The sequence below is a fragment of the Dipodomys spectabilis genome, unplaced genomic scaffold (assembly GCF_019054845.1).
Source record: "Dipodomys spectabilis isolate Male_0828 unplaced genomic scaffold, ASM1905484v1 ptg000108l, whole genome shotgun sequence".
Taxonomy (NCBI): domain Eukaryota; kingdom Metazoa; phylum Chordata; class Mammalia; order Rodentia; family Heteromyidae; genus Dipodomys; species Dipodomys spectabilis.
This window is the reverse complement of record NW_024870785.1, coordinates 23522974-23595062: the sequence shown is the minus strand read 5'-3', so window position 1 is coordinate 23595062 and position 72089 is coordinate 23522974. Positions and strand designations below refer to the sequence as shown.

At 41.4% G+C, this 72089-nt stretch overlaps 1 long non-coding RNA gene across 1 annotated transcript; it reads left to right on the top strand.

The window, feature by feature from the left end:
* Nucleotides 1-49978: 49978 nt before the first annotated feature.
* LOC122114651 lies at nucleotides 49979-67576 on the top strand. Its single transcript, XR_006148592.1, has 3 exons — nucleotides 49979-49989; nucleotides 64925-64930; nucleotides 67449-67576. It is a non-coding gene; the product is annotated as an uncharacterized LOC122114651 (long non-coding RNA).
* Nucleotides 67577-72089: the final 4513 nt, after the last annotated feature.

Sequence of the window (72089 nt, the reverse complement as noted above, 5' to 3'; positions counted from 1 at the left end):
GGAGGGCGCCCCAGAAAGCAAGACTCCAAACCAGTAGATGCAACAAGCAAGAGGAGTTTATTCAGCGTTTGCGCAAATGGACTCTGCCTTGGTTCAGGAGAGGGCCCTGAGCAGCGGTTACAGGCATTTTTAAAGACAAAAACCACAGAATTAGCATATGACACCAGGTGCCCTGGGATTGGTCCATTTACAAGTCACTGTGTACTCCAGCAATCATTTTGCTATGCGGGAAACTTTGTAACGCTCTTCGTAAAATAGTTGGCTCAGGGCAAATCTAGGGGGAGTGGTCACCCTGGAGGGGAGTTCACAGAGTTACAGGCTTGTGATTGGTTGATGTTTGACCTAGTTTGCTGGACTCGCCAGATGGTCCTTATCTTGGGTCCCATTTGGGGAATTTCTAAACAAGAACTTAGAAAACCTTACTCTTTTGTTCTTTATCTTTAACCACAGACCTTGTCCCGGGGTGGCATCTGGACTCTGAAACTTTTTACTTATTTTTAGGGAGGGGAAGGGTCAGTGTTAGCATAAGCAAGTTTACAGAAGCAAAACCAGCAGTTAGCAATTGTAAAATGTAACTCTAATTTTTAATCTTTCAGTTATTATTACCTTTAAATAAGGATATAGAGCAGTTTCAATTCAATATGTGATATGTCAGTATGTTCATGTATAAGCACAACACATTTTGGTCAGCATTACCAATTCTAGCATTCTCCCTCCTATCTGTCCAATCCCACTCAACTAAACTTAACTGCTTCCACTTTCATATGTATATGCACATATGTATGTGTGTGTATATATATGTGCATGTAAGGTATACATGTGTATGTTTATGTACACTTATATGCACACACGTGTGTATATGTGCATAAGGAAGAAGGAAGGAAGGAAAGAAGGAAGGAAGGACGAAGAGAAGGATGAAAAGTAGGAAAGAAGGGGGGCTGGGAAGGTGGCTCAGTGGTAGAGCTCTTACCTTGCGTGCCTGAGGCCCTGAGTTCGATTCCTCAGCACCACATAAGCAAAAAGAAAAAAGCCGGAAGTGGCGCTGTGGCTCAAGTGGTAGAGCGCTAGCCTTGAGCTGAAGAGCTGAGGGACAGTGTCCAGGCCCAGAGTTCAGGCCCATTACTGGACCAAAAAAAAAGAAAAGTAGGAAAGAAGGAAGGAGGGAATGAAAGAAGGAAAAGAGAGGGAGTCTAGGGAAATGAAAAACTGAAAAAGCTGGTGAATTCCATACCCCACTGAGAGAGGCTTAACTGTTCTGTGTAGTTAGGGTCTTTCCTGAGTTCAGGGTCCAAGTGAGGAAATGGTGGAACACATAGGTGATAGAGAACCATTCATCCACACTTGTGTTACCCTCCACTTATAGGAATATTCTGGGGACATCTGCTGCCCTGCAGTTTGTTTTGGAGTGCATGGAAACTTATGGTCCTCCCTACCAGAAGGCCCTCCTACCAGCCCCATGAATTGAATTCGGGTGCATCCTTTCTGGTTAGATGTAAAGGATGGATCATCCTGGTCCTAAGTAGCTTATTGCCAGGCAAACTAGGATGAAGCCAAGGTCAACTGGGATAACTGTGCACTCACCTACACAAAGCTGCCTCTGTACTCACACTTCTTTCCTTGGCCCACACTCCTAAGTCCTAATACACACAAATGAAATGATCCCATTGCTTTGAATTCTTTTTTTTTTTTTTTTGCCAGTCCTGGGGCTTGAACTCGGGGCCTGGGCACTGACCCTGAGCTTCTTTTGCTCAATGCTAGCACTCTATCACTTGAGCCACAGCACCACTTCTGACTTTCTCTGTGAAGGTGGTACTGAGTAATCGAACCCAGGGCTTCATGAATGCTAGGAAGCACTCTACCACTAAGCCACATTCCCAGCTCACTTTGAATTCCTTTGATGAGACTCCCTTGAGAATGTTCTTTTTGCTCTTATCCTTCTTCATCCCTACTGAGGATCCAGCTTTTGATTTTAGGTATCTATGGCCCTAGCTTCTCTCTAGACTGTAACGTCTTCAACAGTACTTCCATGTGTGTCCTATCTCTGCATTCCTAACACTTATTGGGAGATGGGCCTGTGTACACTGTGCACACAGTATAAGATTAATTTGGGCTAGGAAGGTGGCTCAGTGGTAGAGTGCTTGCCTTGCATGCATGGGGCCCTGGGTTTGATTTCTCAATACCACATAAGCAGAAAAAGCCATAAGTGGTGCTGTGGCTCAAGTGGTAGAGTGCTAGCATTGATCTGAAGAGCTGAGAGGCAGCACCCAGGCCCAGAGTTCAGGGCCATGACTGACCAATAAAAGGAAAAAAAAGATTGATTCCTGGCTATGAGTGAGTGCATGAATGAATGAAAAATGTTTGAATGGGTTCATCTGCAGTAGAGAGATCTACTCAGAGAGGAAATTAGGATGGAGCATTCAAGGTTGCTTCCAGAGGGCTGAGATGTAGCTCAGTGACAAAGTGCTTGCCTAGAAAGTACAATGTGCTGGGTTCTATCCCCAGCACCAAAAATAAAGACAAAAAAATACAGTTAACAGAAAAAGATAGCTTGGGCTGGGAAGGTGGCTCAAGGGTAGAGCGCTTGCTTTGCGTACCTGAGGCCCTGGGTTTGATTCCTCAGCACCACATAAGCAAAAAGAAAAAAGCCGGAAGTGGCACTGTGGCTCAAGTGGTAGAGTGCTAGCCTGAGCTGAAGAGCTGAGGGACAGCGCCCAGACCCAGAGTTCAGGCCCCACGACCCCCCGCCCCCCCCCAAAAAGGTAACTTCCAGAGAAATAGGAGGAGGCATGATGAATGATGGCAGTGCCAGAAGGGACAGATGGAAAACCCTTCTATGGTGGTGTGTGTGGGGAGCAATAGATATGGTGTTACTGAAAAGGCTGATTCTTTCAACATGCTAATCACTACTATATATCAAACCCAGGGAATACAGTAACGGGTAAATGAGTCTTTAGTGTCTTTACCCTGAAAGAGGTAACCATGAGACCTTTTTTTATTTTTTTCTTTCGGTCATGGGACTTGAACTCTGGGCCTGGGCACTGTCCGTCAGCTCTCCAGATCAAGGCAAGTGCTCTACAACTTGAGATATAGCACCACTTCTGGTTTTCTGGTGGTTTACTGGAGATGAGTCTCACGGACTTTCCTACGGGCTGGCTTTGAACTTGCAATCCTCAGATCTCAGCCCCACTGAGTAGCTAGGATTACAGGTGTGAGCCACCAGCACCCAGCATAATCATGAGACCTTTAGTGTCCTCTAAATCCTAGGAGTGGGTTTTGTTTCACTAAACTGCATGCATGCATGCATGCATGTGTATGTGTGAATGCATGCAACTGTGAGTTTTGACTTAAACTTGGCCTTGTGCTCTTTCCCTTAGCTTTCTGATCCTACCACTTGAGCCAAATCTCCACTTCTAGGTTTTGCCAGTTCAATGGAACTAAGAGACTCACAAACTTTTCTGCCCAGGCTGATTTTGAACTGTAATCTTCAGAACTCTGCCTGTGGAGGAGTAGCTAGGATCACAGATGTGTGCCCGGTTTTGTTTCATTAATACCTTAATACTTCAAGATAAAGTGGTCCTCTTACATTTTTTTGCGAAACCTGGGGCTTGAAATCAGGGCCTGGACACTATCCCTGAGCTTCTTTTGCTCAAGGCCAGCACTCTATTGCCACTTCCAGCTTTTTCTGTTTATGTAGTGCTGAAGAATTGAACCTAGGACTTCATGCAAACTGGGCAAGCACTCAACCACTAAGCCACATTCCCAGCCCTCTTACATCTCGATCACTTGGGCATAATATTGAATAAAAAAAAATGGAACTAAACATTTCCTGGATTTCCTAAAGATTTTAGAAGAAAAAGAACATCTCTCTTTCTTTAATCACCATGTAGTCACATGGTCATGTGTGAGTGAAGATTTGCCTTCTCCAAGCCAGTGATTTTCCAAAGCCAATGTAGGAGGTAGCATTGATAGGACATGCCTGGAAAGCTTTAAAATGTGACTTAAGGGTAACATGCCAGCTCTGAGAGCTGTCACTCAGAAATAGCTCCAGTTGTTCTAGGCACTGATTTTTCTAGAGTGAAGCCTGAACAGTGGTCGGACACAGGAAAGAAGAGCTCTCAAGGGCCTATCTGGAATTGGGAAAGGATGTGGGACAGAAACATTAGATTATTTGGAAGCCTAAGCTTAGTAATAATGGTAAATGTTGAAGACTTGCTGGGTGCTGGTGACTCATGCCTGTAATCCTTGGCATTCAGGAGGCTGTGATCTGAGGATCACATTTTAAAGCCAGCATAAGCAGGAATGTTCATGACACTCATCTCTAATTTTAGACACCAAAAGCACAGAAGTGGAGCTGTGGCTCAAGTGAGAAAGCACTGTTGTTTTTTGCTTTTTTCATTCCTGAGGCTTAGCTTGAACTTTGGGTCTATGCACAGTCTTTGACCTTTTTTGCTTAAGGCTAGTTCTCTACCACTTGAGCCACAGCACCACTTTCAGTTTTCTGGTGGTTAATAGGAGATAAGAGTTTCACCAGGCCTGGGAAAGTGGCTCAGTGGTAGAGTGCTTTCCTTGCATGCCTCAAGCACTGGGTTTGATTCCTCAGTACCACTTAAGAAAAAAGAAAAAAGCCAGAAGTGGTGCTGTGGCTCAAGTGGTAGAGCGCTAGCCTTGAGCTGAAGAGCTGAGGGACAGAGTCTAGGCCCAGAGTCCAGGCCCCATGACTGAACCCAAAAACAAAAACAAAAAAAAGAGTTTCACTAACTTTCCTGCCTAGGCTGGCTCTGAACCACGACCTCAGATCTCAGCCTTCTGAGTAGCTAGGATTACAGGCATGAGCCACTGGCACTTGGCTACAGCACTAGTTTTAAGCAAAAAGTAGTTTAAGAACAGTGCCCCAGTCCTGAATTTAAGCCCAAGATTCACACACACAAACACACACACACACACACACACACACACACACACACACACCATTGGAGACTTAAAGCACAGGGCTCTCATTCTATAGACATTGTAGGTGAAGAGTCTTCTCTGGTTCAATTCCCTTCCCTGCTTACTCCCTCCCACTATGGTCATCCAATTAAAAGACACAAATGAGAGAAATTCCCTTTTCCTTCTACTGGGCCACTGACCTTCGGTAGGAAAGTGAAGATTTGACATGCAGATATATGCTCCAAACAACTCAGTTTAGGAATGTTGGTTTCTGAATAACAAATTCATATTTAAGTAACAGCTAGTTGAACAAAAACCAAGAACTAACCAGTTGACTGGATGAATCCATTATTTTAATTAATTATTTAATGCACTGGTTCTGGGGCTTGAATTTAGGGCCTGGGTGCTATGCCTTAGCTTTTTCACTCAAGGTTGGTGCTTTACCACTTGAGCCACAGCTCTCTCCACTTTTGCCTTTTTGTCTGAGACCAAGACTTGGACTTGGTATCTGGTGCTATTGCTCTACCACTGGAGCTATACCTCAGCTCTGACTTCTTCCATTTTGCCTGGTTAGCTTTTTTTGACTGGCCTGATTTCAGTCTCAGTTCTCAGATCTCAGCCTCCTGAGTAGCTAGGATTACAGGTGTGAGGCAGTGAAACCTGTACATAAGTAGACATATCTGTCTTGTCTCATGTTCAAGATATGCTTCTCTAGAATAGCTTTCTCCTGCTGGGCACCAATGGATCAAGCCTGTAATCGTGGCTACTCAGGAAGCTGAGATCTGAGAATTGAGGTTTAAAGCCAGCCATGAGACTCTTGTCTCTGATTAACCACCAGAAAACCAGAAGTGGTGCTGTTGCTCCAAGTGGTAGAATGTTAGCCTTAAGCAAAATTGATCAGACAGCTCCCAGGCCTTGAATTCAAGCCCCATGTCCACACACACAAAAAAGTGTTTTCTCTTTCACACAGCCATAATTTGGTACTTCTTACATCTACTCACCCCCTGCCTCTAGGAAAGCATTTACTGAATAATGGTTTGTTAGTGCATTTCCTTCAGAATGAGGATTCCATCTTGCTTTACCTACTGTAAATGTTTTGTAAATGAAAAAAATAATTATACAGTATCAATGCCTTCCTCCATATTCAGGAGGTTATGAAGATACAAGATGGAAGAATTGGTGTGTGGGGGTATTCTGAAAGACTGAGAGGAACAGTTAAGAAAATAGAGAACTTAGTCGGATACCAGTGGCTCACAACTGTAATCCTAGACACCTGTAATCCTAGGCTGAGATCTGAGGATTGAGATTAAAGACAGCCCAGCAGGAAAGTCTGAGAGATTGTTTTCCAATTGATCAGCAAGAGGGTAGAAGTGGAGCTGTGGATCAAATGGTAGAGTGTCAGCCTTGAGTAAAAAAGACAAGTAAGAGATTGAGGCCCTGAGTTCAAGCCCTACTACCAGCACAAGATATAAGAGAGAGAGAAAGACAGACAGACAGACAGACAGAGACAGAGAGAGAAACAGAGAGACAGAGAGTGAGAGAGAGAGGAAGGAAGGAAGGAAAGAGGGAAGAAAGGGAAGGAAGGAATGAAGAAAAAGGAAGAGAAGGAAGGGAGAGAAGGAAGGAAGAAAAAGGAAGGGAAAAGAGGGAGAGATGAAAGGAAGAAAGGAAAGGAAGAAATAAAAGATAAAGAAGAGGACTCTTGGGGGTGGAGGAAGGACACAAAGTTGGACAAAGCTCAGTGGCTTCTCGTGAGATTCCAGGAGAATATTGATCAGATCTTGCTGTGAATTCTGATTACCATCGCTCACTGAAGTGCTAATTAGAGAAACAGCCATGCTAAAAGCACCTCCCTATTGCAGTTCCTCAGCTCCACTCAGAAGGGAATGGCTTCAATGAAACAAATTTTCTGTACTGCAGCCCCAAAACCATCATACCACCAAGAGACAAAGGACAAAAAGGGCACAAATACAACAGTGATACTCACCAGACACTATGTTGGAAATGATCTGTACAACTGTGGGAGGTTTGGGGGGAGGGAAAGTGGGGGGTTACAAGTTCAACAAGAAATGTTGAACCTTATGCACTACTTTACTTAGGTAACTATAACCACTCTGTACATCACCTTGACAATGAAATTTTTAAAAATTAAAAAAATAAAATGCCCCCCCTCTAAATACCACCATGAGATCTGGATGGGACCAGACTCACTTCCTTGAGCCCCAGCTCTCCATCTCTACAGACAGAGAGGAATGTGTTTGCAACTTTTTTTTTCCATTCCTAGGGCTTCAATTCAGGGACTGGGGCACTGTCCCTGAGCTTCATTTTGCTCAAGGTGAGCGCCCTACCACTTGAGGCACAGCACCACTTCCACCTTTTTCTGAGTAGTTTATGGGGGATAAGAGTCTCATGGAGTTTCCTGCCTGGGCTGGCATTGAACCAAAATCCTCCTGACTAGATAGGATTACAGGCAGGAGCCACCAGCACCTGGTTATTTGCAACTTCTTGATCCTTCATAGAACTGGATCAACTTCTCCCTATCCAAGTGTATCCACCAGGAAAGAGTGAAAATGGCACAGAGACTAAGTCAGGAGAAGAAAAAAGGAGTTTGTGGCACCCTATCCCTCATTTATTCAGTTCTTACTGTATGTCAATCATCAAGCTCAGGAATGATGCACATGTTTTTAGTCCCTGCCTTTGAGGTGGGTATTTTTCTTAAATTATCTTGAAGTAGTTGTACTACTTATTTATATTATTGTTATCATTATTTCTTGTTTATGTGGTGCTGAGGAATTGAACCTAGAGTCTCATGCATGCTAGGCAAGCACTCTACCACTAATTCCCGGCCCCAGTACATCTTGATCCATGTCACCCCTTCCATCATACTTCTCCAACTCTCCAACCCCACCCCTCCCCTCAGGTTACTGTTTCTATTTTCACATGTGTACACTGTGTGTTATGACTTCAATTCCTCCACCATTCATCTGCCTCCCTCCCCCTTGAGCCTCACTCTCCTCAGGAAAAATAAAACATGTTTCAGCTTTCTGGAATTAATTTTGTGACACTGTCAGGTAACTGTTCAAAGGAGTTATATCATAGGAATCCACCCCTGTGTATACCATTTTACAATTGTGCATACAAGCACATGACACTATATATGTTTTAATTTATGTTAATATATACGTATGAGGAAACATATGTGCTCTTTGTCTCTCTGAGCCTGACTTAACTTCACTTAAGATAATTTCTTCCAGATCCATCCAGATCCAGCCATTTCTTCACAAATGACATATTGTGTGTGTGTGTGTGTGTGTGTGTGTGTGTGAAAATACCATACAGAGGGGTTACAATTTACATGGGCAAGGTAATGAGTACATTTCTTTTTTTTTTTTTTTTTAATTTTATTTTATTTTATTTGAGAACATACTGTACAGAGGGGTTACAATTACATGGGCAGGATAATGCATACATTTCTTACCAAGCATTGCAGCCTCCTCCTTTGTTTACCCTTCACCTCCCTTCCCGGCCTCCCCCCTCCCTCCCAACCAATCGTACCCCCCCTCCTCCCCCCCACCGACATTGTAAAGCTGGTTTTGACATGACATTTTGTACTTCTCATTGTTGCAACAGGTCCACCTGAATCCTTAAACGACTTGTTTGTCCCCATCTCCTCCACATGTTATACTGACATCAAATATAGTGAAAGCGGGGGTTACACTGTGGGGGAGGGACATACAAAGCAACAAGGAAATAATCTTATAAATGCGTTAGAAACACATGCATGAAAGAAACAAAAACATTAAAATACATATTTGAGGTTTTGTTTTCCTAACATCACATTATCTGACTTTTTCCGCTTGACTCATACCTATACTAGATATTGCAAATAAGGGAAACCATGGGACCTATGTTTCTTTGGGCCTGGCTTACTTCACTTAATATAATTTTTTCCAAGCCTTTCCATTTCCTAACAAATGGGGAAATGTCATTCTTTCTGATGGAGGCATAGAATTCCATTGTGTATATATACCACATCTTCTTGATCCATTCATCTACTGAGGGGCATCTGGGTTGGTTCCATGTCTTAGCTATGGTAAATAATGCTGCAATAAACATAGTTGTGCTGGTAGCTTTAGTGTGGCCTTGTTTGTGATCATTTGGGTAAATGCCCAAAAGTGGGATTGCTGGGTCGTTGGGGAGCTCTATGTGGAGTCTTTTGAGGAACCTCCATACTGCTTTCCAAAGTGGTTGAACAAGTTTACATTCCCACCAACAATGAAGTAAGGTTCCTTTCTGTCCACATCCCCTCCAGCATCTGTTGTTGTTAGAGTTCTTGATTTTTGCTGTTCTAACTGGAGTGAGGTGATATCTCAATGTTGTTTTGATTTGCATTTCTTTTATGGCTAGGGATGTTGAACATTTCTTCATGTGTCTATTGGCCATCCTTCTTTCTTCTTCAGAGAAGCTTCTCTTTAAGTCTTTCGCCCACTTACTTATTGGGCAGTTGTTTCTTTGAGGATTTGTTGTTGGGTGGTTTAATTTTTTGAGTTCCAAGTATATTTTAGATATGAGACCCTTGTCCGTTGTATGGCTAGTAAAGATTTTCTCCCAGTCCGTGGGCTTTCTATTGATCTTGCTAGCTATGTCATTTGCCCTGCAGAAGCTCTGCAACCTTATACAATCCCATTTGTCCAGCCTTTCTTTGATTTGTTGTGTTTCCGGGTCTCTATTCAGAAAATTTCGGCCTGAGCCAAGGAGACCCAGGGTTTCTCCTATTCCATCCTGTAATGTTTTCAGAGTGTCTGCTTTGAGTTCAAGGTCTTTGATCCATTTGGAGTTGATTCTGGTGCAGGGTGATATATAAGGATCTAGCTTTAGTTTTCTACATGTAGTTAACCAGTTTTGCCAGCACCATTTACTGAAGAGGCTGTCTGTCTTCCATTCTATTGTTTTAGCTCCCTTATCGAAGATTAGATGGCTATAGGTCTGTAGGTTCATTTCTGGGTTTTCAATTCTATTCCATTGGTCCTGAGGTCTGTTCTTATGCCAATATCAAGCTGTTTTGATTACTATGGCTTTATAGTAGAGTTTGAAATTTGGTATTATGAGTACATTTCTTTTTTATGATTTTTTTATTGTGAAAATACTTTACAGAAGAGTTACAATTACATGGCCAAGATAATGAGTATATTTCTTATCAAGCATTGTTGCCTCCTCCTTTGTTTCCCCTTCCAATTCCCCCCCTCCCCCTGCCCAAGTTGTAAAGTTAGTTTTTCAACATAACCTTGTACATCTCATTGTTTCAGTGGGTCTACCTGTATCCTTATTTAAAATATATTTTTCCCTTCCCCTTCACAAATTATAACAACACCAAATACAGTGAAAACAGGGGTTATACTGTGGGGGAGGAATGTACAAAGCAACAAAAAAAATCATCTTATGAATATGTTAGAAACAATAACAAGAAAGAAAAATCATTTGAGTCCTTATCTTGGCGTTCATTTTGCTTAACATCAACTTATCTGACCTTTTCTGCTTGTCTAAGACATATACTAGTTATTGCATATACGAGAAACCATGGGACCTATGTTTCTTTGAGCCTGGCTTACTTCACTGCATGTAATTGTTTCCAAGTCTTTCCATTTCCTAACAAATGGGGCAATGTCATTCTTTCTGATGGAGGCATAGAATTCCATTGTGTATATATATCACATTTTCCATTCATCTACTGAGGGGCATCTGGGTTGGTTCCATAGCTTAGCTATGGTAAATAAGGCTGCAATAAACATAGTTGTGCTAGTAGCTTTAGTATGGTCTTCTTTGTGATCATTTGGGTAAATGTCCCAAAGTGGGATTGCTGGTTCATAGGGGAGCTCTATGTGGAGTCTTTTGAGGAACCTCCATACTACTTTCCAAAGTGGTTGAACGAGTTTACACTCCCACCAACAATGCAGTAAGGTTCCCTTCTGTCCACATCCCCTCCAACATCTGTTGTTATTAGAGTTCTTGGTTACAGCCATTCTAACTAGGGTGAGGTGGTATCTCAATGTTGTTTTGATTTGCGTTTCTTTTATGGCTATGAGGTTGAGCATTTCTTCATGTGTCTATTGGTCATTCTTCTTTCCTCTTCAGAGAAGTTTCTCTTTAAGTCTTTAGTCCACTTATTTAGTGGACAGTTGTATCTTTGAAGATTTGTTGTTGGGGGATTTAATTTTTTGAGTTCCGGGTATATTTTAGGTATGAGACCCTTGTCCATTGTATGGCTAGTAAAGATCTTCTCCCAGTCCATGGGCTTTCTATTGATCTTGCTAGCTATGTCCTTTGCCATGCAGAAGCTCTGCAATTTCATGCAGTCCCATTTCTCCAAACTTTCTTTGATTTGTTGTGTTTCTGGGTCTCTTTTAAGAAAATTTTGGCCTGTGCCAAGGAGACCTAGGGTTTCTCCTATTCCATCCTGTAATGTTTTCAGAGTGTCTGCTTTGACTCCAAGGTCTTTGATACATTTGGAGTTGATTCTGGTGCAGGGTGATATATAAGGATCTGGATTTAGTTTTCTACAGGTGATTAACCAATTTTTCCAGCACCATTTAGACATATTATTTTTATGGATAGTCATTCTTTGTATTTTATGTAAGGGGTGTGTGTGGTGTGAATGTGTGTGTGTGTGTGTGTGCACATGCTGGCCCGAACTCAGTGCTTAGGTGCTGTCCCTGAGCTTTTTGGCTCAAGGCTAGTTTTTTGCCACTTGAGCCACAGCATCACTTGTGGCTTTCTGGTGATTAACTGGAGATAAAAGTCTCATGGACTTCCCTTCCCTGGCTGGCTTTGAACATTAATTCTCAGATTTCAGCCTCCTGAGCAGCTAAGAGTACAATGAGTCACTGTCACTCAGCTGGAAAACCATTCTAAAAAATGGATTCCACTATTCTTATGAATGGATGAGTACAATTACATTATATATACAATGTATATATGCAAATATGTATATATATGTGTGTATACTTATATTTACATATGTAATTTTTTTATTCATTCCAAGGTAGTCTATTTTATGATTCCCTTTAACAGATGAGGGAACTGAATCTCAAAATAAATAATGTGTCTCAGATCCAACACCTGGTCCCCATTAGAACTCATATTTGAAACCAGCATGGGTTAACTTTAAAATCTATTTCATTCACATTATTTTAGTGAACCTGCCAGGAGTTCTAAAATCATGTCAGGTGATCATACTGGCCCTGATGATAATGATGATGAAGATGAAAACGATGATGATGCATGTAACTAAATTATCTTATGCATTTGTTCTATGCTAAAATATTCACCTTTATTGTCTTATTAAGACTTCCCAACAACCTATTCAGGAAGAATTTATGATTTTTAGATGAGGAACTTGAGGTTTCCAGAGGCATTTAAAGTCTCCACCAAGATTGCCCAGGAAGTTGAATCCTGTGGCTAAGCTCAGAATGAAAACAGAGTCTGTTTGACTCTGAAGATGTTATCCAGGTTGAGCAATGTTAAACCAGAGGATTTTTTCATTTCCTAAATTTGCAGAAGGATTCTGCAGGCATCTTTTGATTTCACTCCTAGGCCTTCGGTTTAAGTCAGCCATTTCCATCTATTTTTTTTTTTATTTTTTGCTAGCCCCAGGACTTGAACTCAGAGCCTAGACATTGTACCTGAGCTTATTTTGCTCAAGGCTAGCACTCTACCACTTGAATTATAATGCCAGTTCTGGTTTTTTTCTGTTGATGTGGTACTGAAGAATTGGATGTAGGGCTCATGCATGCTAGGCAAGCACTCTAGCACTGAGCTACCTCCCAGCCCCTTCATTTACTTTTAATAGTTTACCTTTAGCCTAGAAATTTTTGAGGGAGCAGAGTCATTCAAGGACTCCCAGCCTGGATATTCTGACATGAATTTAACCTAGTTTAACCAAGCCTCGTCTCAGTGGATGGTGATGGGCCACCTGCTCCACCTCCCATTCCTCTTAGTAATTTTTTTAAATTTTACCCACTGTCAATTTGCTTCCCTGTAGTCCCAGGCCCTCATATATCCTGATTTGGCTGCCCCTCTACTTTTTTTTATAAATTGCTTTACTAATTCTAATTTATATATCTACATGCTCACCCTAGGAGGTGCCAAAGTCAAGTGGATCAAATTCATTTGCACTAAAGCAGGTGTGGCTTAATACAATCCTTCTGGGTAAGTGTTGCATTTTAAAATACTCCCATCTGGCTGGGAATGTGGCTTAGTGGTAGAATGCTTGCCTAGCATGCATGAAGCCTGGGTTCCATTCCTCAGCACCATATAAACTGAAAAAGCTAGAAGTGGCTGTGGCTCAAGTGGTAGAGTGCTAGCCTTGAGCATAAAAAGCCATTCCAGGACTGATAAAAATAAAATAAAAGGCCACATCCTACTCCTGGACCCATGCTATGCAGTGTAGTACAACACAGACAACCTGAAGTTATCTTTCTGCTTAGCCAACACTAGAAGGATGCTTACTGGCTTAGAGAAGTCTTCCTTGGCAGAGTTTTGCCCTCTCTAATCGGCAGTGTTAGCTGCTGCTTTAACCTCCCTAACAACTCAGACCTGTGCAATGGAACTTTGCCTCTTGGCATCCCTTGGATATCCATCCTAATAGTTTATTGCTTACATTTTTGTCATACTTGTTCCCAGGCACCCTAAGCTTGTTCACAAACTAGTCTCAAAGGGTCCCTTGGAGTCCTCTATCCTGCCTGGATCCAAACCACATAGAAAACAGAATACTCTCAGTTGTTTCTCCAGCCTCTGTCTCGAGGCTACTGCTGCCTCAAGCTAACTTTGGTGGGTTGTTCTTTCCCATGAGGGGGCCTTGGCTGGGACACTGGGCCTCTCTGCCTAATATCCCCACCCCTTGCAGCCCGAGTTTCCCCTTCTTATTAACAATGTGGCTAAGAGTCCTTCTATCCTAAAATTGGCTGTGGTCACCTACCCACAAATCCTGTGTCCTCCTCCCCATGCACATCTCTCACAGATCTGTCTGAATAGTAAAGGCATGCTGGCTTATGGAGGTGATAGGGGACAAGGATGTGGATCAGTGGATCAGTTTGTTTGGACTGCCTGCTTCCCTGTCTGAAAGATTCTTTTCCTCACCCATAATGGTTGAAATGATATCAACTTGATATTCAAAACCTAAAAGAAACATTAATGAAGACTCTCTTTTGACAACAAATATACATTTACCACATTTCCGAGTGTAAGATTCACCCCTATCTGAAAATCATGATCTTCCCAAATACCTAGAGTATAGAGCACACAGCAACTCTGAGCTTCCTATTGCTTTTTTAAGTAGGATTAACTTTGGTCTTAAACATTGTCACTCTTTCTCATTTTTCTATTTCTCTGGCTCCCATCATGAAAAGTGCTTCTGACATGTTCCTGGTATTAATGCTGCATTTGAGAAAACACTTTCTGAAATTTGTTCCCATGGGTTACTGAGTAAGAGGGCGGTTGAGTTCAAAATGAAATCATTCTACTGCCACATACAATTTTGGTCTCCAGGAAAGTGAGATAATTCATTTTGGTTGTCTAGACATTCTGTAGGTAGTACTTTGTTATAGCACCTCTAGAAGAATAATAAAGAAGCCTGTTGGAGTTAGAATGGTCATAGAAAGCTTCTCTGAAGGGATGATGGGTAACATCTGTACTGTATTACAATAACACTGTTCCAAGCAGAGGAAAGGTCAAATGCATGATACCCAAGTCAAAAATTCAAAGGAGAGAAAGACAGTTAACCTACCTGTGGCACAACACATGGGGGCACATGATAAATACTGTCATTGGAAGCACAGAAACCTTCCTCTCCTGCCTCACAGAAATGGTACACAAGTACACAGAATGGGATGCTGAGGGGCATCCTTGGTTAAGAACTGAGAGCAATTTTTTCATCATAAAAGGACAGAAGGGAGAGGATGAATGAGCAGATACAGGCCAGTCTCATCGAATTCTTTTCAATAATTCTAAGAAAATGTCATTAAGTGAGGATAACAATATGAGAAAAATGACATCTCAAGAAATGTTGAAAGGGATGAAATGCATCAAAATGCACTTTATTCATAAACAACTTTATTGAGTGAAACTCCTTTGTACAACTACATGAAGAAAAAAACACTAAAAATACATTTAAAGATATAATTAAGGGCTGGGAAGTGGCTCAGGGGTAAAGTGTTTGCCTTGCATGCATGAGGCCCTGGGTTTGATTCCTCAGCACCACATAAGCCGAAAAATCCAGAAGTGGCACTGTGGCTCAAGTGGTAGAGTGCTAACCTTGAGTTGAAGAGCTGAGGGACAGCACTCAGGCCCAGAGTTCAGGCCGCACAGCTGACAATTTTTTTAAAAAAAAATATAATTAAAAGTATAAATGATAAAATGATAAAAATATAAATGATAAAATGTGACATCTGAGGGAAAAAGTGAATTCAAAGAGTACCTCCTAAGATTGGAAATTCGGGGGATGTTCATTTGGGATTTTTGGTTATAATTTTGCCTGATTTTTCACTGATAATGCTCAGTTCTTAGATGTAGTTTCAGTGGGGAAATAGTTGAGATTAATCAGAGTGATGGCGTTGCACAGGAGTTCAAGTGCATACCTGATAATTCAGTAAGCATTTGAGAGACTTGTTAAGATAGGTTCAAAAGCAAATGCCTATGGTTTCCCTTATTTGCAATTACTAGTACATGTCTGAGACAAGCAGAAATGGTCAGATAAGCTGATATTAGGCAAAATGAACCCCACGATACTCAAATGGTTTTTCTTTCTTGCTACTGTTTCTACCATATTTATAAGATGATTTCTTTGTTGCTTTGTATGTCCCTCCCCCATGGTATAACCCCTGTTTTCACTGTATTTATGTTGGTATAATTTGTGGAGGGGAAGGGAAAAAACCAATTGTTTAAATAGGGATACAAGTAGACCCATTGTACCAATGAGATGTACAAGATGTTATGTCAAAAATGAACCTTACAATTTTTGTGGTGTGTGGTGGGGTGGGGGGGATATGGGAAGGGATGGTAAGGAGAAACAAAGGAGGAAGCAACAATGCTTGATAAGAAATGCATTCATTGGGCTGGGAAGATGGCTCAGTGGTAGAGCGCTTGCCTCGCATGCTTGAGGCCCTGGGTTCGATTCCCCAGCACCACATAAGCAAAAACAAAAAAAAAGCCAGAAGTGGCACTGTGGCTCAAGTGGTAGAGCGTTAGCCTTGAGCTGAAGAGCTGAGGGACAGCGCCCAAGCCCAGAGTTTGGGCCCCACAACCGGACCAAAAACAAACAACCAAACAAACAAACAAAAACGAAATGCACTCATTACCTTGCCCATGTAATTGTAACCCCTTTGTACAGTATTTTCACAATAAAAATAATGACAAGTGAGAGTGTGAGACCCTGAGTTCAAGCCCCAGTAGTGGCACATACACACACACACACAAAGGACACACACAGCCAAGATACATCACTAAAAAAAGAAAAGAAAGAAAGAAAAAAGAAAAACAATCTTTACAACTTTTGTGGGGGGAGGGGGGGAGGTGTGGAAGGGGAGGGCAGGGATGGTAAGAGGAAACAAAGGAGGCAACAATGCTTGACAAGAAATGTATTTATTACCTTGTTCATGTAATTGTAACCCCTCTGTACGGAATTTTCACAATAAAAAAATCTTATTAATAAAAAAAGAAAAAAAAAACAACCAAATATCTTTACCTCTTTTGTCCCCATGTCAACTTGGCACAAGATCTCTGCTAAAAGTCCCAGAAACATGGTAGCCTAAGACCAAAGGATAAAGGGCTTTAAATGCTCAATGGGAAGTTAGACTAGATTGTAGAAAAGAAAATGCATTCTTAGTATTACAAACAAAGAAATAATAACTTTTTTACAAGTCAAATAGATTCACCACAGAAAAAAGAAACTGAAAAGACCAAGTTTACTCTCTTTTCTAAAAGTCATGGGCAGATATAGATGTGTCACAGTTTATAAATTTTAACTTAGCTTCTCTAAGATTAAGCCCAATGTGGTTTTTTTTTCTCTTTGTGTTTTTTATGAACCACAGGGTCTTCGGCTCTGTTCTTTTCAAAGCTAAATAGCCCTAAACATATAAAAATGAAATTGACATGGGAGAAATAAAGGACTCTCACCCTATCATCAGACCATCTACTGTCCCAACATCCACTCTCCATTGAGCGCACAGATTTGTACTTGTAGCCCTCCATGAAAGATGAGGGTAGAAGCTACTGTAGCCACTGCCTAACTCTACAGACACACAACCATGATCCAACCATGGACAGATTGGAAAATGAAAAGAAAGAAAGAACAAGATAAAACAAGGAAGAAAGAGAAAGACACAAGGAATAAAGAAAGAAGGAAGGCAGGATGAGGAAAAGTAGATGAAAGAGCAGGAAATTGAAAGGCAAAGGTAGCAGAGTCATAGAAGTAATCAAAAACAGTGACAAAGCAGAAAAAAACCCCAAAAAACAAAACAAAAATAAAAAGCAAAGTAGCAACAACCTCATTTCCATTTGAGTTCACTTTGATAGACATCATTTTATATAATCATATGCACATCGCTATTGAGCCTCTAGAGATCATCTCCTAAGATTATCCTCCTTTGGTCTCACTGTGTGATTGCTTAGGGTCCTGTTTAATTTATCATGTCCAGGTGTCCCCTGTATCATTTGTCTTGTATGTAAGTTTATCTGTTTTAAGGAAGGTAAAGGGAACACAGAAATGATAAGAAATAGGATGAACAAATACAGCAGTGATATTCACTAGACACTATGTTGAAAATGAACTATCGAACTGTGGGGACAGGGGGTAGGGGGAAAATAAGGAGAAAAGAACAGAAGAGGTGACACTATTCAAAATAAAATATATTCATTACCCATCTTATGTAACTTTAACACACTGTAAATCACCTTTACAATAAAAATAAATAAAAACATCCAAAAAGAAGAAATTTACACAGAATGTTGTAAGAAACAGCAAACTATGTCAGCATGAAGACTTTCCAGAGACCAACAAAAGTAAAAATAATTGTTATTATGACATGCTAATACTTTGCTCTAAGTGTTACATAGGTTAGATTTATTCATTTACATAATTTTTGTGTGTTCTAAGTATTAAACCCAGGCATTGCACATGCTGAGCATGTGCTCTACCATAGAGAAAGGCCCTCAGCTTCATTTGCAAATATTTGTCAGACAAATTGAAGCCCTCCTGAAGCTTGCAACCTAGTCATAAAGTAAGGGAAATGGGTAAAAATGTGGTGCCTTAGAAGATAAGAGCCAAAAGAAATAGGATACTGGCAGAGTGCATGTTGAGGCAAGACGAAAAAGAAGTGGTCCCAATGGCCAGGGTCTGGAGGAGGCCTGATCAACCTCTATCTGAACTATATACACCATAACTAATTGCCAACAAAGGAAAAGCAGAACTGGGCCACTGATGGCGCTTGCCCCTACTAACTACTCAGGGAGCTGAGATCTAAAGAACACAGTGGAAAGCCTGTCAGGGCAGAAAAGTCTGTCAAACTCTCATCTCCATTTCTTTATAAAGCAAAAACTGGAGGTATGGTTCAAGTGCCAGCTATGGGGGAAGTGGGGCAAGGTAGATTGTGAAGCTCTCAGTTCAAGCCCCAGTGCCAGAACACACAAATTAACAAAGGAAGAAAGATAGAGGGAGGGGGACAGCGAGCAAGAAGGAAGGAGGGAGAGAGGAAGCAAGCAGTTTGCTTCCAGAGAAAAGTGATAGAGATGAGCACAGAATATTAAACGAGATGCAATAAGGTCCCTGAGAGTTGAAGAAAACAAACATGGTCTTCAACACTTTTCTATACAGTTTAAGGAAGTGCAGGTTTCCTTTTGATCAAGACAAACTTCCAAGAATATACCTTCACCTTCATAAAACTCCAAATGCAAATATATATATATATATATATATATATAACTTGCCTAGCAAGTACAACATTCTAGGTTTATGTCCCAGTATCAAAACAAAAGGTAAAAAAAAATACCCTAAATACTTTTATAAACTAAATTACCCTAAAATATTTTTGTCCTGGAAAATTTAAATTCATCTATCACTGGTTGACAAAGTGCTAAGCACATCTCATATTCGATATACATGGCCATATAATTTTGATGTCTAGCAGTCTTTTGAAAATAAATCAGATGCAGAGTAGAGACATGAGTAATTACAAGACACAGATCTCTAACTGGCAGCTGTATTTGCAACATACTACACTAAAGCTCTAGTATGTCTGGATGTCTTTAGTATCATATGGTCAATAGATAGCTACTGAATCCAAAGTATTCTAGGATTTAATGTTTCCATATACTGACCTCGAGCATGCTTGACTTTGGCTGAAATTTCACTGGGGTGAGGGATTCCAAGGGAAGTCTCTGCCTTTTCAATGACATTTGAAATATCTTGTCCTAGAGTAAAAAAATCAAAATTTATTGCTCTTTGTTACCCAAACTAAATTAATTAAATTTCAAAAATGAATCATCAAAGTGTTTATGTCTAAAATCATGATAGCTATAAGGCATGTAATTTTTAACAATTAGGGCAATTAATCCTTGTGACTATTTCCTTAATACAACATTATTTTTTTTAAAAACTTGATATATCATCACTAAAAAACAGACATTTGGGCTGGGAAGGTGGCTCAGTGGTAAAGTGGTAAAGAGCTGAGGGACAGTGCTCAGCCTCAGAGTTCAGGCCCCATGACAAAAAAAAGAACAGACATTTATAGCATTTCCTAGACTTCATTCTAGTAAGAAAATGCTTCCAATGCTAGTCGCGGTGTCTATCAGCTCAACATGTTTGTCTTCAAACAATAAATCCCTTGAATAAATGTGGAAAGGGGAGTTATTAATAAAGTAACACAAATCTGTGAAATGCACAAAGACAGTAATGAAATGATTGATGACCTTACTCACTGTGGCTATTGTACCTGAGGCTGAGGAAAGCAAGGGCTTGCCCCAGCTGCTCCAATATCCCCATCTGATCTGGGGTACATCTTTGAAAACAGTTTCCTATTGTCCCAGTAAATGGGGGGGAATGAGGGAGGAAGACACACCAAAGTGTGAAAAATTAGACAGCCAGAATATAATATACATAAATTATCTAATTATTAGCCAAAGTATGGGGAACCAAACAGGATTTGCTTATTACACTGCTTGATTAACAATTGCAAGTTTTCATTGTATAAGCACCATGCAGCAATGGTAATTACTGATGGAGGCATTTATAGAACTGAGAAAATATTACCTATGGTTGAAAAACAAGAAAAGAAGTGCAATCCTATATTAGCAATGAGCTCTTAACCCCAACTTTTTTTTCACTGTACCAGGGCCTCACACGTTTGGCTTGCTTGCTCATGGCTGGCACTTACCACTTGAGCACACCTCTAGTCTAGTATTTTTCTGGCATTTAGTTGATGGAATCTGCAGTCAATCTGGACCTAAGCACCCTCAGTAGCTAGGATTACAGGTGTGAGCTAAGGGTACCAGGTTAACCCCAATATTTTTAATCCCAGTATATTAGATTCAAGTCAGTGGCAGTCTGTGATAGCTGAACAGGGAGAATTTCTGAAGTCTCAGGGTCCCTGAAAGACCCAACATCTGGTCTGAGTGTACACTATAGGTTCCTACTGACTCGCTTGGTGGCATGTTGGTCAACAGACTCAGCATTCTTCACAGATTCAGAATTCTCCACTGACTCGCAGTTTTCATCTTCAAGGACAGGACTTGCTTATCCAGTTATCACTGGAATCTCAGGATCACCTTTATCTAACATGATTAGCAAATCACCTGGTCAAAGAAAAGCCCAAGGGAAAAAAGTGATTGATGTCAGCTTTTCTGGTATAAATTATTAGTCTAAATCTTTTGATACTTTCACAGAGTCACAGGCAGGAACATTAGTAAATTAATATAAACAAGATCCCACAGATCTCCCCCAGGTTCTCTTAGTAACAAATTGCATACCTGAAGCATAATTCATTGTGGCAGAATCCACCAATCTTCAGATTTCAACAGTTGTACATAAACTCATTACTGTGTACATTAATTAGATAGATAAAATTTTATCCCAAATACAGTAATGCCTTGATATCTGCAGGAAACTGCTTCTAGGACCCTCTGATGCTATAAGTCATATTTGCATATAACCTATGTACAACCTTTCATATGGTTTTTTGGTGGGAGGAGAGTGGTTCTGGGCTTTGAGCTCTGGCCTCATCCTTGCTGGGCTGGTGCTCTACCACTTGAACTACAACTCCAGTCCTCTCTGGTAGTTCTTTTTGAGATAGGTTTTCAAGAGGTTGGAGGCATGGCTCAGTTGGTAGAGTGCCAGCCAATTAATGAAATCAACAGGTACTGGGTACAAGTCCTGGTCTTAGACCAAAATAGAAAAGAAAAAAGAGAAGGAAGAAAACATAAGGTCTCAAGTCTTTTTTGCCTTAGTCAGCCTCACACATCAACACTGCCACTTTGTCTCCAGAGCAGCTAAGATTTTAGATGTAAGCAACCAGTGTTGAGTTCTTTCATATAGTTTAGATATCTTGATACTATTTATAATGCATAATAGAGTGTAATTGCTAGGCATATGTTTATATTATTTGGGGGAACACACACACACACACACACACAAACTTCTGTACAAGTTGAGTACAGATAAAATTTTTTCCAAGTATTTCTAATTAGCAGGTGGCTGAATCTGCAGAGAGCAGAACTATTTATAGGGAGCAAAGGCATAGATTATTATGATCATCACTGCAAGCTACATGCCAGACAATTTAATCATAGATTTCTACACTATCCTTTCTTTTAGCCCAGCCACTTCCCACACTTCTTCTAACCCCTAGCAACCAACTACCCATATTCCTCTGAAACTTTGTCACTTCAAGAAGTATAGATGGAATTACATACTGATTACTTGTTAAGAAATTTTTACACAGCCTAAGTCCTTCCAGACCAACTTTTGTTGTATTAAGAATTTTAATATTTCTGAGTAGTTATCCATGGTAAAAATGTATTTTATGACTATCACAGGAATAAAATGATTAAAAGCTTATGTACAGGGAACAAAAGCTTACTCTGGAAAAATGCCTAATCAGTTTTAAATGATACGGTTACATTGGGCACGTGGCTTAGTGGTAGAGTGCTCACCTAGCATCCTGAAGCCCTGGGTTCAATTCCTCAATACCACATAAATAGAAAAAGGTGGAAGTCATACTGTGGTTCAAGTGGTAAAGCACTAGCCTTGAGCAAAAAAAGAAGCTCAGGGACACTGCCCAGGCAAAAAGGAAGCTCAGAGACAGTGTCCAGGTACTGAGTTCAAGCCCCAGGAAAAATTATGCAAGGTGCAAGAGGAAAAACAGTCAAGTCTGTCTTTGCCAATGGGCTGGAAGTAGAGGTGATGGGGTGGTTTTACTATGCAAACAACTGGAAGACAGGTTATGGTGCCCCAGAAAGTCCTTGTTACTTGCTGACAATAAGTAGTATCTGTTTAAATCATGCAGCTTTATTGGGCCTTAACAATGTTTTTCAGTTGGTTTCAATTTCAGCACGGGAAAAGGAGAAAAAGAGAATGCAAAAGTCTGTTTCCAGCTTAGCTAGGAAGTTTAAGGTCATTCTTCTCCTTTTCATCTTCTCTTACTCCCTCCTTTTCTCTTTCTGTAGCCCTTTTCTTTCTGCGCATTTTTCTTCTGCTTGGAGAAATAACCTGAATCTGTAAGAAGTAGGTAAAGAAGTTTCTAGTACTCACTCTTTCCTCTGTCACCCTTGTGCCACAAGCTCTTCCTTCCCCTGTGGTTCTAGACACAACCTAGTTTGTCTTAGGTGCTCTTCATGCATCCATCCAAAAGACATTGAACCTCTATGACAGTGAGGTAGTATTCTGGGTTCTAAGCTGATTCTGTGAATAGCACAGGCACAGATCTTGCTTTGTGGAACTTACATCTTGTGGAGGTAGATCCAGGACAACTGATCATTGTTACAAGAGAAAGTGAAGGAGAGCAAGTTAAGGCGAACTGCCCAGCAGCATGGATGTAGAAGGAAGAAGCAATACGTTAGTCAAGGTAAGTTTCCCTGAGAAAATGAAGGAGGTGAGGAGTGAGATGGCCAATATCCAGGGATGAAATTTCCACTCAGAAGGAAGAGTCAGTGCTAAGCCTAGTGGCAGGTGCCTTCTTGTAAGACCACAGAATAAGGGAGGCCAGCCAAGCAGGCAAGGGCACAGGGGTCTGGATGGCTTTTAGGAGGTGGGCTGATTTGCTTTAGGGAAGATCTAAGGGTATTACGTTTGAGAAATGTTTTGAAATTATCTATATAACCTCTCTGCAGTGAAAATGTGTTTGTGACAAATAAACTTCCCCATGGAAGTTTATTAAATTCTAGGACATTTTATTTTGCAAATTTCTTTTTTTGCCATTCACCAATAGAGAAAGGAACTATAAAGCAGTCACAGAAACTTATGGCCATATTCTTTCAGAGTTACCAAGATTGAAATATGCTTAAGTTACTGCTAAGTATGCTTGCCTATTTTTCTTGAATGTTAAAAGAGACTGCAGAATTCAACAGAAGATGTAAGATTGTTCAGAAAAGTTGACTCAAATAGTTGACTCGACCATTGGCTTGCAGAAAGAAGCAGAGATAAGCCTACAGGTTGATCATAAAGAAGAGGGTAATACCACGACCAAACAGGATTCATTTCAGGGATGCAAAGCTGGTTCAATATATGTAAATCAATTAATATAATTCATCACATCAACAAGAGCAAGAATAAGAAACACATGATTATCTCAACAGATGCAGAAAAAGCATTTGATAAGATCAAAAACCCTTTTATAATGAAAGCTCTGGAAAAACTAGGATTCCATGGGAACACTCTTCAATATAATAAAGGCAGTGTATGACAAGCCTACAGCCAGCATTATACTTAATGGTGAAAAGTTAAAGCCATTTCCTCTAAATTTAGGAACTAGGCAAGGATGTCCACTCTCTTTACTCCTCTTCAACCTAGTATTAGAATGCCTAGCTACGACAATAAGGCAAGAGGCAGACATAAAGGGGATGCATATTGGGAAAGAGGAAGTAAAACTCTCCTTCTTTTCAGATGACATGATCTTGTATTTAAAGAACCCCATGGACTCCACTCCCAAGATACTTGAGCTGATTTGAAACTTTGGCAAAGTAGCAGGATATAAAATTAACCCTCAGAAATCAATGGCTTTCCTGTATGCCAATAATGGGAAGGGTGCAGCTGAAATTAGGAAAGCAAACCCTATTGTAATAGTCCCACAAAAATAAAGTGTACTTAACAAAAGAGGTGAAGGAGCTCTGTGACAAAATCTATAAAAACCCGAGAAAGAAAATTAAAGCAGAACTTAGAAACTGGAAAAACCTCTCATGCTCCTCGATTGGAAGGATCAACATTGTGAAAATAGTAATACTAAATTCAGTGATACCTATCAGAATCCCAATCTCATTCTTCAAGGAAATAGAAGAGGCAATCCAAAAATTCATATGGAACAATAAAAGACCCCAACAGTAAAACCGATCCTTAACAGAAAGAATAGTGCTGGAGGAATATCAATACCAAATTTCAAACTCTACTACAAAGCCATAGTAATCAAAACAGCTTGGTATTGGCACAAGAACAGACCTGAGGACCAATGGAATAGGACTGAAGACCCAGAAATGAACCCACAGTCCTATAGCCATCTAATTTTTAGTCAGGGAGATAAAAAAAATAGAATGAAACATAGGTCCCATGGTTTCCCTTATTTGCAATAACTAGTATATGTCTGAGACACGCAGAAAAGGTCAGATAAGTTGATGTCAGGTGAAATGAACCCCAAGATAAGTATTCAAATGTTTTTTCTTTCTTGCAATTGTTTCTAACATATTAACAGGATGGTATTTTGTTGGTTTGTGTGTCCCTCCCCCACAGCATAACCCCTGCTTTCACTGTATTTGATGTTGGTATAATTTGTAGAGGGGAAGGGCAAAGACAATTGTTTAAATAGGGATACAGGTGGACCCATTGCAACAATGAGACGTACAAGTCATTATGTCGAAAAATGAACTTTACAACTTTGGCCGGAGTAGGTGGAAGGGGGAAGGGTGGGAGATGGAAAGGGATGGGATGGGAAGAGCAAACAAAAGAGAAGGCAACAATGCTTGATAAGAAATGTACTCATTGCCTTGCCTATGTAATTGTAAACCCTCTGTATGGTATTTTCACAATAAAAAAATGAATCTTTAAAGTATTGAACAGGTAATATTTTGATGTCCAAGTTTCAATAATAAAAGTAAAATATAAAAACGTCTAGCTTTACCATGAAAAGAAAGTAGAATGGAAGAAAGACATCCACTCCAGTAAAAGGTGCTGGCAAAATTGGTTAATTACCTGTAGAAAAATAAAGCTAGATCCTTATATATTACCCTGCACCAGAATCAACTCCAAATGGATAAAGACCTAGAAGTCAAAGCAGACACCTTGAAAACATTACAGGAAGGAATAGGAGAAACCCTAGGTCTCCTTGGCACAGGCCAAAATTTTCTTAATAGAGACCCAGAAACACAACAAATCAAAGAAAGGTTGGACAAATGGGATTGCATGAAGATACAGAGCATCTGCATGGCAAAGGACATAGCTAGTAAGATCAATAGAAAGCCCACGGATTGGGAAAAGATCTTCACTAGCCATACAATGGAAAAGGTTCTCATATATAAAATATACTTGGAACACAAAAAATTAAGTCCCCCAACAACTGCCCAATAAATAAGTGGGCTAATGACTTAAAGAGAAACTTCTCTGAAGAAGAAGGAAGGATGACCAATAGACACATGAAGAAATATTCCACCTCCCTAGCCATAAAAGAAATGCAAATCAAAGAACATTGAGATTCCACCGCACTCCAGTTAGAATGGCTATAATCAAGAACTCTAATAACAACAGATGCTGGAGGGGATGTGGACAGAAGGGAACCTTACTGCATTGTTGGTGGGAGTATAAACTTGTTCAACCACTTTGGAAAGTAGTATGGAGGTTCCTGAAAAGACTCCACATAGAGCCCCCCTATGACCCAGCAATCCCACTTTTGGGCATTTACCCAAATGATCACAAACAAGACCATACTAAAGCTACCAGCGCAACTATGTTTACTGCAGCATTATTTCCATAGGTAAGATATGGAACCAACCCAGATGCCCCTCAGTATATGAATGGATCAAGAAAATGTGACACACAAACACACACACACACACACACACACACACACACACGCAGTGGAATTCTATGCTTCCATCAGAAAGAATGACATTGCCCCATTTGTTAGGAAATGGAAAGACTTGGAAGAAATTATAATAAGTGAAGTAAGTCAGGCCCAAAGAAACATAGGTCCCATTGTTCCCCTTATTTGCAATATGTAGTATATTTCTGAGACAAGTAGGAAAGGTCAAAAGCTATATACATATTACCAGATAAGATGACGTTAAGCGAAATGAACCCCAAGATATCGATGCAAGTGATGTTTTCTATTTTTTTGTAACGTATTTATAAGGTACCATGTGATTTTTTTTGTTGTTGCTTTGTATTTCCCTCCCCCACACTATAACCCCTCTTTTCACTGTGTTTAATGCTGGTATAATTTTGGGATGGGAAGGGAAAAAACCTAAATAGGGATACAGGTTGACCCATTGCAACAATGAGATGTAGAAGACACTATGTTGAAAAACAAACTTTATAATTTTGGCAGAGGGGGGGGAGGAGTGGGGTGAATGGCGGTGTGGGGGTGTGGTGTGGGGTGAGTGAGTGTAGTTGTGGAAGTGGGAGAGAAGGGATGGTAGGGGAAAAACAAAGGAGGAGACAATGCTTAATAAGAAATGTACTCATTACCTTGCTCATGTAACTGTAACCCCTCTGTACAGTATTTTCACAATAAAAATTTATTAAAAAATAAAAAAGAAGTGCTTTGGCAGAACTCTGCCAGGTGTACAAATAAATAATCATTCCTCAGTTGACTGGGGACTGGTGATAAACTGACCCTGGGCTCTTCTTGTAATTATCTCTTCTATTCATCAGTCTTTTCTCTCTTTTCCTCTCCTGAAGTAGCATATGCCATTCTATGCCTCATCTTTTGATTTCTGTCCTTATAAAATGATAATCATTGAATTCTGCTACACCCCTATGGGCAGTATAAACCCTGATCCTACCTCATAAATTTGTACTGGAGACAGACACAACCAACCAATTACACTAATGCAATGTGATGTTTTCATTTATTCTTCAAAAATTCTGATGATTCTGTTTATTAAATCTTTTTCAGATATTTAGTTGATTCTGGAATAGGTCTATTGGATTAGAAGGATATGGGCCTTGCAGTTCTGAATGTTACACAGGTAGTCCCAGGCCTATGAGGGTATTGTTTAATGTGCCCCTTACACAGGGAGCTGTGTGCTAAAATTCATGGACTAGGAGAGAGAGAGCACTTCAGGTGAGAAGCATCTTGTGGACAGAACACTCACAGCACAAGAGTAAAAGTCACCCTGGAGAGACCATGTGAAAGTAAATTACTAGAGAACCATAGAGAAATAAGAAACCACAGCTCAAGGCTAGGAATTTGCTTTCCCAGACCCTTTCTGTGATTAATAAATGTATCAAAGCAATTCTCACCCAAGTAAGTGAAATCTTTGTACAGGATTTCCAGCTAGAAGAAAACCACAAGTAACATCAATCCAAATGTGCACAAAAATGTCCAGACAAATCGCAAGTCAAAAACTTCTTGAGCCAGGTGCCAGGTCTCACATCTATAATCCTAGCCACTCAAGAGACTGAGATCTAAGGATCACAGTTCAAAATCAGCTCAAGCAGGATAGTTGGTAAGACTCTTATCTCCAATAAACTACTCAGAAAAAGCCAGAAGTGGCTCTTTGGCTCAAGTGATAGAGTGCTAGGCTTGAACAAAAAGAGCTCAGGAAAAGTGCCCAGACCCAGAGCTTAAGCCCCATGCCTGCCAAAAAAAATCCCCACAACGGTTCCATTGAACTTCTCATAGAGGTGAGACACTGGAACAATGGAATACTCTAAGATTTAAACAAAGGCATGCACCTTCAAAGAGAAATGGGGATTGAATACCTACTTACCAAGTGTGAGACCTGCCAGATACCATTAGGAAGAATTGCAAAAGATTTGTAAATAAATGGGCAAAAGCAGAATGTAGGCAAGCAGGGGAGCACAGGGGAACATGAAGATCCTGGAGCTTGCACTAAGTGAGGAATTCACACTTATTTGCTTCCTGCCATTCTGGGTGTCAGCAAGTGACAGAGGTCAGTGCCTGCTGACAGAGTTGTGACTCCAGGCTTACATCTTTCTCCAGGAAACGTTTGAGGGCAGAATTCTAGTCTAACTCAAAAGTCTTGCCCATTCTAGGCAGATATTTTACTTGAGCTATGTCCGTAGCCCTTTTGCTTTAGTTTATTTTTAGATATAGCTTTACATTCATGCCCAGGCTGGTCTGGACTGTGATCCTCCTGTTCATGCATCCTGCATTTATGAACCACCACTCTCAGCAGTTTTTGGTTGAGATGAAGGTCTTTTAAAATTTTTATTAACATATTTCATTTTAAATATAATTTTACTATCTTTGAGTAGCTGTACAAAAGAGTTAAAATTGAACTTGTCTGTTTATGAGTACTATGCATCTTAACCAGTATTACATTTTATCATTCTTCCTCATCCCTCCCAACATCAACTATCCTTTCAGTTTTCTTAGTTTCATAGACTATGCATTGAATATTATGATTGCATTTTTTCCCCTTTCTCTCTTCATTCATCTGTCACCTTCCCCTTGGCCTCCCCCCACACACTTCATGTACCAGATTCCTGGTATTCATTTTATTAGACTTTAAGTTGATATTGGGGTAGGGAAGGAAATCTTACTTTCTGCCTAGGCTGGCCTCAAAATGGCCCAGGCTGTCCTCTACATCTCTGTCTCTTGAAGAGCTAGGATTACAAACATAAACTACCGTGGCCTCTTTTGGATATCTTAGGGGACTAAAGTTCAAAATTGCTTGAAGTAGAGCATTGACTTCTGTACCTATAGGCCACTGATACAAGCCAGGTGAACAACATGAAATCTTAACATTATCTCTCTAAGTCTTTCCATTTCTTAATGACATTTTTCTGATGGATTAGTAGAATCCCATTGTGTATATATATATATATATATCACATTTTCTTGATCCATTTCTTCATTGAGGGGCATCAGGGATGATCCCATATTTTGGCTATAGTAAATAATGCTGCAATAAACATAGTTGTGGTGATGGTTTTATTGTATTTTGTTTGTGGTGTATTGCATAAATGCCCAGCAATGGAATTGCTGGGTCACAGGGAAGCTCCATGGTTATCCTTTAATGGAGCCTCCATATTTCTTTCCAGAGTAGCTGAACAAGTTTACATTCCTACTGACAGTGTAATAGATTCCCTTTTGGCCACATCCATGCCATCATTTATTAATTTATTTTTATTTTTGGGTCCTGTCATGGGGCCTGAACTCTGGGCCTGGGTGCTGTCCCTCAGCTCTTCAACTCAAGGCTAACACGCTACCACTTGAGCCACAGCAACACTTCCAGCTTTTTTTCTTTTTGCTTATATGGTGCTGAGGTATCGAACCCAGGGCCTCATGCATGCAAGGCAAGCACTCTACCACTAAGCCACCTTCTGAGACTCCTCAGATCCTTTTTCAGAAGAACAAGTACAAGTAAGTACAGGGGCTAGCAAATATTCCTAAGGTTATTCGATTCCAATTAGTTATACAAAAGCTTTTTAAAGTGTTTCAGAGGTTAAAAATGATGTAATGTGCATAGTGACTGACTCATCTCTTTTGTAAGCCACAAAATTAATTAAGAACAGGAATACCAGAAATAAATTCAGAGACAGCTTAAAAATGAGTTAACTGTAGTATAACAGAATCTATGGAGAACACAAATAGGATAATTCTTTAGAAAGACTAAGTCAAAGCATAACAAAATGAGTACTAGGAAATGGGTATCTCCAAGAGGATGGATCAAAAGGAGAAGGGTAAAAGAATGAGCTGGGGAAATGAATAGAATGCAGGCAAGAATGCATTGCATATGCCACAGGACTGATCAAAATAGGGGAAGGGGTTGGTGGAAGGGAGTGATGATGTTGAAGGGATAATACAGATCAAGTTGCACTGTAAATAAATTAAATGAGAAAATCCAATATATAACCTAAAGATTTAAAAAAGTGAGGGAAGGATTGGGGTATGGGGGGTGAGAATGTTGAAGAGTGTGACACTGATCAAGAGGCAATATATTCATAAACTGCTCTGTTGAATGGCAACTCTTTTGTACACTACCTAAAGAAATCAAAAACATATTTTTTTAAATGTCTTAAGCAGGGGTCTGGTGGAAATGGTGGCCAGTCTGAGAAACCCAGAAATTCACCTAGCTAAGGCTCAGGCACAGTCAGAGAATACCACATTTACCTATGGATGTTCAAAGAGAAAAATTACACTAGGCTACAGAGTATGCAAGCCAGAAGATGATGAAGGACCTCTGTACAATACTATGAAGAAAAACACATGGAGACAAAATCTTTCTGCCTTCCTATTCCCCTCCATAATCACCAGGAAATCTCTGGAGTTCCAGAAGTCCTTCTGAACTAATTTGAAGAAAAAATTTCTCTTTAGAAAACATATCTCTGAGATCTGAGGATCTTGGCTCTAAGCCAGTCCAAGAAGAAAAGGCCATGAGACAAAAAACCAGGAAGTAGAAATGTGGCTCAAGTGGTAGAGTTCTAGCTTTGAGCATAAAAGTTAAGCAAGATCTTGAGGCTTTGCCCAATATTGGCAGAAAAAAATATGGAAAATAAACATACACACAAACCAAACAAATCCTACCAAGAATGTTAAATATGTTCTATCACTAAAAGCTATACCAAAAATGGATGTGGGCTATATCTGAGTTAATGATGTCAGTATTTAAAATAACATCCATGACTGCAGGATTTTGTGTCCTTTAAAAATTTACAAGGTTCTGGATTTACAAAGCATTTAACAAAGTTAGACTCCTGCAGAGTCCTGAAATAGCTATGGAGCAGTTTCATCTCCATAGGCTGCAGAATATGGTTTCCTTAAGAACAACCCATATGTGCTGAGTAAGTGAGGGAGAGAGAAAGAGGGGGGGAGCTGGGATAGGAGGGGGAAGAGGCGGGAAGGTGCCAGCTGCATACATTACAATTGTATTTTAGGAAGATAAAACAAAGCTGTCCATTAAATGAGAGCTCTTAATAAGCAGCCTTTAAAATATGACTATTGGGGCTGGGAAGGTGGCTCAGTGGTAGAGTGCCTGCCTTGCATGCATGAGGCCCAGGGTTCGATTCCTCAGCACCACATAAGCAAAAAGAAAAAAAAGCCGGAAGTGGTACTGTGGCTCAAGTGGTAGAGTGTTAGCCTTGAGCTGAAGAGCTGAGGGACAGGGCCCAGGCCCAGAGTTCAAGCCCCATGACCAGACCAAAAAAAAAAAAAAGACTATTTCTCATTATTCTGCAAATGAAAGTCATTTGCTTTGAACTTGTCATACAGACTCTGGAAAGGAGGAGAGGCACCAATGGCAACTCTGTCAAGAAGCACCAGTCTGACTCAACTACGGAATCACCCTTAGGCCCAGTGGGCCTCGCTCATGAATTCACTCAACATATATTAAACACCTACAGAATGCAGGATGCTGTTCTGACACCTAACAATGAACACACCATGGACCTTGTTGTCCAGGGTGTTTTACCCAAGTTGTAGGAGAAACAACAAACAAATGCATACACCTCAACAACTGTGCATCTTCAGTTACTTATGATTGCAATTGTGCATTGTCAACCATGGTCTGAAATTATTGAATGAAATATTTCAGAAACAAGTCCTAGGTTTTTAAATTGCACATCCTTCTGAAGAACAGGAGGAAAACATGCTCTATCCCACTACCTCACCCACATGGATCACATACCACTAGCCTGCCATCAGCCCAGTTCAGTGTTCTGGGACCACTCAAAATGAAAAATTCTTCCTTTTAACTCATGTCATAAAGCCAAAATCAAGCTGGGCTATAATCCTACCTACTCAGGAATCTGAGATCTGAGGATCATGGTTCAAAGCCAGCCAAGGCAGATAAGTCCATGAGACTTTTTATCTCCAACTAGCTAGCAAAATGCTAGAAGTGGAGAAGTGGCTCAAGTTGTACAGTGGTAGCCTGAGACAAAAAAAAAAGTAAGAGCAAGAATCCCTGAATTCAAACCCCATTACCAACACTCCCCCCCCCCAAAGCCAAAGGTGCTATCACTGTATTAAATCATACACACTTATTGCTATCTCAGAAATCACAATAAAGATGCACACAGTATTTTGGGGTTTTTAAATGTTCACAACATAATTTTTATTTCTGTCTCTTTGGATTCAGCATGCATAAAAAGGTACTGGAAATAACTCCACACTTGAAAAGCCAATGAAGAGAGTACTTATACTGTTTACCCCACAGATGCCTCAATATGTACAAAGGTGGACATGAGGAGAGATGGGAAGCAGAGAATTAACAGAGAGAATTAACCCAAACAAGATGAACACACTCAAAGCAAAAACATCTTAGTCACAGACTGCATCTCTTAAAGAAAAATAAAACCTTGAATTGACTGTAGTATTTAAGAAAATCCTAGCTATTCCGAAAGCTGAGATCTGAAGATTGTGGTTCAAACCAGCCCAGGTAAGAAAGTCCATGGAAGCCAGGTGCCCATGGCCCATGCCTGTAATCCTAGCTATTCAGGAGGCTGAGATCTGAGGATTGTAGTTCAAAGCCAGCCCAGGCAGGAAAGTTTGTGAGACTCTTATCTCCAATAAACCACTACAAAAAAGGAAGTGGCACTGTGGCTTAAGCAGTAGAGTGCTCACCTTGAGCTGAAGAGTGCAAGGACAGGGTCCAAGCCCAGAGTTCAAGTCCCATGACCAACCAAAAAAAAAAAGTCCGTGGGACTCATGTCCAATTAACCTCTAGACACACCAGAAGTGGTGCTGTGACTCAAAGTGGTAGAGCACTAGCATTGAGTGGAAAGGCTCAGGGACAGCACCTAGCTCTGAGTTTAAGCCCCAAGAATGCCAAAAAAACAAACAGAAAAACCACACAGACTGAGAACATTCACAGGGCTTCTGTACAGTATGTTTTATATATTGTTATGTTGTGTAATCTACACAGTATATTGTTATGATTACCTCATTTTATTACTAGTGATTGCTGTTACAGTGTGTTAGATGGCTTCTGTCACAGTAACAAATTATCTGAAAGGAGGTATGAGGAAATTAAATGGCTTATTTTGGTTCACTGTTTTAGAGATATTACTCCATGTTGGCCTCATTGTATTGGACCAGCAGTTAAGATGGCACATGATGACATGAGTCTGTGAGAGTAAAATAGTTCACCCTTTAGCTAGGAAGGAGAGAGAGGAGAGAGAGAGATGAGAGAGAAAGAAAGAAAATAGATGGGGGGAAGGGTATCAATATCTTCTTGAAGGCACAGTCACTGCTAATGACAGGAAGACCTCACATTCAGTCAACCTCTTAACATTTCCACCTCATTCCAGTATGCCAAATTTGAGCCAAGCCATAACACGTGGACCTTTAAGAGGTATTCCAGATCTAAATGGCAGCACTCACCTATTCTGTTGAATCTATAAATTAAATTGTGCCATACATATGTGCATATAGAAAGAAGTACAGCCATTTGTTACTTGATGAATTGTTTATATTCTGAGAAATGTTTATTAGTTGGTTTTACTATTGTGTGACTGTCAGAAGTTATATTTACATAAAGTAAGATGACTATAATGCCATCAGAAATTTTATCTTATGAGATCACCACCAAGTTAGCAGCTCATTATTGGATGAAGTACCTCTGTGACACATGCCTGCAGAGATACAGGTTGGTATTCCACTGGGGCATAGTATACATCCACCTCAGATAAGGAGAGAGGATTTCACATGGTATGGAAAGCAGTATGAAGACAAGGCAGGAGGGAACACAGTTCCATAGTATAAGTTGTAAAATATGTATCTGATGAAGTGGCATTGAGCAGAGCCTGATAAAGGTAAGAGGTACACCTGGAAGGGTTACTAGAGTCCCAGAGGGAGGTGATGGCCAGCGAAGACCCTGAAACATCAGTGGGCTTAGAACACTCAAAAGGCAGCAAAAAGGCTGGAGTGAGGAAGGGGAGAACTGAAGAAGTTGTGGTCAAACAGAAAGGGGATAGAGCACACGAATCCTTCCAGCAGAGTGTAAGTAAGGCTCAAGTCATGCAAAGTATATGATTGGACTTAAGTTACATACCAGTGACAGAACATGTTTGGAAAATAAACAATGCATTTCTAAATAACCTATAAATCGAAGATGAAATCTACAGAGAGATCAATTATACTGCTTTTTTAACGTTAATGACAATGATAACATGATACATACATTAGAGTTTCAAATCAGAACTAGAGCATCCCTAAGAAAGGAACACTAAATATTTATGTAAAAAAAGTATCAAATCAATTAGCTTAGCTCCTGTCTTAAGAAACTTCATAAAACTAAACTAAGTATAAGAGTTAAAAGAAGTAGCTGGGTGCTGGTGACTCATATCTGTAATCCTAGCTACACAGGCTGAAGTCTGCCGATTAAGGTTCCAGCCTGGCCAGGAAAGGCCATGAGATTCTTATCTCTAATTAACCTCAAGAAAAACAGGAAATGAAACTTGTTCAAAGTGGTTGAGCACTAACCTTGAGCAAAAGAGGTCAGAGACAGTGGCCAGGCCCTGAGTTCAAGGCCCATAACTCACAAAAAACATCAACTACAACAACAAAAACAAGTCTCTTGGAATTTTCTGCCATGGATGGCTTTGAACATTCTTAGATTTCAGCTTCCTGAGTAGCTAAGATTGCAAACATGTATGCGAGCCACAAATAAGATTTTGTTTTAGTGAACTTGAAATTACCCTGCAACCATTTCCACCCAGGCAAGAAGGGGAGCAAGTTCCCTGATGGACAAGAAGAAGGAATTTGATACAAATTCAGTATCTCTTTTTTTTTTTATAGGTGTTAATTTAATACTTACTTGTGGATTTTTTTTTATTTTTTGTGAACATACTGTACAGAGGGGTTACAATTACATGGGCAAGATAATGAGTACATTTCTTATCAAGCATTGCAGCCTCCTCCTTTGTTTACCCTTCATATCCCTTCCCAGCCTCCCCCGTACCCCCCAACCCTCCCCACCCCCGCACCAAGTTGTAAAGTTCGTTTTTGACATGACAACTTGTACTTATCATAGTTGCATCGGATCCACCTGTATCCTTAAACGACTTGTTTTTCCCCATCTCCTCCACAAATTATACCAACATCAAATATAGTGAAAGCAGGGGTTATACTGTGGGGAAGGGACATACAAAGCTACAAAGAAATAATCTTATAAATGAGTTAGAAACAAATGTATGAAAGAAAAAAACATTTAAATACATATCTAAGGGTTCATTTTCCTAACATCACATTATCTGACCTTTCCTGCTTGACTGGTACATATACTAGATATTGAAAATAAGGGAAACCATGGGACCTATGTTTCTTTGGGCTTGGCTTACTTCACTTAAAATAATTTTTTCCAAGCCTTTCCATTTCCTGAAAGATTGAAATTGGGGCTATGTTCATTTTACAATATGCTAACTGCTAATTCTGCTTCTGTAAACCTGCTTGCGCTAACACTGACTCTTCCCCTCCCAGAAATAAGTAAAAAGTTACAAAGTCCAGATGCAGGCCGGCCCAGGGACAAGGTCTGCAAACATAAAGAACAAGAGAGTATGTTCTTCTAAATTCCTGTTTAGAAACTCTCAGCAAGGGGCTCAAGACAAGGACCATCTGGCGAGCCCAGCAAACTAAGTCAAATGTCAACCAATCACGAGCCTGTAACTATGTGGACTCCCCCCCCCAGGGAAGCCTCCCCCTAGAGAGCCAACCAGTTTACCACTAGTGTTACAAGACTTCCCACACAACAAAATGATTGCTGGAGTATATGATAAGTTTTAACCTGAGCCAATCCTGGGGAGCCTGGGGTCTTATGCTAATCCTGTGGTTTTTGTCTTTAAAAGTGCCTGTAACCACTGCTCGGGGCTTCCAGTCTGCCTTGGACAGAGAGCCCGTTTGCGCAAATGCCTAATAAACTCCTCTTGCTTATTGCATCTGCTGGTTTGGAGTCTTGGTTCTTGGGGTGCCCTCCCGTTGAAGAAAGCATCCCAGTGAGTCTGGGGTCTTTCATTCCTAACAAATGGGGCAATGTCATTCTTTCTGATAGAGGCATAGAATTCCATTGTGTATATATACCACATTTTCATCTACTGAGGGGCATCTGGGTTGGTTCCATATCTTAGCTATGGTAAATAATGCTGCAATAAACATAGTTGTGCTGGTAGCTTTAGTGTGGTCTTGTTTGTAAACATTTGGGTAAATGCCCAGAAGTGGGATTGCTGGGTCATAGCGGAGGTCTATGTGAAGTCTTTTGAGGAACCTCCATACTGCTTTCCAAAGTGGTTGAACAAGTTTACACTCCCACCAACAATGAAGTAAGGTTCCCTTCTGTCCACATCCCCTCCAGCAGCTGTTGTTGTTAGAGTTCTTGATTATAGCCATTCTAACTGGGGTGAGGTGGTATCTCAATGTTGTTTTGATTTGCATTTCTTTTATGGCTAGGGAGGTTGAGCATTTCTTCATGTGTCTATTGGCCATCCTTCTTTCTTCTTCAGAGAAGTTTCTCTTCAAGTCTTTAGCCCACTTATTTATTGGTCAGTTGTTTTTTTGAGGATTTGTTGTTGGGGGATTTAATTTTTTGAGTTCCAAGTATATTTTAGATATGAGACCCTTGTCCATTGTATGGCTAGTGAAGATCTTCTCCCAATCTGTGGGTTTTCTATTATCTTGCTAGCGATGTCCTTTGTCATGCAGAAGCTCTGCAACTTCATGCAATCCCATTTGTCCAACCTTTCTTTGATTTGTTGTGTTTCCGGGTCTCTATTAAGAAAATTTCGGCCTGAACCAAGGAGGCCTAGGGTTTCTTCTATTCCATCCTGTAATGTTTTCAGAGTGTCTGCTTTGACTCTGTGGTCTTTGATCCATTTGGAGTTGATTCTGGTGCAGGGCAATATATAAGGATCTAGTTTTAGTTTTCTACAAGTAGTTTACCAATTTTGCCAGCACCATTTACTGAAGAGGCTTTTTTCCATTCTATTATTTTAGCTCCCTTATCAAAGATTGGTTGGCTATAGGTCTGTAGGTTCATTTCTGGGTTTTCAATTCTATTCCATTGGTCCTGAGGTCTGTTTTTATGCCAGTACCAAGCTGTATATGACAAACCTACAGCCAGTGTTATACTTAATGGTGAAAAACTAAAGCCATTTCCTCTTAACTCAGGAACAAGACAGGGATGTCCACTCTCTCCACTTCTCTTCAATCTAGTATTAGAATGCTTAGGTACAGCAATAAGACAAGATACAAACATAAAGGGGATCCAAATAGGGAAAGAAGAAATAAAACTCTCTCTCTTTGCAGATGACATGATCTTGTATTTAAAGAATCCCATAGCCTCCACTCCCAAATTACTCAAGCTGATTCAAAACTTTGGCAAAGTAGCAGGGTATAAAATTAACCCCCCAAAATCAATGGCTTTTCTGTATGCCAACAATGAGAAAAGTGTGGCTGAAATTAAGAAAGTAACTCCATTTGTAATAGCCCCACAAAAAATAAAATACCTAGGAATTAACTTAACCAAAGAAGTGAAGGACCTCTATGATGAAAACTTTAAAATCTTGAAAAAGGAAATCAAAACAGAACTTAGAAAATGGCAAAACCTCCCATGCTCCTAGATTGGAAAGATTAACATCATGAAAATGGCAATACTTACCAAGGCTATCAACAAATTCAATGCGATACCTATCAAAATTCCAACTCATTCTTCAAGGAAATAGAAGAGGCAATCCAAAAATTCATATGGAACAATAAAAGACCCCGAATAGCAAAAACGCTCCTCAACGGAAAGAACACTGCTGGTGGAATATCAATACCAAATTTCAAACTCTACTATAAAGCCATAGTAATCAAATTCAGTATCTCATTTTGCCTAAGAGATGCTATGATTAGTGCAGTCATGGTCCCTCATTTGCATAATTGCTCCACACATCCTGGCCACACCCTGGAGACAGCTTTCTGGCTACCTCTATGTGCTGCAACATTAGAACCAATGAAAAGCTTCTCTCCAGTGGTCTTGTCTACTTTGGATTATCATTAGTAAAGCAAGCTAAACTGGAAACATAAAGAGAAAAGAGGATGGTAAAAGTGACAGCTGGAAACCAAAGACCAGAGAGGTGTAACAGTAGGTACTGTCTGGGGCTGGAGATCATGACATCCAAGAACTGTAAAACTGGTCAATAGTGCGTTGAGTGTGCCCCAGCAAACAATGTGCGATTGAGAGCTGTAACCCAGTGCACTGTTCACAGTTCTGACATAGGGCACTACTGTTTCCTAGAGGGCTAAGATCATCCCAGGACTTAAAGCCAATGTGAAATGAGAACTATAACATTAGAAAGCTCTACCTGGGGTTGTTTTCCACTGCTGCTAGAAACCAGGGATTCCAACAGCTGCCAGATACTGGAACATGATGCATCTGTCAGTGTGTGGAGCTGTAAGCCTCTGGTCCTTTAGCATGCTGCAATGTATTGGGATCAACAGCACTAGAAGATCTCCTTTTCTACCCATGATCCCTATGTGGGTGATGCAAAAGAAGAGAAGTCAAGTAACACAGGTCCATCGCATTACATTTTACAATTTAAATATTGGTGGCTTTTTCATACTCCAATTGAGTTATATCTCAATGAGGCAGATTTTCTTAAGAGACTATGTAGAACATAATGACCTTTTTTGCTTCGTGTTTTTATTGTTTTATTTGTAAAAGGGAATTATATCTTAGTAAGGCAGTGATTTTTTTTAATTCAGAAACTATGCAGAATTTGGCAAAATGTTTTTTAAAAGTTCTTTCTAAATAGAATGGAAGAAAGACAGCCTCTTCAGTAAGTGGTGCTGGCAAAACTGGCTAATCATGTGTAGTAAACTAAGGCTAGAGCCTTACATATCACCCTGCACCAGAATCAACTCCAAATGGATCAAAGACCTCAGAGTCAAAGAAGACACTCTGAAAACATTACAGGATGGAATAGGAGAAACCCTAGGTCTCCTTGGCACAGAACCAGAAACACAACAAATCAAAGAAAGGTAGGACAAATGGGATTGCATGAAATCTCAGAGCTTCTGCATGGCAAAGGACATAGCTATCAAGATCAATAGAAAGCCCATGGATTTGGAGAAGATCTTCACTAGCTATACAACGGACAAGGGTTTCATATCTAAAATGCACTTGGAACTCAAAAAATTCAATCCCTCAACAATAAATCCTCAAAGAAACAACTGCCCAATAAATAAGGGGGCTGAAGACTTTAAGAGAAACTTCTCTGAAGAGGAAAGAAGAATGGCTAATAGACACATGAAGAAATGCTCAACCTCCCTAGCCATAAAAGAAATGCAAATCAAAACAATATTGAGATACCACCTCACTCCAGTTAGAATGGCTATAATCAAGAACTCTAATAACACCACATGTTGGAGGGGATGTGGACAGAAGGGAACCTTTCTGCATTGTTGGTGGGAGTGTAAGCTTGTTCAACCACTTTGGAAAGCAGTATGGAGGTTCCTGAAAAGAGTTCACATAGACCTCCCCTATGACCCAGCAATCCCACTTTGGGGCATCTACCCAAATGATCACAAACAAGACCATACTAAAGCTACCAGCACAATTATGTTTATTGCAGCATTGTTTACCACAGCTAAGATATGGAACTAACCCAGATGCCCCTCAGTAGATGAATGGATCAAGAAAATGTGGTGTATATACACAATGGAATTCTATACCTCCATCAGAAAGAATGTCATTGCCCCATTTGTTAGGAAATGGAAAGACTTGGAAAAAATTATATGAAATGAAGCAAGCCAGGCCCAAAGAAATATAGGTCCCATGGTTTCCCTTATTTGAAATAACTAGTATATGTCTGAGACAAGCAGAAAAGTTCAGATAAGTTGATGTTAGGTGAAATGAACCCCAAGATAAGGACTCAAATGGTTTTTCTTTCTTGTATTGTTTCTAACATATTTATAAGATGATTTCTTTGTTGCTTTGTATGTCCCTCCCCCACGGTATAACCCCTGTTTTCACTGTATTTGATGTTGGTATAATTTATGGAGGGGAAGGGAAAAAAGAAATTTTTAAAATAGGGATACAGTTGGACCCATTGCAACAAGGAGATGTACCAGACCTTATGTCAAAAAAGGAATTTACAACTTTGGGGGGGTCTTGGGGGAGTGGGGAGGGGGAAGAGAGTGGAGAGGAAGGAGATGGGAGGGCAGACATGATAAGGGGAAACAAAGGAGGAAGCAACAATTCTTGATAAGAAATGTATTCATTACCTTGCTCGTCTAATTGTATGGTATTTTCACAATGAAAAAATTACTATTATTATTATTATTAATAATAATAAAATGTAACAATTAGAGGATAAATTGTTTTGAGGTCCTGGATTCAATTCCTCAGCACAACAACATAAACAGAAAAGGCAGGAAGTAGCACCGTGTCTCAAGTGGTAGAGTGCTAGCCTGGAGCTGAAGAGGTCAGTGACAGTGCCCAGGCCCAAAGTTCAAACACCATGACTGACAAAAAATGGAAAAAAGCATTTCCTTAGCCACAAACATGAGGGTGCCTCTTAAAGATTTTTGTAATTGAAATTTTTTCTTCATACATATGAGTTAATGCAATTTCACAGGGAAAGTCTAGAAAGTCAAGAAAAGCTCATTAATCAAATTCAAAATCTAGTTCTTACTTCTTAATGCAACAGTCTCTCTCATTTCTCTCATGGGTATCTTCTATTCTAATATACTTGGGAGTCTACAAAAGGATACAATTCAGTTTCAATTAACTCAAAGAACACCACTCCTGTTACATTACCAAGCTACATTACATGTGAGGCCTAGTGACCACCTGAAATCATCAACTTCACTGGGGATGACTTCTGCCCTTGGGCAATAACTAGACTCTTTCACTAGTCTGAGACACCAAGATACTTCAACGGACTTATATAAGCCTGTCCTCTTATCAGACTTGCCAACCCAGAAAAACAACTATTCTCAATATATACCTATCCATGAGTGGCTCACACCTCTCATTTCTCTGCAATCTTTTCTTTTCCCCCAGAAAGATGAAAAGTAGTTCCAAAGTCTCTTCAACTCTTATAGGAAACCTGCCTGTAGCATGAAATTCTCAGCAGTGAGAAGGATGTCATAACTACACCTGCCTGGACACTGTTGGTTCACCTTCTGAAACTTCTCAACCCTTTCTTCAATGATGCTGGTTGTAAGCTGTCTGTAGAACTGTTTTCCCTCAGTACCAGCCATCCACACAGCTCCTTATTGTCTTCATTGAATGGGATCCATAAATTTAGTCTGTCTTCAATCTCCTCTTTTATTTTTCTTTTTGTCGGTTGTGGGGCTTGAACTCTGGGCCTGGACACTGTCAATCAATTCTTCAGTTCAAGGCTAGTGCTCTACCACTTCAGCCACAGTGCCACTTCTGTTTTTTTCTGTTTATGTGGTGTGAGGAATTGAACCCAGGGCCTCATACATCTGAGGCAAGCATTCTACCACTGAGCCACCTTCTGGGCCCCTTCAATCTCCTTTTTTCTGATAGTCACCTGCGCAGAAAAATGCAATTGGATATTTAAAATTGCCAACAAAACGTGCCCTTCCCTTCTATTAATGGATTGTGAATTTCATTCAGTTTTGTCAGCATCTTGAAGGACTTACATCTGTTTCTTCCTCTTAGAAACCTAGGTTTTAGCATCATCAGACATCCTCATACCTTTGCTGAAGTAACAACTCTAAGTGGCCAACAGGTCTTTTACTCATTTCACATCTATTACTAGCAGGTTACATCAAACATAAACAAGAAAGGCTGAATAAATTAAGTGCCACATAAAGTTCTTCTGCTTTATGTCCTTTCAATAGTTATTTTTGAATGATGACAACCTGCTAATTCTGACTCAAAAATTTTCCATTTTAAAAAATAAACAAATTCTTACATCAAGGCCAATGTCCCACTTATTTAATTTAAAAACTATAATTCACATCATGCTATAAATCAAACGTTTATAATACAATACATCAAGAAAATTAAGGGCACAAACCTGATTGGGGATTTATACATAGCAAAATAAAAGAAACCCTAAACTAATGCTCATCACACATTCAATCCTACACATCTAATGGTATAGGGCAGCTTTTGGCTGTAAATCATGGTAATGTCACCTCAATCCAGCATACTCAGGCTAACCCTGAAATACCCAACGCTTTATTGCTTACAAAAAAACTCCAGCAAGCCCACTTCAGCATGATTCTCTTCCTTATGTGGTTAAATGAATTACTCTAATAAATTTGAAAGTAAATAATGCAAACCGGCCTAGATGAAAGTATAAAAGGATTTTGAGGTCTTAAAAATCTTGAGGTACTTCCAGTTTAAAATGGGCCACAGAAGGTCCTTTGCTAAAGTTGTAACGTGCACTTCATAAGCAGGAAAGCAAAAGGGATTTTTTTTGTTACACACAAAACCTCCCTAACTCTTTCAGAGTGAAGCAAAAGTACTAAATTGAGTACCATCTATCCAGCCTCATGTGTTTAAAAGGCTTGAAAGTCTATCCCTCGAAAGGCAAGTTTTTGCTTTCTTCTCTCTTAACATGTATTTATTTTAGCTTTTAAAACAATTGTCTCTCACGGCCCAGAATTCCTCATTAATCTCACAATGGCTCTCCAGTCTGCTCTACATTAATTTTGGAGAACTTTCCAAGTATTCCAAACACTTTCTTTTGTATAAAACCTTAAAACGACATTTGAAAAAGAGATGACAAAGTATTTTGTCCGTTTTATTGCATGCTCATTTTTGTGTTTGATGGTGGGGCTTGAACTCAGGGCTTGGGCACTGTCCCTGAAATTTTTTGCTCAAGATCAGTGATCTACCATTTTGAGCCACACTGCTACTTGCACTGAAATGTATGTTCTTAAAAATCTTCAAGACTACTTGAAGTCTTAATTTGCTTCAATTTCATCACTGACATAAACTAATACTCTAACCACAACTCTCTCCTGAATAGAAGTGAGCAGCTGATCTGTCAGCTTCTAAAAGTTCCAGCTCCTCTAAGTAAGAACATGATTACATGTGTATGAAGGTAACAGTGTAAGTGCCCCCAACCTTAGTGGAGCCCAGTAAGACTTCTGCTGCTAGGCTCAGATGAACTACTGCCCAAGCAAGGCTAGAGAAGTCCTCTCACAACAGACAACACTTGTCACCATCTACCCAAACAAGACCTGAGCCCCACAATACCCATCCCTGTCATTCTTCTCCCTAATTAAGGTTATTTTCAGATGTTCCTTAAAAGTGTGCAGCATTCAGTGCTGTGGAAACCAGGGAATGTTTCTCTTAAGCATGTTGCTGCCTTCTAAAATTATAGAATGTAAAGGAACAGTTGAGGACCATGGACTCTGCCAAAAAGTACCTCAAGTTTAATGAAATTGAAGCTCCTTTCTAACACTTGCATTTGGGGACATGCAGCCTCCTGTGGGCAGATGACTGACTGACTTACAGGAGAGGTCCTTCCATGTTCTATGCAAATGTTCTATCGGTTCCTTTGCCAACATCATGTCCTTCTCTGGAATATGTGGATCAGGTTGGCCTTCATAGTTTGAAGTTCTTTCAAATTCAGAGTCCAGTGAGCCAAAGACTTCTCTAGTTCCTGCATTTAAACAACAAGAAAGAGAGTTTTATTTTTTAGAAAAGCTTCAATTCAAGCTGCTGCTTTCTCCACACCTAAACCAATCCTTTGATTAAACTCAATGGGAGGGGACCAGCCAAGGAGAGTGACCTCAGGAATGAGAAACAGCCCTAGCCTCCTGAAGACCTACCTAGGTGGTCAGCTTCAACCTGAGTTGCTCTCAAAAGAACATTGATTTCTTCTACTCCCCTTGTCATTGCCTCTGATACATCTTGAATGTTACTATAACTCACTGTGATTTAACATCTAGATCAACAGCCCAATTCAGTGGATAGTGAAGTTAAGTAATTAGTTGAAATTTAATAATCTTACAAGGTGATAAAAAGTGAAACCTCATTTTAAACTGGGAAATGCATTCTTGCTAAAGCAGTCATTGCATTTCTCTTCTACTGGAGTTATTTTTTGGCTTTCTTCTTTTTCATTTTTAACTTTTTTGTTGGTCCTGGGGCTTGAACTGTGGGTCTGCACCGTACCTGAGCCTCTTTGAGAGGCTAGCTCTCTACCACTTGAACCACAGGGCCACTTCCACTTATTTTTGAGTAGCTTATTGAAGAATCTCAAGGACATTTTTGCTCAGGCCAAACCACCATCCTCAATTCTCAAGTTCCTGAGTAGTTAGGATTACAGGCAAGAGCCAAGCCACTAGCCCTTGCCTTGGGCTAACTTTCTAAGTTGAAATAGCATAAGAAACAATTTTGTCTCTTAGTAAGGATCAGTAAAAAAATCCCTCTGACTGTGGAAACATCTTTTGTTGGTTGTCTATTTTTCTTGGTGGTGGCAATCAAATTCAGAATTTCAGGCAAACTAGGCATACTATCACGAGCCATACCTGGAGTTATTTTGTCTTCTAATTTATTTGGGGGGCTGATTCTGGGACTTGAACTCTGTCCATAAGCATTTTTGCTTAAGATTACTATTATACCACTAGCGCTACAGCTGTATCTACAACTTTTTGGTTGTTAATTAGAGATAAGCTATATAGATTTTTCTCCCTTGGGTCAGCTGTAAACTGAGGTTCTTCTATCTAGGCCTCCTGAATAGCTAGGATTATAGCCTTGGGCCACCAGCATCCACATTATATCTTTAAAAAATATCCATCAATAATAATAATAAATGACTTATTACTCCAGGCTTACACCTGCAATCATACCTACTTGAGAGGCTGAGATTTGAAGATCATGGCTTAAAGACAGCATGGTCAGGCAATTCATAATTCATTAATATTTTTTATATTCTGGTCCTAGGATTTGAGGGCTTGAATTCAAGGCCTGAGCACTGTCTTTGAGGCTAGCGCTCTACAACTTGAGCCACAGTGCCACTTCCAGGTTTTTCTGAGTAGTTCATAGGACTACTGGACTTTTCTGCCCAGACTGGTTTTGAACTGCCCTCCATATATCCTAGCCTCCTGAGTAGCATTTAACCAGAAAAGCCACACTGAAGGTGTATACATGATCAAGTGATAAAGTGTTAAACTTTGCTGGAAAAAGTTAAGGGGATTCAAGCCCCAGGATTGGCACAGATACACTCATATGTATGTGTGTGGGTACATACACACACACACACACACACACACACACACACACACACACACACACACAAACACACACAATCCTATTCAGTATCCCAGGATGAAAAAAAGTAAAAATAACAAATTATAAGATGGATAAGTATTTTAAGTAGTTCCGAAAGTAACTAACATGTCATATTGTGGCTTAGGTGGTAGAATGCTTTCTTCCCATGCACCATTTCAATTTCCAGTATTATTCAAACCAAACCACACCAACAAAAGCACACCAAAAACTGTATCCAATAAAAGATTTAGAATACTATGTAACAAACATTAAACATTGAAAACAAATAAAGCTAAAGGATTGCCATGCCACAGTCAGATATAGGAAAAGTCAATATCTAAAGAATATATATTTCCCATCAAATCAATCTATATACTGAATGCAATTTTATGAGAAGGCTTATCAGAACGTTTTATAGTTTCAGGAAGTATGATAGATTAGGAAAACTGAGACCTGGGAAATGGCATCCAGGAACTCTGATAGAAACAAGACATTTAGAAAGATACATGTATCTTCTTTGCTTCTAACTCAAGATGCATTCCTCATCTTAAGGATAAGCATCTGTTCTATGGCAAAAATATATGCATTCTTTCCTGGAAGAAATGCAAAGACTGAGTCAACATATAACCAAGAACTCAGAAGGTGCAACACACATATATGGCTTTAAGACAGGTCTTGCCGTTATTATATATATGCCCCTGATGTCAGAGAGCTCTGTGCTTCTCCCTTTAAGAGCACCAACATTCTCAGTGTGCCTCTGTCTTTCTGTTTGTCTGCTTATCTGTTTGCTAACTCAATAAAGCATTGTCATGTTTCTTACCATGGTGACTTCTCTGCAAATTTTATTCTGTGACAAAGAACCCTAAGTCAAGAGTTCCTATTTCTAGAGGAAAACTTCTCCAAACCTCACCTGTACCCAGTGACTGTAGCTCCTCAAAGTTAAGAGGTGAGGTCTGAGTGGTAGAGTGATTAACTTGCATGTAAGAGACACTGCATTTTGGTCCCCACTAATAGAGTAGAGGGAGTATGAAAGATCAAAAGACCCAAAGAATGTGGAAGAACAATTTTTGGGACACATCATATCTCAAAATGAAGATTTGTCATACTAAAGCCTAGTAATCAATAAAAACTGATATTAAAGCTGAAGGAAAAGAATGACACAGGGTAGAGAGCTGAGAAACAAGCCTATGTAAAATCCTGAGATTTGACATTAGACTACTTGGTAAACAGCTCCTGTGACCAAGCTATGTTAAGAAGATACAAAATAGACCTTGGCTTAAAGTCTTAGCAAACAATTCCTAAAAACAAAGAGGCAAAGGTAGAAAGCAACACTTGGAAGCTTGAAGTAGGAACGAATAGTGTACTTTAAGAATGGAGAGATACCCAAGGAAATAAATACATATGTAGGAAAATATCAATAAGTTTATCTATATTATAGCAACACTTTTTGTTGAGTAAGTGACACCAAGAAAAATATAAACATGCTCTCTTAAGGTTGAAGACATTTAAAAACTATGTATTCAAGAGAGGAGCATTTCAATCAAGAAGATGACAGATAAAATACATGAGATTGACTAAAATATCTGAGCATGCAATTCAAAAAAAGGCAGATGTGACAAGGCAAGAAATATGAAAAATGTTCCATCAGGAACAATAAAGAGATACCACACTTGTCAGAGTAGGAAAGAGTTAAAAATATACTGGACAGTACCAAATGACTGGAAAAGGCATATATAAGAATATATGTGGATATGGATACAAACTGTATCCTTATGCAAACTGCATATAGAGGAGTATCAACACCACTGACTCAAATTCAAAAAGAAATGTTTCATATAGAATATGCTGTATATTGCATAATTAATATGCATCATCATTATTTGTGATGATTTTAGTACATTGGAAAATTTTTCAAGGAAGAAAAAAGGGGTAAGAAGCCTTAAAGACTCTCATTTGTGAAATAACTTCAAGTTCACCACTACTTGCTACTTGCTAATGTTTGCTCAAGCTTGAGAAAAGCAGCCCAGGTTGACCTCAAGCTCACTATCTTCCTACCTCAGCTTCCATGAACTACCTCTTACTTTGTTTTCATTTGAACCCTGAAGTCACTTAAGTGAAAAACAAACAAACAAACAATTATCCCAGCAAGTCCTCACCACTGAGCCTGTGCAAGGCGGGGTGTATCCCATGAAATCAGTGCATGTGGGAAGGCACCGGCACCTAGGTGGACATGGATCAGGAAATTGAAGGTCAAAATGGGGGTAAATTGGGTAGCACTGGCCACTGGGCCAACACAAATCAAGAAGACAGAGTTCCTCCACATGAACAAGAAGAGGCCCTCAGGCACAAACTCACTATAGCAGATGAAGGACTAGTTAGGGAGGATGGCAGCATCCCCAGCTCCAGGACAATAATCCTGCACTACACAGGCATTAGAGGGGTAGGGACATGGAGCAGTCTCCAAGCCTTGAGATTCCTTCTCCTGGGTCCAATATAGCCCATAACCAGTATTATCTGTCACCACATATGTGCCCTCTTGTGAACATGTGTTTACATGCACACAACTCTTCTCCTGAACTGGCATCTGGTCCAAATCAGACAGGAAGCAGGGAGGTTCCAAAATGAAGAAAAGCAGTCCATTTGCACTGTAGCAGGTGACACACTCGCTGCAAATGGTGGAAGCATGCCCAGCTTTGGGCTCATAGCCCCAGGCAACTCAAGCCACAACCTGGTAGAAGACCAGAAAGACTCTGATCTTCCTTCTCTTAAGTCCCTCTAACTTGTGTACACAAAAGCAAAACCATATACCCACACAACCTACCCAGCAATCGGTTCCCATGAAGGGGGAAATGAATCCACTTACTTTGAAACATAGTCATCTGGGATGGCACTGGCACATGGGCCTACCAGGAGGCCCAGACCAGCAAGATGATAGACTACGAGGTGACAAACAGGTCACTAGGCATGAACTCCTTGTGACAGGTGAAGAACTGGATGGGGAGGGTGGCAGCATCCCCAGCTCAGGGCTTATAATTCCAATATACATGCCACAGTTGAAAACGGTGGTAGACACACTTCAGTCTTCAGCATGTCATCTCTTGTGACCTCTACAGCTGTCCTTTAATGTGGCACCACATCCATGCACTTGTGTGTACACATGCCCACATCAGCTCATTCACAATTTGGTTCCCATGGGGTGGTTGGAAGGAGCAAATGTTACTTTGAAATAGGGGTATCTTGAATGACACTAGCCCCTGGGCCCAGAGACCAGAAAGACAGAGTTCCTGGAGGTGAATGAAGGAGGCCCTCAAGCATGAGCTCACTGTAGCAGGTAAAGGACTAGTTAGGGAGAGTGGCAGCATCCCCAGCTCCAGGCCAATAATCCTGGTCAACACAGGCATTAGCCAGTTTTGGATGTGGGACAGTCTCCAAGGCCTGGCTTTCCCTCTTCTGTTCCAATATAGCCTATAACCGGGCCTATCTGGCACCACATACTTACCTTCCTATGAACACACAGGCATGGCCAGACTATTTGGAGCCACACACATGCCTTCATGGGAATTTGGTTATATATGCACAATCCTTGACTTGCAATTCAGTTCCCACAGGACAATGGCAGGAGGGAACAGCTTCCCTTGAATTGGTGGCATCTGTGAATGGTACCTGCATCTAGGCTAACACAGATCACGAAGGTGGAAGGTTTGCAAGATGAAGAAAATCAGGCTACCTCCCTGTGGAAGGTGAAGCACTGGATGGGGCAGACAACAGTATCCCCAGCTCAGGGCCCATAATCCCAGTATACAGGCCATAGCTGGGAAGGGTGGTGGACACACTCCAAGCTCCAATGTGCCATCTCTTGTACTCTCTAGATCCTACCTCTAGTCTAACTGGCACCACATAGGTGCAATCATGTGTACACATTCCATGAAAGGGTTCCCACAGAATGGCAGGGTGGGGCAATCTTTACCTGAAAAGGGGTGTATCTCAGATGGCACAGGTCCTGGCTGACACAAATCAGGAATAAAGAGTTCCTTTATGTGAACAAAAAGAGGTCCTCAGCATGAAGTCACCATAGCAGGTGACAGACTAGTTAGGGAGGTGGCAACATCCCCACCTACAAGCAAATGACACAAGCTACACAGGTATTAGAGGGGTATGGACACAAAGCCTGGCCCAATATGTCCACAACCAGCCCTACCTGGCATCATGTATATGGTCTCCTGTGAAAGTGTATACTGACACATGGGACCAGAAGGGACCAGCAAGTCAGTAGTCCACAAGATGAAGAACAGGCCACCAGGCAGAAGCAGCACTATTTAGGAAGATCATTAGCATCCCAAGTCCCAGACCTATACCCCGGGTTCCACAGGCCTATGAAGGGATGTTTGACAGTCTCCAACCCCAGCCTTTCTTCTCTTGGGTCCAATAAAACATAGTCTAATTTAAAAACATGTAAGTGCTTTCATGGGAATATGTGTATACACATGCACAAAATCCCTGACCTGCAATTCTGTTTCCACAGGGCAATGGAGGGTGAGGAACCTTGAATTGCATGTCTCCCAGGGCTACACTGACATTAGCCAGCTAAAGATGCAGGATAGACTCCAAGCTCTGGCCTCCTTCTTCCGGATCCAATATAATCCATGACCAGGCCACTCTGACACCACATTTGTGCCCTCCTGTACACACATGCACAATCCATCTCACAAGTGAGTTCCAACAGGGAGTGGGACCACTTACTGAGAAATAAAGACATAGGCAGATTTACCTGCACCTGGGCTGACTCAGAGTAGGAAGCAGGAGGTCCCAAAGTGAAGAACAATAGGCTGCCTTGTGTGACCTCCCTGTAATGGGTTAAGCACTGGTTAGAGAGTGCAGCACTATACTGAGCTCCAGCCCCATAACCCCTAGCAACACAGGCCATATTCTGCAAGGGAGACATGAAAGACCTTCTGTCTAAGACTTCCTTCCCTTGGGCCGGCATCAGCACCCAAGTGGGAAAATCTGGCCACAGGTTCATGTGTTCCACAAACTTGTGTACACATGTGCGTGATGACATGTGCACTCAACCCCACACAAATACCCACTTACCACAAAGTGGGAGTGGTCCTACTTGCCTTAAAACTAGTGCATCTGGAATGGCATTGTTGCCTGGGATTACAGGGAAGGACATGCAAGATGTTAGTCCATGAGGGAAAGAACAGGGCACTGGGCATGTTCTCTATGTATCAGGTCCTCCTGGTTGAGGAGGGTTACAGTATTCCCATTTCCAATCCCACAACACTAGGCTATAGAGGGCACAGCTGAATAGTGACACAGGACACTCCCTACTCAAGGAAGCTCCAAGCCTACCTTCTCTTGGGTCCTATAATATCACACACCAGTTCAATTTGACACCATGTACATACCCTAGGGTGAACATGTGGACACACACACACACACACACAACAACTCACCAGTGATTTGGTTCCCACAGTATGGCAGGAGAGGTCTAATTTATCATGAAATGGGGGCATATGGGATGGCATCCATGGTGACCTGACACAGACAGAAATTCAGTATTCCTTAAGGTGAAAAAGAGGCTCTCAGGCATGAGCTCACTGTAGCACGTGAAGCAATAGTTAGGGAAGGTGAAGGTAGCATCCCCTGCTCCAGACCAATAATCCCAGGATACACAGGCATTAGCTGGGCAGATATGTGAGCCAACTGAGGCAACATGTATGTACATTACTTTGAATGTCTGTAAAACATCTCATACACCATTCTTTTTGCACAGGGGATGGGTGGGAGTCAACTTACCTCAAATCAGATGTATATGGGATGGCACCTGCAACTGGACCCACAGGACCACGAAAAGGTCATGGAGCTGAAGTTGATGCAGTCCTCAGTATGACTGCCCTGTTAAGAGGTGAAACATTGTTTGAGGAGAGTGGCACATCTGCAGCTCCAGGTCCATAACCCCGGGCTACACAAGTCATAGCCTGGGAGGCATGAAAAACCATTCCCTTCCTTCCCTTTGGCTCACAATAGCATGTGAAGAGGCAAAGTTGGCCACAATTACTGCCTTCCTCACAGTAATGTACACACAACCACACCCTAATCAGTCCCTACAAAGTGAGGAACAGGCCCACTTACTTAAGGAACCAGCAAAACAATAGTCTGCAAGGTGAAGAACTGGCCATCTGACATGACCTCCCTTTTATCAGGAAAAGCACTGGTTGGGGATGGCAGCAGCATTCCAACACCATAACCCCGAACTTCACAGGCCATATCTGGGACAGTCTCCAAATCCTTGCCTTCCTTCTCTTGGGTCCAATGTAGCATATAACCAGGCTAATCTGGCACCACCTATGTGCGTTCCTGTGATCACCTGTACATATGTATGCACACAACCCCTCACCAATAATTTAGTTCCTTCAGGATTAAGCAGAAGAACACCCATTTACCATGGGTCCAGGTGTAGGTACCATCTGTGAATGCCCCCACAGATGGTACCTACACCTGGGCCTACCCAAACCAGGAAATGGATGTCTGTGAGGTGAGGAAATACAGGCACCATGTAGGACATCGCTGTAGCAGGTGACACACTGGATGTGGATGGCAACAGCATCCTCAGCTCGAAGCCTACAATCCCAGGCTACAAAGGCCATAGCCTGGGAGGCATGAAAGACTCATCCCCAGCCTTCATTCCCTTGGGCCCTCAATAGCACAGGAAGAGGCAAATTCAGCCACACATATTGCCTTCCTCAACCTTGTGCATGCCCACACACAATGCCACACCTGTAATCGTTTTGCACGAATGGTGAAACAGGACCATTCACCTGGAATCTTGGGCATTTGGGATGGCAGTGACACCTTGGCCCTACATGGAGGGACCAACCAAAGGCAATCCACAAGGTGAAGAACAGGCCACTGGGCACGACCTCTCTGTAGCAGGAGAAGCATTGGTTGGGGGCAGGGTGGGCAGTAGCATCCCCAGTTCTAAGGCCATAATCCTGAGCTACATAGGCTGTAGCTGGGAAAAAAAGATGAGCAGGGAGAGGAGGCAGACTCAAGAACTGGCCTGCCTTCTCTTGGGTCTTCTATAGTGCACTTCCAGCCCAATATGGCATCATGTATGTGCATTCGTGTGAATGTTTAAACACAAATGCACACAACTCTTCCCCCATCATCCATTTCTAAGGAGGAGTAACAAGGCCCATTATCTCAAAACAGGGGCATCTGGGATGGCACTGAGACTTGGGGAGATACGGGCCAAGAATATGGAATTCAATCAGCTGAAGATGACAAGGTTCTTGGGCAAGTTCTTCTTGTTTCAGTTGGTTGGGGATGGTGGCTGCATCTGAAGCACCAGTCCCCAAACCCTAAGTTCCACTGGCCATAGCCCAGAGAAAAGGTGGGGCAAATTCCATCCCTGGCCTTCCTTCTCTTGTACCAGCTATAGCACATGTCTAGCTCAACACATCTGGATGTGGTGTGGGGCCTGGCAGAGGGTGTGGGGGCCCAGCAAGAGGGGCTAGGCCCACTTAACTCCAAACAGGGCTGTACTGGGATGGCTCCCATGGCAGGCAGTGGAGAAAATAACACCTCAAATTGGTGTTATCTGGGTTTGGATCCTGCATCTGGGCCCACACTGAGCAGGAAGGTAGAGGAATCTCTTTGGACTCCATGTAGCTGTGGCACGCACAGCACCAATTGAGAGGGAGGCAAAGTCCATAGCTCCAGCCCCACAACCACCAGACGATACCTGGGAAATGGAGGAACCCCCAGTTCCAGTAACTGTGGTACATGGGTCCAGGCCTATCTCATCAGAAATGTGGGCTCGTGCCCATGCACCTCCTCTCACTAATGCATGCTGGCATGGCCTGAGGTGGGAGGACAGTGTGGGCAGGGGAGTCACGTGTTTGGGGTGGAGCAAGCACTGGGGTGGGGAAGCATGAGGTGGGGGAGCACAGGGTGGGGGATGGGAAGCACAAGGTGATACTGCAACAGCATGGGGTGGGTATGGATGGGCTAGGTGGTAGGTGGTAGGTGGGGGAGGGGGATGAGGAGTGGGCCTAGTGAGGTGGAGCTGGGGGGACAAAAAGAGAGGTTGGGCCCACTTAACTTGAAAGAGGGTTGCCTAGAGATAGCTCCCACACAGTGGTAGAGGAGAGAGTGGAGAAGAGGGAAGTGAAGGGAGCTAAGGAAGGGAGGCTCACTTACATTGAATCTGGGTTGTCCAAGGATGGCTACTGCAGCTGGACCCACAAATGATATCTGCCTGTGGTGAAGCTGAAGAGTTCCTCAGGAACCAACACCATGCAACATGGGCTGTACCTGTTGGGGGAGGGCAGCTATATCCATAGCTCCATCAGTGGATACAGGAAAATGGAGAACCCCGGATCACAGAGACCATAGCCAGGAGGGAAGGCTGGGTGGACCATGAGCCCCTACTTTCCTTCTTTGCTGATTACAACAACTAATTTGCCACCTCTTGCACACATGTATATCCCCTCACCCACAATAGGAGGAGTGGGGCCGGGTTGGGGTTGAGAGTCAGGTTGGGAAGGGATATGGGAAATGTGGCCCACTTTCCTTGGAACTTGGTTATCTAGGGTTGCCACAGCTGGGCCCACACATCCCTAAACCAATGCATGGGGATGAGTGGGAATGCTATGGCCATGGGCCAGAGGTGGAGATGAGCCAGGCAGTAAGGTGAATGGGGTCCAAGTGGGCCAGGTGGCACTGGGGAGGGGGGCTGACAGAGGGTATGGGGGCCTGGGAAGATGGGATGGGCCACTTCACCCAAAACAGGGTTTATCTAGGATGGCTCCTGCAGGGGTCTGAGAAGATGGAGAAGAAAGGAAAGAACATGAGTAAGGGTGTCTCACTTACCATGGATAGGGGTCATCCAGAGAGATGTCTCCTCTAGCAGGGTTCACACAGAGCAGCAAAGTAGAGATCCATACAGAAAGCCACAGACCCCATGGACACTGTGTGACTGTGAAAGACACAACACAGGTTGAAAAGGAGGAGGCAAGGTCTGCAGGCCCATCTCCACAACCACCAAGTGACCTGGGAACTCCAGGGTGGGGGCGGAGGCTCTTAAACCATAGCCTGGAGGAGAGCATGGCAAACTTCCAGCCTGGGCATTCCTTCTCTGCAGCAGACACAGCTTGGTCCAGGCCAACCCTGCACTATGCCCTGTATACTGGTTGGGTGGTCATGCACACATCCTCTCTCCCATACATCTGTTCCCTTGGGAAGCTTGGGGCCAGGCCGCAGGGAGAGGGTAAAATCCAGTGGGGTTGGGACTGGAGATCAGGATTTGGGGGAGGGACAGGAGAGGGCATGGGGCTGGAGGAAGGAATCCAGCTAGGAGAGGGTGAGTAGGTCCCACTTACTTCAAATTGGGATTGGCCAGCCATGGCTCCTGAAGCTGGGCCCAAAAGTGACACCTAAGGTGGAGGTCTGCCTGAAGTGAAGCCTAAGGGGCCCTGGGGCACTGTGTCTTGGCAGCATGTGCAGCACTGGTCCTCAACTCTAACCTCCCAACAGCCAGATGTGGTGGATCTGAACAACCCTGAGCTACATGCCAAAGCTGGGAGGGTAGTCAGGGCAGCCTCTTGATCTCCTGCCCTTCTTCTCTAGTAACTGCTTTTGCTAGGTCCATACCAACAGCATCACTAAGTTCGTGCTTATGTACGCATGGCCATGTATATCCCCTCACACAGGCATGCTGGGATGGCCTTGGGGTGGGGAGACCCAATGAACTTGGGCTGACAAGCAGGGGGAAGCACTTGGTGGGGGTGGGGAAGCACTTAATGGGCATTGGGCAAGGAAGGGTGACGTGGGCAGGCAGGGGGAGCACAGGGTGGGGGTTGGGCAGGGGGGTCGTGTGGTGGGTAGGGCAGAGCAGGAAAAGCAAGGGGTGGGGGTGGAGTGCCAGAATCTGGGTGGTAGAAAACATAGGGGGTAGGGGGAAATGTGGGGCAGGGGTACAGGAAGAAATGGGGTTGAGTGGGATGGATTGCAGAGGGGCAGTGCGGGGGAGGGGGGGGGAGGCCTTGTGGGGTGGAAATGGGGGCAAGAATAGAGGCTGGGCCCATTTAACTAAGAACAATGACTTCCAGGGATGGCTTTCACAGGGTGGCAGAGAAAAGATTGGAGAAGAGGGGAATGGAGCAGGGGGTGGGGACTCACATTGAATCTGGGTCCTTTGGGGATAGCTCCAGCAGCTGGCCCCACTCTGACCTGGTAGGTAGAGGGCAATCCATGGTGAAGCTGGGGCTGGATTGGAGTGAGGGTCAGGCCAAGTGGGGTTGGGTAGTGTGGCGCCCCTTCCGCAAAACCAAGTTATCTAGGGTTGTTTCTTGTACCTGGATACACACATCCCTAAGCCAATGATGTGGGGGGTAACCGGAGGGCTGGGTAAATGGGTGGGTGTGGTGGGGGACACGGGGAATGAGTTGGAGGGTGGGCCTGGAGGCAGAAGGTGGTATGGGGAGGGGATCCACCAGGCCATGGTGAGAGAATGGGTTGGAGTATGCTGGGCATCGAGGGGAATGGGGCTGCAGTGGGCCCAGAGGCAGTGGGATGAGGGGGGCTGGCATTGGGGATGGGGGGGCCTGGGAAGAGGGGATGGGCCCACTTCACTCAGAATCGGGCTGTCCACGGATGGCTCCCACACGAGTCAGAGGGAAAAATAGAGAGGACAGGAATGAAGGGGAGGGAAGGGGGATCACTTGCCTTGAATTGGGGTCTTCCAGGGATGGCTCCCACAGCAGGGCCCACACTGAGGAGGAAGGTGGAGGTCCACGCAGGAAGCTGAAGATCCTTCAGGCACCCTGTGGCTGCAGCAGGCTCAGCAGCAGCTGAGAGAGGGAGGCAAGGTCCACAGCTGCAGCCCCACAACCTCCAGCAGACACTGGGAAGCCAATGAGCTCTGGGATCCACCAGCTTTAGCCAGGCAGGGAAACAGGGCAGATTCAGAGCCTGAACCTTCCTTTTTTGCATCTGCTCACAGCTCAATCCATAGGCATGCGCACATCCCCTCTCCCATGCATCCGTTCCCACGGGAGGGGCAGGGCTGGGAGATGGGGTGGACCCTGAAGGGGCCTCTGGTCTAGAGAGGGTATCCGGCCAGGAGATAGGGCCTAAAGTGGGAGGGTGGGCAGGAAGCACAGTGTGAAGGTGGGGAAGTTCAGGGTTGATGAAGGGGTGGGTATGGAGAAAGCACGGAGTTGGGGCAGGGAGAAGGACTGGCTAGGGGTCAGGGTGGGCCATTTGGGGAATAAGGAGGGCCTGGCAAAGTAGATAGGGGGCCAAGAATAGGGGCTGGGCCCACTTAACTAGAAACAGGGTTATCCCAGGATGGCTCTAGCTATGTGCTATGGGGCACCTGAGCTCTATTGGTGTAGGGAAGTCAGCCTATTTGAGTCACCATGCCTCACAATCTAGACTAAAAGTCAGCAACTACATCTTACTATTCATCTAGCAAGCACAAAAATCTCTTGGGTCATGAAGAGGTTTACAGTGAAGGTGGGTGAGTAGGATGGGACAAATTTGGGGAAACACATTCATAATACCCAAACTCATAATGCGTTTGTAATGTATAAAATGGACCTAAGTATGTGGTTCTTTTTTTTTCTTTTCCATTCCCCCTCCTTTTTCTTTCCTTGTTATGCCAGTACTGGGGCTTGAACCCAGGTTCTTGTGAAAGATTGAAATTGGGGCTATGTCCATTTTATAATATGCTAACTGCTAATTCTGCTTCTGTAAACCTGCTTGCTGCTAACACTGACTCTTCCCCTCCCAAAAATAAGTAAAAAGTTACAAAGTCCAGATGCAGGCCGGCCCAGGGACAAGGTCTGCAAACATAAAGAACAAAAGAGTATGTTCTTCTAAATTCAGTGTTTAGAAACTCTCAGCAAGGGGCTCAAGACAAGGACCATCTGGCGAGCCCAGCAAACTAAGTCAAATGTCAACCAATCACGAGCCTGTAACTATGTGGACTCCCCCCCAGGGAAGCCTCCCCCTAGAGAGCCAACCAGTTTACGACTAGTGTTACAAGACTTCCCACACAACAAAATGATTGCTGGAGTATATGATAATTTTTAACCTGAGCCAATCCTGGGGATCCTGGGGTCTTATGCTAATCTTGTGGTTTTTGTCTTTAAAAGTGCCTGTAAAGACTGCCCGGGGCTTTCAGTCTGCCTTGGACAGGGAGCCCGTTTGCGCAAACGCCTAATAAACTCCTCTTGCTTGTTGCATCTGCTGGTTTGGAGTCTTGGTTCTTGGGGTGCCCTCCCGTTGAAGAAAGCATCCCAGTGAGTCTGGGGTCTTTCACTTGGTGCTCCAAGGAGTTACTGCCCTAGGGTTTCTTGGTCTTCACTGGCCAGACTTCAATTTTCCTGGTTTATGTAAGCCCAACTACAGGTACCATCATCGTCATGTCCTCCTTTCAAGGTGTGTGGGTCCCCTTCTGCCTGCTTCCTGTGGGAGCCAAAACCTGGACTAGGGGTAGTGCACCTGTGTACACACACTCACATGAATGCACATACTTGGTGCCAGATTGGCCTAATCTTATTCTATACTGGACCTGAGGGAAGAAAGGCCAGGGCATGGAGACTTTAGCAACACTCATTCTTAGCTTTTCCATGCTACTCCATGTTACACCTCTCCTGCCTGTCTCAGTCTCATGTCATTCAATTTCTTAGTGTATATGATTTGTATGAGGGTGCTTTTTTCACTAAGGTGTAAAAACTATTTTAATACTTTTTTATTGTAAAAGTACTGTACAGAGGGGTTACAGTTACATGAGTAAGGTAATGAGTACATGTCCTATGGAGCATTGTTGCCTCCTCTTTTATTTTTCCCCTACCATACCTTCCTTCTCACCTCCCCAACTACTCCTGCCCCTTCCCTCCCCACCCAAAGTTGTAAAGTTCGTTTTCAACATGGTGTCTTGTACATCTCATTGTTGCAATGGGTTGACCTGTATCCCTGTTTAAGCATTTTGTTTTTTCCCTTCCGCTCCCCAAATTAGAAAAGTGTACATACAAGATGCAGGGCACTGGAATCAAATACAGTGAAAACAGGAATTATATCGTGGGGGAGGAACATAGCAAAGAAACAAAAAAAATCACATAGTGCATTGTAAGTACGTTAAAAACAATAGCAAAAAGAAAAAAAAAAACACTTGTGTCCCTGTCTTGGGTTCATTTCACTGTTAGAATGGCTATAAAAAAGAAATCTAATAAAAACAGATGATGGAGGGGATGTGGCCAAAAGGGAACCCTACTGCATTGTTGATGGTAATGTAAACTTGTTCAACCACTTTGGAAAGCAGTATGGAGGTTCCTCAAAAGATTCCACATAGAGCTCCCCTATGACCCAGCAATCCCTCTTCTGGGCATTTACCCAAATGAGCACAAACAAGGGTATACTAAAGCTACCAGCACAACTATGTTTATCACAGCATTATTCACGATAGCTAAGATAGGGAACCAACCCAGATAACCCTCAGTAGATAAATGGATCAAGGAAATGTGATATATATATATGATGGAATTCTATGCCTCCATCAGAAAGAATAGCATTGCCCCATTTGTTGGGAAATAGAAATACTTGGAAAAATTATATTAAGTAAAGTAAGCCAGGCCCAAAGAAGCATAGGTCCCATGATTTCCCTTATTCACAATAACTAGTATACGTTTAGGACAAGCAAAAAAGGTCAAAAACTATTTTTATACATCCATTGGAAGTGCTTATTCAGATATATGATATAAATATATTATAAATATTCTCCCATTTTGAGGGTGGGTTTTTACTGTTGAAGTGCATGAAGCTGAAATATCTATATTTATGATGGAGACAAAGTTGTCCATTTTCGTTTTGTTGTTTTCAGTTCAGTATCATATCTAAGAATTTATCCAGCAGAATGTTATGAAGGCTTTTATATTTATTTGATAGCTTTTTATAATATTGCTAGTTCATATTTAACTGTCCATTTAGATTTGATTTTTATGAATGGCAGAAGGAAAGGCTAATTTCTTTCTTTTATATATGGAAAGCAATTTGTCCCTATTTTATTTTTTTGTGTGTGTAGTAATATGCAACCTGTAAAAATTGTTTTTTTGTTATCTTCTAATTTTAATGAGACAAAAGTATTTGTAAATGTATATGTGTTTTGTTCAATCATGGAATGAAATCAGAAGATCTGATTTGAATTTGGTAAAACATTTACAAGAATCAGAAAGACAATTCCCTGGTGGACCTTGTGAGTTGTAAAGGTGAGTTGTAAAAGTTGCGTAAGTAATGAGTACATTCCATGATAAAATGTTACCTCCTTCCTCTTTTTTTCTCCCACTTTCTCTCCCCACCTCAGCTCCCTGCCCCCAAGTTGTAAGGTTCATTTCCACCATAGTATCTTATGAGTATAGCGGTTGCATTGGATCACCCTTTGCCCTTCGTCTCACCATTTTGTTATTCCCCTTCACTTCCCCAAATCAGATAGACATATATTTTATTGTGGCTACCACAATAAAAAAAAAACAGTGATGACAGGGAATAAACCAAAGGAAAAAAAGTAAAAGAAAAAAGAAATAACTTCACACTGTACATTAAAACAACAACAAAACCCTCTTATTCTCATATCTTGGAGTTCATTTCAATCTTATATGGTCATATGTTCATAGCTATTGAACTATAGGACTAACCTAGACATAATATTAATTATTACAAAAGAGGGAAACCATGGGACCTATGTTTCTGTGGGTATGGCTTACTTCACTTAATGTGATTTTTTTCCAAGTCTTTCCTTTTTTTTTTTTTTTTACAAAAGGGCACTTGTCATTCTTTCTGATGGAAGCACATAATTCCATTTGTGTGTTTGTGTGTGTGTGTGTTTGTGTGTGTGTGTGTGTGTGTGTGTGTGTGTATCACATTTTCTTGGTCTACTCATCTACTGAGGAGCATCTGGGTTGTTTCCTTATCTTAGCTATGGTAAACAATGCTGCCATGAAAATGGATGTGCTGTTGCTTTAGCGTGGCCTTTTTTGTGATTGTTTAAGTGTTCAAATTTAAAGAGAATGATCAATAGCAAGTGAGTCAATTTTACATTTATTAACTATTTTATTAAATTTAAAATGTAACTTTGTGGGGAGGGGGGAAGGATCGGCTAGGGAGGGTGGGGGGATATGGGAAAGGATGGGAAGGGGAAACAAAGGAGGAGGCTACAATGCTTGATAAGAAATGTACTCATTATCTTGCCCGTGTAATTGTAACCTCTCTGTATGGTACTTTCACAATGAAAATAAAATGTAACTTTGTGTCAAATTTCACTCAACATTTATTGTAAATAAAAAATAACCAGATAGTTTTTGAGAAAAATTATCAGTGTTGAGTTGATTAGAAAATGTGTACCTTGAGCTCAGAGTTGCAGCTGATGCTAATATTCACAGGACTTGGCAGGAAAAGATCAGAAGAATCATGACTTTGAGTTCACATGGGGCCATGTAGTAAAATGATCTCAAAAAAATGAGTATATATATCATATATGTTATATATATATGGAATAATTATTATATTTATGTTTTAAGCATTTAAACCACTAATATGAAAAGGTTTCTGAATCATATTGCAACATATATGGATTTATTTGTACTTTTTCCAAACATACTTTTTTAGTTGTTGCTGTTATGGTTGGTTATAGGGCTTGAACTCAGGGCCTGGGCTCTTCTGTTTACAGCTAGCACTCTATCACTTGGAGCCACTACTCTACTTCTGGTTTTTGTAGTTAATTAGAGATAAGTCTCATGGACTTTCCTGCTTGGGCTGACTTTGAACTGCAATCCTCAGATTTCAACCCCTTGACTAGCTAGGATTTCAGGCATGAACCACTGGTGCTTGGATGCTACTTGAAGTTTATCAGTTTGCTAGACTAAGGGAGGGCTGCTTTGTCACCAGTTATTGAAGAAAAGAATATCTGATAATGCTCTTAATATGCACTCAGTGATATCCAAGTAAAATATGACTGTAAAATTCTTGCAGGAATCTATTTTTAACTTAATCTCATGGCATGCTCAGATTTATAGGCCGTCCCCCAAACCAGAGACCAGTCCAGAGAGTAAGCCTTTACTTTTGATCATGTTTGGTGCATAGGAATGGCTTTCATCAGATGTGGTTGAGGATGTGATGATTAAATTTGTAAAGTCTTTTCAGCAATGCCATACACCCCTCCAAGAACCATCTTGTCCAAAAATTTGAAAGTCTGGGAATTGCAGCATTTGGAATGGTGAAGCAGAATATGTGAGGAGAGCTATACATCTGATTAAAATATTATTATTTGAAATATTAAAATATTTCAAACATTAACCTGTCAAAAATCAACAACCCAATTATTTAAAGGCAAAGGAGATGAACAAAAAAGGGAAATTGCCAACAAACACATGAAGAACTGCTCAACATTCCTAGCCATTAAATAAATCCAAACCAAGCAATACTGAGAGGCTGGTACCCACAGCTAACACTTGTAATTCTAGCATAATTGGAAATCTGAGGTGTGAATTTTACAGTTCAAAGTCAACCAAGTGCAAATTTCCTGAGATCCTTTTCTTCAATGTATCACCAAAAAAATTAAACAGCCTGAAGCAGAGCGGTGGCTCAAGTGGTAGTTGCCACCCTTGAGTTCAAGGACCAGTACCAGCATGCATGCACACACACACACACACACACACACAGAATATGAATGACTAATATTATGTTGTTTTTTTTTTTTTACTTATTTTTTTTTATTTGGGTCCGATTGTGGGGCCTGAACTCTGGGCCTAGGCACTGTCCTTCAGCTCTTCAGCTCAAGGCTAGCGCTCTACCACCTGAGTCACAGCGCCACTTCCGGGTTTTTTCTTTTTGCTTATGTGGTGCTGAGGAATCGAACCCAGGGCCTCAGGCATGCAGGGCAAGCGCTCTACCACTGAGCCAAATTCCCAGCCCCAATGAATGACCAATATTATGTATACAAGCACAAATGCTGTGGATATGAAGAAAAAGGAACGCTAAACAACTGAAACCACTAAGAAAATCAGTATGAAATTTTAACAAAAACCATAAACAAACAGAGCTATTGTGTGACCCAACCATACTCCTCAAGCATGCATATAATAGAATGTAAGTCAGAAGGTAAGGCACTTGCATACCTATGTCCATTGTAGCACTTGCCACAATAACCGAATAGTGGAAATGGCCCAAACTCCTGATAGCCAATGAAGATAGATAGATAGGTAGGTAGGTAGGTAGATAGATAGACAGACAGACAGACAGACAGACAGACAGACAGACAGACAGACAGACAGACAGACAGATAGATAGATGCATGGTAGATTGATAAATAGATCATAGATAATAGAGAAACATAGACATAGGTCACTAAGCATATCCTATATACTGTGAGACAGTGAATGATTATATACCTCTCTTCTCTCTCACTTTTTGTGCCAAGAATACTTCTCACAAGGAAAAATGTACCACAGGTCCCCAAAAAACTGACATATAGTCATGACTAAAATAGACAGTCCAAGACATTTATATATTTTTTTCTTTGCCATCCATTCTGTCTTGTAGCCATGATCACCTCCTTCCCATTCTAGCTTGGCAGGTACTTGGGAAGCTGTGACTCACTAGGACCTCAACCTCCAAGACACCAGGATAGCAATTCAATTTCTTTTGCTAAGAATTTGTTATTTATTGGGATAAACTCAGCTTTATGTTTTATTCTTCTGGAATAACTTTCTTTAGATCATCAACTTATGAAGAAGACATTAATATTTACACTTTCAGCTGTGTCTCTTAACACAAAAGCTTGTGACCTTAGTCAAGTTCAGGAGGATAGAGTGTTATCAGAGGATGAACATACACAAGCCAGTTGGGGGGGGGGGGAGCATGCCATAATTCCAACAAGTTAGAAGGTGTAGGTAGTAGGTTCATGACCTCAGAAAAAATTCAAGACTTTATCTGAAAAACAAACTAAAAGCAAGAAGACTAGGGCATGATATTCAAATGTTAGAGGACTTGCTTAGCAAATATAAGGCCCCAAATTCAATCCCTGTTACCACAGAGCCTAAGAAGTAAAAAGCATGAACAGATAAAGCATTTCATTCATCTCCATGTTTTGTAATTCTAAAATCACAAATTTCACACCCAGTCTGGGAAATATGGTGCAGACTGTTTTTCCTTCTCACTGTGAAAACATCTCTGTGCGGCATGTCTATTCCAAGTTCTCCTATTGTGATTCTATCCCTGGATGTGGTGATGGCAACAACTGTAGTCTGGTTCCTCTCCCTGAAGCAGGAACTCAGCAGCTAGGCCCTTGCTGTCACTGTCTGTGCTCAGCTCCCCCTGTAGTTTCTGCCACTGTGTCTCTCAGAGCACAATAGTACAACCACTGTGTCTCTCAGAGCACAGCCAAGTCTGACACCAGGACTATGGCTTTCTTCTTTCTTTGTCATACATGGCCTCAAATCCTTTGTGGCTTCCCATCTCATTGGCCTTGGAGAATTTAATAAGGAGCTGTGGACCTTCTCCAGGGTATTGGACATACCAGAATAAGGTTTGGTTTCATAGGAGCAGTTCACAGTTAGGGAAGCCCCTTCCAAAACGGCCACTGGCCTTTTGTCTGGGTCACTGAGTCTCCATTGCTTCCTCCTGAAAACAAAATATTAGAATTCAGCAGGAGATACCTTAATCTGCTTGGTCATGACTCTCCTCTTTCTTAGAGAAACCAGGGTTAAAGATTCTGTCAGCATCATCAGCAAAAGAATTATTTTTTGTGCCATATCACTCACCAAACAATAAGAGCAGTGCAATTACTGGTCCTGGGGAGCAGCTCATTTTCAGAGCCTCTGCAGTCAGTGAATCTTGACTTCTTGTTGTAAGGAAAGGTGAAGGCATAGGGAAAGATGAATTAAGCTGAGGATGACAGCAGGAAGTGGGTGTGTGTTTGGAAGATGGGCCCCCTTGTGGACAAGATCCCAAACTCAGAGGACTGTTAACCTCTCAAAGGCCAGTGCTATAACTCCATTCTGGCTCTCCCTCTCCTCCATCCCCGATATACTTGTAGCTTTCTGGTGATTCTCTTTAATTCTGTTTTCTATTTTTGTATTTTGAGCCATTACACTTATTTAGCCACTACATCTTATTTAGAAACACTACTCCAAACACTTCTAAGAAAAATTTAACTTTACTATTTGACTTTAGTTTTTGCTCACCCAGTGAGTCACTGAAAAATTAGAAAAACAAGTTTTAGGATAGAATTGTAAAAATATCAACAAGCCTAGTAGTCATTAGCTCAGTTTGGATAGCAGAGACAAATTAAATTATGCTATTCCCACACCTCAAACAATATCAGAAATCTGTCAGGTAATTAAAAAATACTTCTCAATGCAAATTAAATGAATAAATGGATAGCTTAATCCTAGCACTTAGGAAGCTAAGGCATGATGTGCATAAGTTCTAGGCCAGCATGGGCTACATAGCACCTTTTAAGCCAACCTAGGTTACATAGTCAGAGACCCTGTCCCAACAAAAATATATTAGGGAGAAGTTTCAGTACCCTGTTTTCACCAATAGATAGGTCGGTCAAGAGAAAAATCAACAAAGAAAACTCAGAACTAAAAAATAATACAAATAAAATGGACTTAAGGAACATCAATAAAGTATTTCATACAGCAGCTGAAATATATACATGCTTTTCTGAAGTCCATTGAGCAGTCTCTAACATAGATAACATTTTATGTCATAAAGAAATCTTACCAAATGCAGAAACATTTAAAAATCCCCTGCATTCTCTTGTATGACAATTAAAGAACTAGCTTAGTAAAAGATACTACAAATATTTAACACTTGAAGATTGAGTAACACATTGTGAATGACAAGTGGATCAATAAAAAAATAAAAGACAAAATCCAAACAATTCTGGAATCAAATGAAAATAAAAAACACAAACTACCAGAATCTCTGGGAAACAGCAAAGGACATGATGTCAGTTGTAGTTAAAAGTGCCCAGACCCTCTACCAAAAAAAATTCCACATAAAATTTCCAAATACATAGACTAACATGTACACCAAACTTGTAGAAAAACAAAAGCAAACAAAATCCTGAGTTACTGGACGGGAATAAATAACAAAGTTTAGGGAAGAAATTAATAAAATTATGATTTAAAAATATGCACAAGCCAGGAGTTCATGGCTCACACCTGTAATCCTAACTACTCAGGAAGCTGAGATCTGAGAACCTCGGTACAAAGCCATCCAGGCAGGAAAGTCCATGAAACTCTTGTATCTTCAATTAACCATGGGAAAACCAGAAGTGATGCTGTGGCTCTATCTGGTAAACCACTAGCTTTGAGCAAAAGAGCACAGAGCCAGTGCTTAGGCCATGAGTTCAAGCAATAAAATAATAACAATAATAAATTAAATATCAACAAACACCAAGGAAGTCCAAAATCATGTTGGAAAACTTTGAAATGAAAAAATGTAATAAAGAATATACAAATGGGCTGGGAAGGTGGCTCAGTGGTAGAGCTCTTGCCTTGCATGCATGAGGCCCTGGGTTCTATTCCCCAGCACCACATAAGCAAAAAGGAAAAAAGCCAGAAGTGGCACTGTGGCTCAAGTGGTAGAGCGCTAGCCTTGAGCTGAAGAGCTGAGAGACAGTGCCCAGGCCCAGAGTTCAGGCCCACGACCGGACCCCAAAAAAGAATATACAAACAAAGGCCCAGGACTGTATCAGGCCTTCTAAGAATTAATCCCAATTGGTATCAAACTCTTCAATAAAATAGGAAAGAAAAGGACACTACTAACCTCATTTATGAAGCCAGTATTGCAGTTTTCCCAATCTAGACAGAGACCCAAACAAAAAAGAGAGAATTATAGATCAATCTCCTGATGAACATTTCTGGAAAAATGCTCACTAAAATACAAACAGAATTCAACAATACATTAAAAAGATCATACACCATGAACATTTTGTAATCTAAGGAAATAGAAGGAATATAAGGAAATATAAGGAATATAAAGAATATAAGGCATCAAATACAGTGAAAACAGGGGTTAGGTGCCCTGCATCTTATATATACACTTCTCTAATTTGGGGAGGGGAAGGGAAAAAACAAAATGCTTAAGTAGGGATACAGGTTGACCCATTGTAACAGTGAGATGTACAAGACACTATGTTGAAAAAATGAACTTTACTTCCAGCCGCCGGCCTACGGCCTGAGGTTCAGATGCCAGGAACCTCGCGGCCCTCCATGGGCTCGTGGGCAAGCCCGACCCGGACCCCCAGCATGTCCCTGTGCAACTCTTCCCGAGGCACTACCTTCAGGCTGGCTTACAGAGGTCCGGAAGCTGCAGAGGAGCACATACCTCTTGTTAAGGAAGGTACCCTTTGCTCGCCTGGCAAGAGAAATATGCAGTAAATTCACTCCAGGTTTTGACTTCAGTTGGCAAGCACAGGCCCTGTTGGCCCTTCAAGAGGTGGCAGAAGCATTTCTGGTTCACCTTTTTGAGGATACCTATCTCCTCTCTTTACACTCTGGCCGAGTCACTCTCTTCCCCAAGGATGTGCAGCTGGCCAGAAGGATCCGCGGCATTCAGGAAGGACTCGGCTGAGTGCTACATCATCTCTGAATGATCCCCTGGGATGCTGTGGAGATGTGACTAGATCCAGTGGTGTCAGAAGTGCTGTGTGAACTCAGCCGTGTGCATGTTGCCTTTTAAACTTTCTTTATGAAGGGGAAGACTGCAGGACTTGCCTCTATAGCAGAGGTATTAGAGAAGACAAGTCAAGACAGTTCCAACAGCTTGAAAAGTATGTGCAGATACTTTTGAGTATTAAAAGTAATACTTTTTGTGAATTACTCATATGACTGGAGGCTATGGGAGAAGCATATTGTTCCTTTAGATCTCTCTGTACTATGTGCATTTTTTGTCATATATATATTTCTACTTTTATTTAAAATATAAGGGGAAAAATAAGGGAAAAATACTTCAATCAGTTACAGGGAAGCACTTGGCATGCCTAGCATACAAATCTTAACTATGAACCTACCAGATTCTTCTTATCATTAGTGCTTATCAGCAAGTGTGTAGCTTTTCAAAACTTAATAGGAGTTGAAATTGAAAATCTTTTTTTTAAGTCTTTCCACCTCCATCTTACAAATTCATCCAGAAATTTAAATGCAGAGGCTATACTATCTAATTCTTAGTTGTAAATCATTCAAGGTATATCATGTCAGTTTAAGATTATAAAGTGTTTTTTCAATGTTTTCATAGGTATTTTAAAATATTTTATAGCTTTGTAGAGAAATAATAAAAAACAATTTTTAATTAAAAACAAGGTTACTGTTATAGCATTAAGTAATTATAAGCCGGGCACCGGTGGCTCACGCCTGTAATCCTAGCTACTCAGGAGGCTGAGATCTGAGGATCACGGTTCAAAGCCAGCCCGGGCAGGAAAGTCTGTGAGACTCTTATCTCCAATAAACTACTAGAAAACAGGAAGTGGCACTCTGGCTCAAGTGGTAGAGCGCTGGCCCTGAGCTGAAGAGCACAGGGAGTACCCAAGCCCAGAGTTCAAGCCCACAACCGACCAAAAAAGAAAAAGAAAAAGAAAGAAATTATAAGTGGTTTTTTTTTGGTAATGTGAAGTTCCTCATGACACTGTTTATACAGCCATAATTTGAACAAGAGAATTGAGGGGTATAGATTTCCCATGATGGAGTAGAGATAAATGCCCTTGCCCTCTGTTGGAAATGAAAACAATGTGAGAAGTTTCCAGAGAACTGGAACATGCCACTCAAAGACCAGAGAGAGGAAGACAATGAAAATGAGCAGGGAAAAGAGACCCTTCACAATGATGCTCTCTACCAAATTCAGAGACAGACTAAAGGAAAGAGATGATTCTAGCATTGAATAATCATTTTAATACTTTGGAAACACTTGGATTTTGACAACAAGTTGTATTTCTGTAGATGTATAAATAAAGCTTATCCTATGAATAAAAAAAGAAAACAATGAACTTTACAATTTAGGCGGGGGGGGGGGGGGCGGGGAATGTAGTTGTGGAGGAGGGAGGGAAGGGATGGTAGGGGAAAAACAAAGGAGGAGGCAACGATGCTTGATAGGAAATGTGCTCATTACCTTGCTCATGTAACTGTAACCCCTCTGTACAGTATTTTTACAATAAAAAGTATTAACATAAAAAAGAATATAGGGCAATATAAGGAAAGCTCAGCATACATAAATCAATAAATGTAATACATCACATATGTAATATCACAAACAAAAATCACAAGATCATTTCAACTGACACATAAAAAGCCCTTAACAAAATTCAACATTTATTTATGATAAAAGTATGAAAAAACTTAGAATCCACTGAAGTCTACATATGAGAAATCTATAACCAACATCATTACCTTTGTACAATTAGCATATACTAATAAAAAATAAATAGATAAAGTTGGGCACTGGTGGCTCATGCTAATAATCCTAGCTACTCAGAAGGCTCACATGTGAGCCTTTGAAGGCAACTCAGAAAGGAAAGTCTGTGAGACTCTTATTTCCAATTAACCACCAGAAATCAGAGGTGGTACTGTGGCTCAAATTGGTAGAGTGATAGTCTTGTGTGAAAAAGCTCAAGAACAGAGTGCAAGCCCCACAACCAATGGGGGGGAGGGAAAACATAAGTAGATAAATACAGTAAATAAATATTTTTATTCTAATTTACATAATGAATGGTCTGGTTGAAGAAATGACACAGCTTTAAAACTTAAATTCCTTGTTGAAAATATCATAATATCTGACTTTATTTAAAAGAACCATAATAGCAAAAAGATCATGTTGGCACAACAACAGACACATTGGCCAATGGAACAGAATAGAGGACCCAGAACTGGGACATGAGTGTGTGTGAGAAGTTGCAGCAGGGCTTTGAGTGGAATGTGGAAGAACTTTCAAGTCAATGAGAAAAATCACACAAGCTAATTTCTAGCTAGTAATAGACTCACTCACATGTTCTAACTTCAAGAACTCAACTTGCTTCAGAGCCTTAGATTTAACAGTCAGACAAACCAGTGAATTAAGTTATTGTTACTATGTGAAACACAGTTGAAACTCAGGGAAGGTAGCAGAATTATGTCTTGCAGTCAGAAGACATCAGTAATAATTAGAGCAGAATAAACTGCTCCTTAGATATTTTGTCATATTTTTCCACAATGGCTTGTAAATAGAAAGAAACATACACAACATACAAAACTTAGACTAATTTTTAACATTCATCTCTCTCTTTTATATGTCTTAAGGCAGTGAGACCTTACTAGGAGTGCCATCTATGTTCATAAATTGTTTCATAAATGTTATTGAATGTGCAATAGATGACACAGGAAATTTGCTTGGTCTTTGAGATGAAGACTAAAAGTCTGCTAGTATAAATCTGTGGCTCATCTATTCTCAGATAATATTCTTTTAAAAATTCAGAAATCTATGCTTTCTAGTTTAACTTTCTCATGCAAGGTCTCCCATTTGCAATAGCAACAGTCTCCTAATGCACAAACTGGGAACTCCAAATACTTATCAAATGCTAAAGATTTCACGTAAACTACTGCAACAACTTGCCCCTAAATTCCTAGCAATCACAATAGAGATTAGCGTGTGGGATGCTGCACTCTTTCTGTACCCTTCAGTTCCTTCTAATATTGAGATACTGCTGTTAGGAACCACTAAATTCTAGAATCACATTCCATGTATGTGTTTCCTAGGACCACTATTACATTAAATCTCTTACACCAAATTTTTCATGATACCAACACTGAAAAAGTGACTGAATAGAAACAGTTTATTTTGAAAATGCAGGCAATTCAGATAGAAAGAAAAGGGAAATATCATCTGTTCACAAGGACATGAGGAAACATGCAATTTCTTTAGAGATGGATTTTGATTTTGTCTATAAAATATTCTCTATAAAAACATTCAGGAAAGAAATATCTGCTTTCCTACAAAATTTTTGTCCTGGAAACAATGCAGTTTGCTTATATGCTATTAAAATGAGATCAAGCAGCATCACTGCCATCAGTAAGGAGACAAACCAGTCTTGCTCAGTCACTGAGTGCTCTCTCTCCCTATTACACTGAAGCTGTCACACAGGAGGCAGAAACAACTGGATATTTCAAGCATGGAGAAGACTGCTCTGGGAGATCATCCAGTGAGAGTCACAGCCACAGCTGTGGTGTCAACATGGGTAAGGGACCATCCCTTCCAGCATCAGATGTCTTGACATCTGGAAGGGAACTCTGACCTCCCTGTCTGCCTTGAAAGAATGTTTAATAAATCCATGGTCATCAGTGACAAGAACAGATTACAATGTTGTCAATATAAAATCTATTTTTGGGCTGGGGAGGTGGCTCAATGGTAGTGCTTTCCTTGTGTACATGAGGCCCTGGGTTCCATTTCTCAGCATCACATAAGCAGAAAAAGCCAAAAGTGGCACTGTGGCTCAAGTGGTAGAGTGCTGGCCTTGAGGTGAAGAAGATCTTAGGGACAGTGTCCAGGCCCAGAGTTCAGGCCCCATGACCGACAAAAAAAAAAAAAAAAAAGTTAAAAACCTGAAAACGGAAATTAAAGGAGAGTTAAGCAAGTGGAAAAACTTCCCATGCTCCTGGATTGGGAGGATTAACATCGTGAAATGGCAATACTGCCAAAGAATATCTACAAATTCAATGCAATACCAATCAAAATTCCAACCTCATTCTTCAATGAAATAGAAGAAGCAACAAAAAATTTCATATGGAACAATGAAAGACCCCAAATAGCAAAAACAATCAGTCTGACCATCTAGGACACAGTTGTGGGGGCGAAGGGGCTGGGCAAAGGCAGGGAGCACAGCCAACCTGCGGTGTGAACCTGTGAACCTGGGGTGCTGCTCAGAATCCCCCGGCTGCCCCTAGCACAAACTAGGCCCCCCAGGTCCCAAGGCCCAGCTTTGACCTTGGAGCGCCCTCTGCTGGCCACTGCTGGCAGGCACAGGCTCCAAGTGGGCAAAGAGCCCAGTCCAGCCTGGGGCCCAGAGGGCTGTGGGCCACCAGCCCTGGCTGTCCTCTTCCCAGAGCCCGGTCCCCTCCCTCTGCCTCTGGTGCTGTGCTGGCTGGGTCTGCAGAGTACATTCTAGCAGGGGCAGGTGGACTGAGATGGGGCTGGGCCGCGGGCCACCCACAGTGAGGCTGTGCAGAAAGTCTTTCTGCAGAGGTGATGTTTGAACAGAGGTGTTTGCCAGCCAGGAAAATGGAGGAAGAGTGTGCTGGGCAGTGAGAGCAGCATGTACAAAGGCCCCAAGGAAGTGCGACCAGAGGAGAACAGGCAGGGCCTGGGATGAGGTGGCTGAGGCTTTATTCTAGGCAGATGAGTAACATGCATAAAAGGTAATGGATGGTCCTGATTAAGGAGGGGGAAGGGCCCCAGCCTCTGGCCTGGCCCTGCACTTGGCCTTGGGCAATGGCTGGGAGTTAGGGGGGTTGGTG